We start from the raw sequence: 72,089 nt of genomic DNA, 5'->3' as shown, positions 1-72,089 counted from the left end.
GAAAAGGCATATGTTCTATATATATTTGGGTGGTTGGGGATTTATATGAATGTGTAAATGGCTTGATGAAATTCATGAATTTTCTAGTATAGAAATAAAGTATTTAAAAATTGATATATTGATAGGATTCAAAACATAAACTATTCAACTTTTTAGATATATTTTTTTCTAATAAAAAAATTATGAAATGGTGTTATTCATTTTTTTTAACCGTAAGTTTTGTATTCTTTTTCCTGATATGTAAAAGTTTGATATTTTAATTGTCTTGAAAAGTGATGAACTTTGTAGAGTCAAGTGGTCAACTAGTTCTTGAACTTCTGAACTGTGATAGGAGAAGGGTGTGTGAGTTCAATATATGTTCATAAAATGACTACAAACTTTTTTACATCATACACAAATTACATCAAAGGAAATTTCTCCAAAGGTTTTTGAGTGATCAAACTTGTTTCTTGACCTATTAGACCAATGAGCTTGGGTTTGGAAACTTGCTAACACATTGATTAGATTTAAATATTTAGGCATAAAGGAATTAAGGAAGATATTTTAACTAGAGAGCTTTGAAATGCAATAATCAAAACTATATTATAGTAAAATAGAATACAAAGATTGAGTAGAGACTCTCATAGGGAACTGTAGGATAATTAATCAGGATGAAGTAACTAATGATAGGGATTTAGATAGAGTGGAAGAGAATTTGGTTAATACTATCCAAAATTGGGAGGAATTTGGAGTCCAATCAACATCAAGAGGAATATAGGATAAAAGAAATGGGAAGGGGATAGAAGACCAAATTGAGTATTTGAATTCCTTTACCAATAAATGGGTTGATAAGTTTCTAGATTCTGGAATAAGTGATAGAGTAATGTAAGAGATAAGAGATGAAAAGGAAGATAAAGAAGATGTATCAATAGAAAATAGTGTGCAAAATACAAGTAGTAATCTAGATACATTAGGTATTGCTAAAAACTTGGAAGGTATATAACATCCAAAATGTGATAAACAAAGTAAAAAACATGGGAGGAAATCATTAGCCAAATTAAGAAGAGTTATTGGCATGGCAGGTAATCAAAAGAAGATTAATCACTTATTTCATGCAAGCAAGTGGAAGTTCCTTCCCAAAGACATGGAATATTAGGGGCCTTAACACCCCTAACAAAAAGTTCTTGTTCAAGCACAATTTATCTCTATTTGAAGAATATGATATAACTCTAATATTAAAAAAAAAAAACTATATAAAGAAGAGGGAGAGAAACTAAGCAAAAAATTGGGAATTTGAAAAATAGAAATGGTTGAATCAACATGGGCTTCTAGAGGTATTGGAATTATGTGGGATCCAAGAAAGGTTGATTTTATACCACATGTAACTAAGAGTAGTTGGATGGAGGGGGGAGGGGAGGGCGAAAATTAAAAGTTTTAAAAGTGAGGTTTAGTTCATGCTTATAAATGCTTATAATCCAATACCAACAACGGAAAAGAAAAGAGTATGGAATTAAATGAGTAATTCCATGGAAGCCACCCCAATATAGAACTTCTTTTAAGAGGAAATTTCAATGCTTTCATAGAATTAGAAGAAAAATATGGAGGCTCTCAAGTAGTCACGCATGTGATGACTGATTTTAGAGAATGGTTTTCAAAGAACAATCTTATAGGTATTCCTACCAATAACGAGATATTCACATGGAATAACAAAAGAATGAGGTTCTACCATATAGCAGAAAGACTAGACAAATTCATTTATAAAGGAGATCTCGACAAATTCAATTACTCTTTCACTTATATCATTCTTCCAAATGTAGGTTCAACCACTTTCCAGGTAGGTTAGAAATAGAAGAACAATACAAACCAATGATGAGCCCTTTTCAACATGAGAAAATGCAATTCTTAGATGATAACTCTCTTTGAAATATAAATAAATGGTGGTCTGAGGGTAAATTCAAAGGGTAAAAAATGTTTTGTTTTGTATCAAAATTAAAAATGATTAAGGAAAAAAGTAATAAAATGGAATAAAAATCATTTCAATAACATGTTTGAAGAAAAATTCTATAATGAAGAGGAGCTAAAAAAACTTAATGATGAAGCTATAAAGAAAAGATAAATGCTTAAGAGAAAAAGAACTCTTTGCAAAACAAGAAAATATTTTAGCTAAAGAAGAACTGGAAATATAAATCACATGAAACATGGTTAATAGAAGGGGACAAAAACACAATTTTTTTTTACAATAGCACTCTTAATAGAAGGAACATTAATAGAATTATGAAAAAATCAAAGACAATGTTGGAAATGAAATAGAAAACCCAAATGAAATAACAAAAGTCTTTATTAATTATTACACCAATCTCTTAAATAATTTTGCGTGTTCTAATCTAACAACTCAAAACAAGGTGAAAAACACAATTCCCAAATTATTACCAGTAGAAGATAATAAATATCTAAATAAGTAATTCACTTTAGAAGAAATTAAAGAAGCTATTTTCAACCTCAACCTAGTTATATGATAACTAATACATTCCACTCAAATTAACAAGGAACCATGTATGCTAATGAAGTTAGACATACATAAGGCTTACAATAAAGTAGATAGGAGATTTTTATGTAAAAAAATGGAAGCCTGTGGTTTTTCACACCAACGAATCAACTTAATATATAATTAAATCTTAAGACCCAAAATCGACCTCCTTATTAATGGCACACCTGAAAGTTTTTTCAGTATATCAAGTGGAATTAGGCAAGGAGATCCAATTTCATCTTTCCTCTTTATCATTATAGCCGAAGCATTTGGTAGAGCCATAAAAGGGCCCAATTAGATGGAGAAATAAAGGGAGTCATAGTAACAAAAGAAGTCCCTAAAAAAACTTTATTAACAATTCACAGAGGACACTATCCTTCTAGGAGAAAGTACAATGGAAGAGGCCCAGAACTTTAAGCAAATAATAAAAGCCTATATGGAAGCATTAGGTCAAAAAGTAAATGTGGATAAATAAAAAAATAAAATTCTCAATAATCCTTTTGAATTGATATAATGGGATACAGAAAAGGAACCTTCCCCTATAAATATATTGGCATTCAACTGGAAAAAGGCATCAAAGAAGAAAAAACATGGAATATAATTAGATAAAAAATAGAAAGTTGAAAAGGGAAATGATTAACTAAAGATGGAAGAACAACCATGATTAAATCATTTTTATTTTCTATTCCTACATACGAGATGCCATGTCTTCCACTTCCAAAAGGAGTAAAAAGAAACCTAGATAACAAGCTATGGAAGTTATTCTGACAAGGAATTGGAGAAATGAAGAAACAAGCATTAATCAAATGGGATAGGATATGAAAACCTAATAAATATGGAGGTCTGGACATTAAAAAAAAAAGGAACCAGCAAAGTGAAGCTTTAGGAGCAAAACTACTTTGGAGAATGAACCAAGAACAAAAAAGAAAATGGGCAAAGATCTTATTTCATAAGCATTTGAATAGTTCAGATCCTTTATCTTTATCCTGAACTAGAAACCCACCTAAAGGATCAAGAACCTAAAATCTTATGATGCATTTTTGTCCCCTTATATCCAATAATCTTAATTGGGACATTGATCAAGGTCAGGAGGCCCTTTTTTGAGAAGATTCTTGGGATGTGTTGCCTTCACTCGATAGTTTTAATCTACCAGCTAATATTAAAATTACTCTAATAAATTTATGGGGACATGCAAGTGATTACAAGATGATAATTAACGATGACCAACATGGTGATTGGAAGTGTTAATCCATTAAAGAGGCAAATTTATCAACTTAGAAAAAAAAAAAAATTGAACATTTAAAAAAAAATAGACAATTTAATCACAAAGATAGGAGGGATAAATCAATTTGGAGTGCCTCAAAGAGTGGAAAATATAGTGTTAAAAGAGGACATGAAATGATAACTAATTCTCGGCAATAAGAAAAGATAGACAAACCCCTAAATCTATGTTCGGATGTAATGTGTCTTCCCAAAGCAGATGTCTTTCTTTGGGCAACTCTGCAAAAAATGAATCTATGTGAAAATGAATCTAAGATGACTAAACACCTATTGTTCCAATGCCCCTTTGCTAATAAATTTTTGTGATGGTTATGTAAGAAACTTAATTGGTCATCAACGTTTCTTGAAATATTTAAGGATTTTTCTAAAAAATTGGCCCAAATATGGGAACTCTAGAGTCTACAATCATTTATGGGAAATAGCCCCATCCATACTCCTATGGGAAATATGGAAAGAGAGATATAAAAGAATATTTGCTAACAAAAGCAGGGACTTAAATTCATTCAAAAATAAAAAGGAAGCTTGCATAATAGATGTGGAAAATATTAATATTAGAAACTCTCAAAAGGAAGAAGGTTCTTTCTTTGAGTGGGATGCAAAAATGCACAAAAAATGGTTCAAACTAATTAACCCACCTATGATCTACTCAAAAGAAAATAAACAAGCAAGGTGGATTGAAAATGGGAATCCCCTCCAGAAGGATGGGTAAAACTTAATTTTGATGGGGTTTCAAGAGGCAATCTAGGACCTGTTGGATTAGGCTATACTATCCATTTTGATAGACTCTTGGATAATTAAGTAAGCCAAGCCCTTAGGGGTAGTTTCTAATAATCTAGCAGAATTAGAGGCCTTGATCGAAGGTCTAAATCTTAGCTTGGAAATACGCATTAGAAAATTAGTCATAGAAGGGAACTCACAAATTATTCTCAATGCACCAAGGAAAATAAGCACTCCTAATTGGATATTAAATTCCAAACTTGAAAATGTATTAAAGATAATTCATAAATTCAAAGATATTAGTATTGAACATATCTATCGAGAAGGAAACAAAGAAGTGGATACATTAGCAAACAAAGGAGTAGATGGAGAGGACTTTCTTCTAAGGAATAACTAGGTCACCTAATCAAAACTCATAACTCCAAAAAAATAATCTTATACTCTAAGGATAATTTTGAATTCTCCAACTCATGGTATGATAATATAAGATAACTAACCTAAGAATTGAAATAATCCTAACACTTTAGTTGGATGTCCTTACTATACTGTTTTCAAATCTCTATTTCTTGTAAATAGGCTCACTATTATAGTGCTAATTAAATCACAACATCAAAATCTAGAATAGAAATCAATAAGTATATTAAAATTTCCATGAATTTTCCTTGCTAGAGTAAATTAAATGTTGCATATAGACTATCATTTCTTTTATCCATGTTAATCTAGATGACATGTTAAGATAGATAATTAATGTCGATAGGCATTTTACAATGGCATAAAGGATGGAGTGGGATGGTGTGAGTGTGTTAATGTTAACATTTATTTTTAAGATTAAATTTGACAACCATCTACACGTCAAAATTATAATATTTGTCATAAACAAAATATACTCTCAATTTATAAATTTTTAGTTATAAATTAATTTGAAATCATTTTATAATGGACATTTATTGGCATTTTTTTAGATAGATTTATTTAAGATATCTATACTAATTTATATTCAATTTTATCAATTAATACTAACAACAACGATCTTGACTTTAAGATTAAAATTACACCAATTTTGATAATCTGCTTTGTGAAGATGACGAAAATGGGAAAAAAAATTAGTTTTTTTGAGAAAAGCAAAATTTAAGAAAAACTTTTATCACCACTTCCAAGCTAACAACACCAGACATTGTATCTACCCTAAGCTGGCCTTGAAACCTCAAACAAAGAAATCGGAGTTATCCTATACTTCCATTACTAAAAACAACTTTGAAGTACTATCATCTGAACAAGAAGGAAGATGACTCACCAAACTAATAACAAAATTAAATGGTTTTGAAACCCTAGTTCGGCTCCATGAAATTTGAAATCCAGCCATTGCCATTAACCAGTTGAACACCGAAGATAAAATTCGTTTAAAAGTTAGTCTTAGAGTCACAAAAAAAAATTAAAAAATTCATTCATCCCCTCTCCTGCTATAAAACCCTCCCTCCCCCTTATTTTATTTTCATTTTTATAGGAGAGCAAAGGAGGGAGTAGGTGAGGAGACCCCCCCCCTCCCTTGAGCCATGGCACTTGGTCGAGCACCGCGCACTTGCGCCCTTGGCATTGCGCTCTACGAGCGCATGTAGAGCCCTTAGCACAAGTGTCATGGGCCACGTTGAGCATTGCGCACTCTTCGTGCAAGTGTTGTGCACTACGGGCCGAGCGTAGCGTCGCCCGTTTGCGCTTTGGCACCATAGGCCGAGCGCATCGCCGTATGTGCGCACTTTGGCACCAAGGGCCGAGCGCAGCGCCATGTGTGGCGCATTTTGGTGCCGCTCTTGCTCGCGCATTCAATCCCGAGTGAAGGGTCGCGTGTCGTGTGTTTTGGCACCACGGACTGAGCGCAGTGCACTCTCACGCGTGCGTTCAGTGCCAAGCACCTCAGCACGCGCCTTGTGTCACACGCCTTTATGTGCCGTGTGCCCATGGGGATGACATTTTTTTAATAATAAATTTTAAATAGGAAAAAATATATTTTTTAAAATAATAATAGAAATAAAATAAGTTTTCAAATAAAAAATGAATAAGTCCCCAAGGGGGATTTTTTTTTTCTCACTTGCATTTTTCTCACCATCCAATTATTGATCATATTTTCTTTCTTGTGATGTGCAGGTAACACAATTAGATGGTGTCAACATCCGGATCAGCAGTAAAACCAATTGTTTACAAATTTCAAGGTGTGACCCCAAAATCAAGATTACATGATGATTACGTTGAGATCAAAGATACTGACCTCGGACACTCGAACTTGGGAGAATTCTTGAGAGTTTACAACAGTCCAACAGAAAGGTCATCCTTGAGGTCTGCATTAATCCGATCTGGATTAGTGAATGCAACATCACATCCTATGTTGGTATAGTTAGCTAAGTTGATCATGACCCTATCTCGGCATTTTGTTCCTGATGAAGGGTTAGTTAAGAGCGTCACCAGAGAAGTGGTCTTGGATCTGCTACCTAAAGACATCAAGAGAGTTTTTCATCTGCCTAGAGCGGATCAATTAATACGACTCTCTTATGAAGTAGCTGAAAGATGGTATAAGGATCATCACCAAGAGGCCATCAACATCATGCATTCCTTTTACTTCATTGAGAAGCCACCTCGAGGAAAGACAATTAGCAAAGTGGATATGACTTGAGGATACATGAAGGATGACATCGGCTACTCCATCATTCTTTTGAGTAGAGTCATGGGCTTGCCTGCAGCAGGTCATCTCACTCCATTCATGGTCAATTTCATTGAGACTATTAGGCATGCAAAGATACCATTGGATTGGGCCACCATGCTAAGCAAAAACTTGTGTGATCAGTTGAGGACAGTAAAGAATAATAAGAAGTTCTATATGACTTCTTATGTGGTGTACCTACTTGCAGCAAGGGTGACGAGCTATCCCGAGTTATACAAGAAAGGTAGTATGTAGGACCCTAATGCATAGCCATATATAGTCTATCCTCAGTTGGTGAAGAAGAAGCTCTCGTCGCAGAGCAAAGAGTACAGGATTGTAAACAATGCCTTCATCTTTGCCATCATTTGATTCATAGAGGGGGATTGTGGGAAGAGCTTGTCCGAAGAAGCCAAGGCATAGATCACAGCTCTCGAAGCATATTTCATCCAATTCATGACATTTACATACATTCGGATAGGTGGTGCATCTATCAATCTGAAGAAACTCCCAAGGTACCCTAGTGACAAGTTTATCCTAATGGAAATATCCCGACAGATTGAGTTAGCTTATGAGAGGATCAAAATACAATGGAGACCTTGTTGGGATTTTCCTTTTGTAGTAGGAGCATATCAGGTGAAGAGAAAGTAGGATATCCTAACTTTCGAGTGGGAATGGGAGAACTACCCTCTTGAAGAGTATAATTCTCCTTGGCCATTCTTCAACAATGTTGGTAAAGTGGAAAACTTGGCAGGAAAGGAGTTCTATCATGAGGATGTCAGTGAAGATCATTGGATGAACGCCACAAACGACTATGATGTTTGCATCAGAGACTATTGTAGGATGACTTTGTATCTAGCAGAAAAGGCTCTCCATTTGACCATCCCTGATGAGATTAGGCTACAGGGCTCTAAGGAACTACTGGATCCTCTATTCAATACAGATAAAGTTGGTGAGAGACCCATTCTGAATGTAGAAGTTGATAGAGAGGAAGGAGATGATATTAATCATCGAGCGAGACATGTCATTCGAATGACAAAGAGTTGGATTAAGAAACCCTTTCCATTTGGTCCAATTTCGGATATAGTGATCTTCCATGCACATGCTCACCTAGAAAAGGGTAAGGGAAGGAAAATCACAGTTTCTATCTTTGCGCTCTAGTCTCCTATCAGGCCTGAAATAGTCTACCAATTTGATCCTCCAGTGGGATACTACCACCCTTTAAAGAGGAAGGGAAAGAGGAAGAGAGCCTCTCCTCAGAGGATTTCGATGGAGCATGTTGAAGAATAGGTCTCTTCCCAGCAACAGGAATCGAGTCTGCAAGAGCTCCAAGATGGTGGAGCTTCTCATATCTAGGTTGAATTTCCATTGCCTTATGTTTTGTCAAATCAATGAGAAGAGGGAGAAATTCTAGAAACCTCCATTCCTCCAGTGCATGAAGAGCCCGCTTCTCCTATGGTTTTGCAGAAACAAAAGAGGATCAAGGTTAGAATGAACAAGAGGCAAAGAGTCCGTAAAAGATTAGTGCCTAATCCATCTATTCCTGAGACCATTCCAGAGGAAGAATCAGATGAGGAGGAAATAGAATCAAATGAGGAGGAAGAACAAGTACCCTTACAAATGAGAACTCGATTGGCAAAAGCCATAGAATTGGAGAGAAGGAAGAGTGCCACAAGTACCTTGCCACCCACCTAAGCTGAACTTGTAGAACTCTCTTCTTCGGAAGATGAAGTGTAGCGATGGGTGAATGAGCAAAGGGAGCAAGGTGAAGATGTTCTCTCCATCCCAAATTTTGATTTCATGCCTGTGGGTACAGAGTTAGTTGGAGATAAGATCAGAGACACCCCTATAAGTGAGCTTCGACAACAAGATTGGATGTAGATGCCACCAGAAACATAAGGTCCTCATCTCACTCCTCTATCTCCACCACAGGTCACAATGGTAGATAAGGGTTCAGTCACTCCTCCACCTCCAAGTTCAGAAGAGGAACATGTTCAAAAGGAATCGTCATTACAAGAGCAACTAGAACTAAGGGTTATTGATGAGCCATCAAAAGAGGCATATATAGTAGAATGTATACAACAACCTTCTTAGGAAGTTGAGGATCAAACTACAGGATCTACAGAGACCGAGACTACAGAAGAAGAGTCTTCATAGCAGGAGACTCTGAGCAAGAGCGATAAAGGGAAGGAGGTAGTTGAACACATCCCTTCATCATCTAGAGCTAAGGTTGTAGAGAGACATATCCCAAGATGGTTTCGAAAAGAAATAATGAGAAGTACTAAGCATCAGTTCCATACTTCAGAGGATGACATTTGTGATATTGCAGAGATTTTGAACAAGCCTAAGTCTCCATTACATGATGCAACACCATTTGTGTTTGTCACTTCCATTTTGAACCAGGACTTATTTGCACAAGTGGCTCACCCTCCCAAAGGTATTGATATAGAAGCTATTAGTCTTGAGGACTATGAAGTGAAAGATATTATGTTAGGAAAGCCTACACGGGATACATCCCACAGATGATGACTATGGGAGTCAAAGAGGTTCTCAGACACATGGAATAGGATGAGATTGAAATTAGAACACTTCGTAGGCAAGTTGAGATCCTAAAAGGATATCTAGCCAAAGTTATTAGTCCTCTTGATCTTGAATACCCCAAGGAGACTTTGAATACCATTCTTAGAGAAGGGGAAGATGTACGGCTCAATCCATTTTTGAAAGCTTGTCAAGAATGGTGGGATAGCCTTGAGGATAAAGGTGTCACTATAATCATAGAAAGTTTGAAGTTGTTGCATGCTATGAAAGAGAATGTTGATAAGATCGTGGAAATTTTGAGGCAGGACTTTAGTATCATAGATGAGGTACGGGCATGGAGCAAAGATTTGCAAACTCTACAAGCCATAAAAGGGCAAAGGTACTACATTCTGATTGATGTATATACTGGAGAAGAATTAGACATGATAGATGATTGGATAGAGAAGATTTCTTATGGAAATAAAGTGATGGAAACATTGTAGGATGAGATACATAGGCTCAAGGACCAGGCTCGAGAGTGAATTTTAGAAGCAAAAAAGTTGTACAATGATGCATGCTTGGAAATTTTTGAAGATGAAGAACGAGAGAAGTTGCTGCTAGTTGAGGTAGTTGTGGAAAATTTTAGTAAGACTTTAGAGGAAGCATCCAGTGATGAAGACATTAGACAAGCCTTCAAGACAGAGGAAGCACTGTTAGAGTTGGACACCAAACTCAGAGATTTTGCAGAGACTCGAATTGAGGTGGACAACTATAGGTAGAAGGTTAAGGATAAGTATGAGGCTTTGGATCTTCCAAATGCTACTACGATTATTGAGATGATAGAGAAATTCAAGGGAAAACATCCAAACATAGCTTTAGGATGAAGATGAAGAAAACCCAAATGCCAGAATTTCAATTTTAACACTTGGTAAAATTTTGAGATTTTGACCCAATCGAGGTCTGCAACTCTGCATGTCTGCAGCTCCCCGATTTAGAGGTGCACCGATAGTTAACTGCCAATTCCAAAAATAACACTTTCCATGCATTGGGAATATGTTTTTATGGCAAGTTAACTCTAACACATGCCTAGTGAAGGGCTAGTTTCTATTTTTGGCACCTCCATGCACTTCCACTTTGACTAATGGCTTCCTCCTACTTTCTCTCTCATGCTTTCATTGTTTTTTACATGTAAAGGGCTCATGCATCCAATTAATGAATAAAATATGGATGGAGTCCCTCTAAGCACCAGTTAGATTGTTAGTTTGTATATATTTAGTTTGTTTTAATGTTTTAAAAGCATTTTATTGCATCAAGATATCTCTCACTCTCAACACAAATTAAGGAGACGATTTATTATAAGTACCTCATTGTAAAATCTAACAAGGACCGCCGTTATTATGCAATAAAATTATGCTTTTGGTGCTCGCATTTGGAGTGTAGTCATTCTTTCTTGAATGTGTCATTATTTTGTGGATTTTATTCATGAGATTGTGATTGAGCCAAAAGTTTATTGTGTTGTTTTTGGTCATGCAATCTTTTAGTTCTAGTATTTGCTATAGATATACGAATTTCGTTGATGTAACGAGCTTAAGAAGAGATCACCCGATTGTGTCTACATAGCTTTTCGTCTCGCATGAGCGCACTTTTTGTGGCCTTGTGATTTGATGAAGAGTGAAACATCATTCGATTTGTTAAAGATTCTCACCAACGATTGCATCAATGGATTCTAGGAAGCGCTGCTCCTATTTTCATTGGTTTCGTACCGATTTCTTCAAAGGTTTAACTTGCAGCGTGTGGTGTTTTGTAGCTTATGTCTATTTAGGAATTTCAATTTTAAGTCACTTGATTTCATTTTATTTGCTTTCAATTTCGTTATTTGCTTTACTAACCCCTTGTTAGAATAGGACCTCATAGTAGCTGCATTGTTAGAATTGCATTCATTGAAAAAATAGAAAAATAGAAAAATATTGTTCTTTTGGTGTAATATTTTGAGACAGCGAACAAATTTACTTCGATTCTGAGATAAAAGAGTTTTTAGAACCAACAAAGGCTTCCTTGTGAACACTCACATTTATCTTCTACTGAGCGGATTTTGGTACGTCGCAAGACAAATACTAAACCTTGGAGCGGATCCTTAAAAGATTTGCTTTTCAAGAGAGGAATTATGCAATGGATTCCTGTCATTGACCTCGTGCAAAATGAATGCCCAACAACTTCAAACCCAAGCATTAACAAGAAGGAATAAAAGTGCGTTTAAGAACCAAAAATCTTTTTTTAGCCAGACCAAGCATACAAAAGTAGGAGAAAATTAGTAAAAAAATGTTCCAACAAGAAACATCCACAAATATTTTTTGATCCCTTGTATTATTCCATGACCAACAAAGCTCTCAAATACAAATAATGTTCCATTAGGCATTTTCATGCTTAACCCCCGCCCCGCCCCCCTGATTGAAGATCTAACTAACAGGTTAAATAAATTACGTTCTAGCTCCGCCAAACCCCCATAGTCTACATTCCTCCACATAAGAAAAAAATAACTAAACTTATGCAAGCAAGCTAACACTCAAAATTCTCATCTAAAAGGAAAAAAAACATTATGATAGCAAAGGTACTATCATTATTAGCAATGAAATTAGTGACACAAATGACAGGAATGCTTTGATCTAGGAGCATACGCGATTTGGAACAGAGTGAAAAAATAATAAAACTAAATTGGTAAGTAATCTAGCAAAGATCTATGACGCCCAGGTAAGTATCATCACCTCTTTTGATAAACATTCCTTGTATATTCAATGTCAAAATCATAGAACTAGGAATGAATTGGTAGGAATGTCTAATTGTTTTTATAAAGGATACCTAGTCAAATTCATAACACGGGTACCAAATTTTAATGATAGCAGCAATCAGAAACCATTAGTAGAAAAATGGATAGAATGCATAAACTTTCCTCTAGAATTAAATGACATTGACATCCTAAAAAGGATAGGGAAATCTCTAGGAAATCTTATAGGAATTGAAGCAAAATTTAAAAGCTCAAGTAAGATCATATTCTTAGTTAACACAGAGTCAGATCAAATTGAATTTAAATTTTAAAAAATATAACGAATAGATCAATTTATAAGTTAACCTTCACTTATTATGAAGGAGAAATTAACTGAGTAATTGGAGCAAACTTCAGAATGGATAACACCAAGAACAATCTGAAAGAATCCTTAAGGAACATCAGTAAATAGGAGAAAAAGATAGATGACAATAAGAAGGAAGGAAGTCAAATTAACAAAGAAAGTCTATAAATCCAATCAAAGGGGGCCAAAGAAATAGAGCAAGAAGCACAAAGGATAAACACAAGGAAAACAAAGGATCCATAAAGTGAACTAAAGAAAATTATAGAAAACCAACTTACGTTATCAAAATTCAAAAAATATGAAGACTGCAGAAATGAAAAGGGAAGTCTAGAAGAAATGGAACTCAATATGAAAAATTGAATATGCTAACTCATGAGGTCTTGCTCCTTCAAAATGACTTAGAAGATCAAATTACACTAGCAAACCGTAATCATACGGAGCACAAAGGAAAGACGCCCAAGGACCTAGAAACATGAAAGATTATAGAAGAAGTAAGAGAAATAGTAACTAAAAAAATAGAAGAAAATATTTATAATGAAAAAGGTACACCAGAGAGTAACCAGGATCTAGAAGCAGACAAGAGCAACAATGGGAAATTAGAAAGTCACAAGACAGAGGGAAAGAGTCAAACAGACACGGAAGAAGCAAACATAGAGAGCCAAATACAACTCTTAACCATTCTGATAGTAGATTTAAATCAATGGAGCAATGTGACCATTAGGAAAAAATCAAAGAAAAAGAGCTACAAATTCTAGCAGACACTGACTAATGGAAAGGATATATTTGATCTTAATAAGGAGGAGGATATCAAGATGGAAAAAGAACTCACAAAAGAACCTCTGATACCATTGGAGATAGAAAATTTAATTAGAGAATCAAAATCGAAAGACATCCAATTATGTATTAAAAAAGAAGATCAGGGTAATCAACAAGGAAACAACCAAATTTGAGAAGAATTTAGAATTTTGGAGGAGAAAATTCATATGCATGAAGAAGAAGAGAACTTAGGCAATGATGATGAAGGTAAGGACCTAGAGGAAGAAGAAACTTCAATAGAAAACTAGATGATTAGAGAGTTACTAATAGAGGAAGAACAAAAAGAAGAGGAATCATATGCACCAATTAAAATCGAAGGGTAGATAAATTTTGAAAATCTGGGAATATCCATCAATCAAGAAGGTCTAAAAACACCAAACTGTGGAAAACAAAAACCTAAAAGAGGAAGGAAATCACTAAAAGAATTAAGGGAGGAAATAGGACAAGTAAAAGAACAAACAAAGATAAGTGAAATCCTACAAGCAGGGAAGAGGAAGATCCTTCCCAAGGACCAATGAGAATAACAACCTAGAATGCTAGGGACCTAAACGCCCCTAGCAAAAAATGTCTGCTAAAGGGTAATCTCACATTTTTTGAATAATAAGTCATATTAATTCAAGAAACAAAACCAAAACAAAAGAAGGGAACAAGTTAGGACTGAAGTTAGGTCCATGGAATACATAACTTAGAGAGTCAAATGGAGCCTCAAGAGAATTGAGTATTCTCTGGAATCCTCGAAACATAGATTTAAATATAATATCTACAAATACTAATTGGATGGGATGTAGAACTTCAAGTTTGAGGAATAACCTCCAGATCATATTGATAAATATCTATGGGCCTACCCAAACAACAAATAAAATGGTAGTATGGAATGAGATCAACTCCTTTATAGAAAGTCATCAAAATGAAAACTTTATCATTGGAGGAGATTTCAATGCAACAATAAACAAAGGAGAAAAATATGGGGTCTTCAGGCAACCCCACGAGCGACAGTGGACTTCAGAGAATGGGTAGAAAAAAACTCATGAATAGATATTCCAACCAAAAATGAAATCTTCACTTTGAATAATAGGAGGAAAGACTTCAACTACATAGCAAAGAGGTTGGACAGATTTTTCTTTAAAGGAGATCTAAGTAATATAGACATGGAAATCAAACTAGAGATTCTACCAGTATTAGGTTCAGATCACTTTCCAGTAAAACTAGACATTATTGAACCATCCGAACCTATGAGAAACCTGTTTAAATGTGAAAAAATGTGGTTCCTAGATAAAGATTTCATGAAAAATGTTAAAAACTGGTGGCAAGAAGGACAAGTCCAAGGATAAAAAAAATGTTTTGCTTTGTGTCTAAATAAAAATTGGTTAAAGAAAAGTTCTTAAAATGGAACAAATTGCAATTTAACAATATATTTAAAGAAAAACTGGATAAGTTGAATCAAGAAGTCATTAAACACAGAATGAACAATGAGAAATATACACAAGAAAAAGAACTATTATCTAAATAAGAAGACATTTTAGCAAAAGAGGAAGTGTTTTGGAAACAAAAATCTAAGGAGAAATTGTTGGTAGAAGGTGACTGAAATACAAAATATTTCCATACTAGCACCATACAACATTGAGCAATAAATAAAATTTTGAATATTAAAAATAAAGAGGGCAATATGGAAGACAATTCGGCCAAAATCGTAGAGGTTTTTGTAGACTATTTTAAAGATGTCCTAAATAACTTTGAATTCTCAAATCGAGTAGCTCAAGAGGAGATGTTGAAAGCAATCCCCAAAATAATCACAAAAGAAGATAATAAATCTCTCAACAAACCTTTCTCACTTAATGAAATTAAGACAACTCTTCTTAATATTAATCCTAATAAATCACCAGGACCAGACGAATTCCAAGCATTCTTTTATTTAAAAATATTGGAAAATTATAGGGGAAGACCTATGGAAAGCAATTGTCATGTCCCCTTTTCAAATAATTAAAAATAATAATCTTTTCTAAGGCAGGTAGGGCCAAAAAGGTGAAGTTTTAGAAAAAGGGGATAATCTTTGGAAGCTAATGGACTAATAAATGAAGATTATTATTAAAATATGTTTTATTAACCCCTCTTGGACATGAGTTAGGGTTATGCCCTCTTTTAAGGGGTTTGGAGGCATTTTGGGCGGATTCCAGAACTTGATTTTTGCTCATTTCTTTGTTATTCTTCAGAGGCTGCCAAACCTATGGAGAAGGAAACCCAAGAACGGGAGTTTGCAGGTTTCCAGGGAGACCCAAGAATGGGAGTTTGCAGGTTTTCAGGAAGGCTAAGGACGGGAGTTTGAAGCCATTCCATGTGCATGCTCATGCAGAGTTTGCCTTTGTGCTGAACAGTGTAGATTTGTGAGTTTTCGGGTGTATTTTTTGTAAGAGTTTGGTGTTTCCGGTTGAGTATTTCATATCAGTTTGGGTTGCTGTTGTATATCAAAATTTTAAATGTTAAAATATAGCTGAAAATATGTATTTGGATATGATTATACTTATGTGATAAATTATTAAGTTTTTGTGGTGATTCCGGGCTATTTTGTGCTATTTTCGGGAGCCCGATGAGCATTGTTTTTGTCCTCCATTTGGGAGCTATTGTGTGCATGTTATACAGATTTGGAAATGTCATTTTATAGGCTGTTATGCTGCTCAAATTTTTGTAAAATGTCCACTTTCAGATTTATTAATAATAGGTGAAGCTGTGAAGCTTTTGGCACTATTTCTAGCATACCTGATTTGGGGTTTCTTGAGAAATTTGGTGGATCTTTGTGATATTAGTTGTTTGATTTTGAAAATCTGATTAGAGGCGTGAAATATCATTTAAAATCAGTAAAGGGACATTTCAGCAATCAAAGCCACTACAAATGGAGGATCACTACTAACAGAAATTAATCACACATTCCTAACCTTAATTCCAAAAAATAGTAAGGCTAAGGAACCAAGAGACTTTAGACCAATAGCTCTTTGCAATACAATATACAAAATCTTAACTAAACATTTAGCAAACCACTTAAAAGGTTTTCTTCCTAAACTTATATTGGAAGAGCAAATAGGGTTTGTCTCCGAGAGATCCATTCTAGATGGCATATCAATTATCCAAAAAACTATTCATTCAACATCAAACAATAAGGAGGCGTGCATGTTGATGAAACTAGACATACAAAAAGCATACGATAAGGTGGACTAGAGATTCCTATGCAAAACCCTTTAAGCATTTGGATTCTCGCATCAATAGATCAACATCATATATCAATATATCTCAACCCTAAAAATATCATTGCTAATCAATGGAACACCAGAAGGTTTCTTTAGCATATGAAGCGGGATTCGACAAGGAGACCCTATTTCAGCTTTCCTCTTCATCATCATGGCAGAAACCTTCAAAAGAACTATTAAAATAGCTCAAATTGATGAAAATATTAAAGGAATTGAGGTCATAGAGAATATCGCAAATACTACTCATCAACAGTTTGTAGATGACACAATCCTAGCAAGTATAAGCTCTAAAAAAGAAGCAGAAAACTTTTAAATTATTAATAACTATACAAAAGCCTCGAGTCAAAAAATTAATACAGAAAAATTAGAAATCTTCTTCCTCAATACACCACAAGAAAGGGAAGAATATATCTGCAATGAATTAGGGTATAAGAAAGGAACCTTCCCATGCAAGTACTTAGGAATATATCTAGAAAAAGGGGCTAAGAAGAATCAAGGTTGGGAGAAAAGTCTAGAGAGAATACATAATCATGCGGAAAGGAAAATGGCTAACCAAAGCCGGTAGAACTACTAAAATCAAAGTTGTTCTTTTAGCATTACCCACTTACCAATTATCATGTCTCCAACTATCTAAGAACGTCAATAAAAAAAATAGAAGCAAAACTAAGAGACATCTTCTAGAAAGGTACAGAGGATTAAAAGAAGGCAACTCTAATTCGATGGGACAAGATCTGTAGGCCTAAAGAAGCAAGGGGATTAGGAGTTGAAAACCTAGACTGGAAAAATGAAGCATTAGGAGCCAAACAAATCTAGTGGATATATCAAGAAAGAGACAATAAATGGGCCAGAATAATGTCTAGTAAATATCTGAATGCAACAAACAACACCTCTTTTGAGAACTAGGAACCCCCCAAAGAATCAGTAGCCTGAAATTTTATGCAAAAGGTTCACCCATTAATTTCTAATTATGTAACTTGGGATATAGGTAGAGGTGATACAACTCTATTCTAGGAAGACTCATGGAATGGTCGCCCCCCCCCCCACCCCAACACCAAACCAATCAGATCTCTCTATCAATTCTAAAGATCTACTAGCTTATGTATGGAGAGCCAAGGTACCTGATTATAAGAGATTGCCCAATTGTAACGCCCCGCCAAGGGATCCAAAAGAATTAACCTAAAGTTTCACTAAGTTTGCTAAACATTTTTTTTTTTTTTAAAGTAAGAAAGTATGACATACACATCAAACAAGTAGTAGCGGAAGCAATAACATGTAATCATCGACAAACATACATTGCAAGTTACATTTCTTAAAGATCCCAAGACGTTGAGTCACGTTTAAATTTAATTAATTCTAAGTCGAACAACTAACACATACATATAAAAGAATAATCAGAAACTCCAATGTCCATAATATACATTTGTTCCGAATGCTCCTTGGCAAATTAATTCGGAATGCTCATTCATCCACTGTACATGTCACAGGGTATGAAAGGCTTAAAAGAATATACATATGTAAAGATCAAGATACAACATCCTCAAATCCATGATACAAAGTACAGTAAAAATATATGAAACTATTCACCATACATGATACATCCATACATCCATAATGATAAAACATCTATCATAAAATCTAACCATCCCTCATACTAATCCAAGAACATAGTGAAGGTAAATGCCAATCACGAAATCTCCAGCCACGGTGACCACGGAACGGATCTCATTGGTAAGAGTAAAAGCACTACCACCCGACCGCGTGGAACCTAAATGGTCCACTCCCACCGTGCTGAGGAGATAGTCTCAAGTCCCAAATAGGATAACAAAACCTATAATCATAAATACTTTCTAAGTCCAGGAAATCCTATAAGTATGCTAACTCAAGGGTTCCTAAAATGATCGACATCTAAATCCCAGAGGTACCACAAGACACGTAGGAAACCTAATATGCAAGCGGGAAAGTGTCATCGCAAAAGTCATGTAGAAGTTACCCGAGCAATCCCTTAGGAATCCCGGGTCCCTACTGATCCTACGGCCACTAGTATCCTCTCGTACTGACGAGGCATACTATGGTATGCAAGGTCATAACCAAGCGTCCTCTCTACCCCATCCTAGTCTGTACTAGCACTCATGGCATGGGAGAGAACATACAATTATCTTATTAGGTTCATTTTCTCTCATTTAGTGTAAATGTTTTCACTTATTAAAAATGACTTACAATGGGTTTCTCAAGGCAGCCACTTAGGGCTCCGACCCCCATTGCAAGCCACTTCCCGACTCTACACATAGATAACCTACCCTAGCTCATGAACTCATAAATCAAAGAATCATAATAAAACCATCTCAGTCCTATGCGAGCAACTGAAAATATCATAAAAAGATAATCCACAAAATATATCAGTTCTTCATGAGCAACAGATAACATCAAATAGTAATCAAGTAATCACGACAGTTCTCTATTAGCAACTGAAGGCATCAATGATAAGTCACAAAATCCAATGGTTCTCTAATGAGCAACCAGAAAGTAATACAAGTATAACTGATCGAGACTCAGAAATGGTTATCAAATATAACTGATCGAGACTCAAAAATGGTTAAGTTAGGTATTCTCAAATACATACATCTCAGCTTCACACAAGGAAACTGGAAAGCAATCACAAACAGTAAACACAATCATGTCATAGAGCACTTCATCACATTACCATGGTCAGGTTAAGAAAGATCGAGATCAAATCATCAAGACATCACATTCACAAACCCCGAGCCTCTGGTAACAACCTGAACTGGTCAACGCTAAACCAACCCCAAAACATTCAAAGTACAAAGTCAACATCAAAGTCTCAGAGATTGGATCTGAAAGTATATTATTTAAGTTAAGGTAAGGTTTGTGATTTAGTTTAATGTCGAATTCAAGTAACAAAATTTTCACAACTACCCTTTTTCGAACAACCCAGTTCTATAATAATTTACATTAAATCAATATCCAAATTTATAATTTAGTCAAATAACATTCATTATTAATTAACTTAATTAAACTAATATTAATTAAATTAATCAATATTTATTAGATCTAATTATTTATTTTAATCCCACTACTAAAAGTTAATTTATTAATATTTAAACAAAATTAAAATCTACAACTATTTTTATACAATTAATATTTATTTATTAAATATTTAAAAAGTTTAATATATTAAAAAAAAGTTAAATATATTATAATTTTTATTATTTAAAATTTTTAATTAAATAAAATTCATTTTTTTAATAATTAAAAAAAAATTATATAAAAAAAATTTTAAAAAAATGAAATCTTCAAACATTTATAGCCCGTCGGCTTTGGCCGCAGGCCTGCGGTCGCAGGGCCTGCGACGGCAGGTACTCTGTACCTGCCGTCGCAGTACCTGCGACGCAGGTACTATCGGCCTACGCCGACAGTGGGGGCGGGTACGGGGTACTTCCCTCCCCCCCACTAATATTAATATATATATTTTTTTTTTTCTTTTTTTTTTATATATATATATATATATATATTTTTATATGATTTTATTTTATTCGAAATAAAATAAGTTTTTATTAAAAATTAATTTTGTTTAATTTTTAATACAAAACAATTTCTTCCCAAGGATAATTATGTAAAATATAAATATATATATTTATTTATTTTTTTTAAATTTTTTTTTAATTTTTTATCTAGAACTTTTCAATATCATTAAAACAAAACCCTTATCAAATTAGATCTTAATTTCTAAATCAAGAAAACAAGGGTTCTAATTAATTCATCCAGTCTCCATGGATACAGAAATTATTGACGAATAATTAATAGCTTCACAAGATTGAAAGCTTAAAACTTTTATCACAGAGAATACAGATCTTCAAACCGCAGACACGAAGAAGGCAGGAAGGGATAATTGCATATTTAATGGATAAAAAACACAAGACCCTACCTGATCCTGATGCTATTATGCAACCTCCATAAAACTGTATGCGAATTCGCTCCTCTCAATAACCTTCCCCTTCAAGACTTTCTTCGTATCAGCCTTCTGAAATTTGCTTCCAAAAATTGTCTTCCTCCCAAAAATTCTCGTCCAAATTCGTATCCTCCGAAAATGAACCCCCAAAGTTGTGATAAGCAAATTCTCCTCAATTCGGGGCACTAATTGTGCGTTTACCCGAGAAGACTCTTTGCACAACTCAGTTAACTCGAATTAACTTTTATTATCTTTTCTAATTCTTTTGCATTCAACTTTCATGCACAATAAGTTGAATTATTAAATAACTCTATTTAAAATTTCACTTGACTTCAATTCTTAATTAATTTATTATTTTAAATCTTATGTGCACTTTTAAGAAATTAAAATAACATTATTAATTTTTATAATTTAATCTTTTAATTTAATTCTTATATTTAACTCATGATTAGATCATGCGATCTAGAATTCTTAATAAATTTATATCTTTCAACTTTTTAATTTATTTTAGAACTTAATTGATAACATATTTAATTAATTTAAATAACAATAATATTTAGCATTTATTTAAAAATGAACTTCAAATATATTATTATTAAATTAAATAAATATTATCCTGTTCTAAATATATCTTAAACTTTAATTTCCAACTTTAATTCTTTTATTTAATTAATTAATTAATTAATTAAATATAAAGATATCATAATTAATTCCTTATTAAATTAAATCATTAATTAGTCTTTTTAATTAGACTTAGTTAATAGAAAATACACCAAGGACTCATAAAGCAACATACGAAAACCCATCATAGAAAAATACATACCACATCAAACAAAAAGGTTATAATCACAAAATTACATCATTTGATGCATTCGGAGGGTACTAACTCAGATACTTGTCCTAATTATCAATTAGGACAATTGGCTAGAGGGTTTAGGATTTGGACTTAAGAGTTTATCTCCCCTCTCTTACCATTGAGACAGTGCGATAGGGTACGCTCATCCTGACAATTCAGGGAAGTCGATACCCGGTACCTGCAACCTGCATAAAATCCACGCATGTACAAACACAATATTCTAAGCTAAACAGGCAATGGCAGGAAGTGGTGCATCGTGTAGATCCCGACTAGCAGGTGACTACGACTCCCTTCCTTAACCATATCAGAAACACCATACATAAATAAAACAGCACGCACACCATACACATGCAGTATGGGGTAAGTATCCATAAGAGGCACATGAAATAATAAGCCATCTAACTAATCATCATCGATAACTAAAACCATTGAATAATCATCATACATGCATGAAATATAGAGTACCAAGTAATCTCATCATATAATAAACTGAGTGTAAACATCATCTGATAATCTCTAAAATAATAATACTACTCATCAAACATAAATTGGCCTAAAAGAGTTTGGCAATCATAACATAAATGTAGCTCGAAAAATGTAAACTAGGGGCAGGCACTACACCAATCAACTACCATGATAGGGAAGATATGCTCATTTGGGCAGCCTCCAAAGAGAGAACACATAAGATAAAGGAAGGATACAACCTAATAATCGATTCACAAAGATGTGAAGCAATAAATATGCCCTTAAGTCTCTGCTAAGACCCAGGAGGATTACCTAAAAAAGGTATTTTCCTATGGGCGGCCTCAAAAAATTGAATCCTAACTGTAGATAGATTCAGGAAAATGGGATTTGAAGGCCCATCTAGATGCATTCTATGTAAAGGAAACTCTAAAACAACAGATATCTCTTCTATCAATGTAAATATGCCAAGGAGTGCTGGGAGTGGCTTAAATTGAAACGTAACTGGACTGCCCCACTCTCGAGGGCCTGGCGAGACCACCTGACAGGGTGGCCTAAAGACTCTAATTACAAAGTGAATGAAAAATTATAGAATATCGCCCCTACTATTCTAGTATGGGAGATATGGAAAGAAAGAAATAGATGAATTTCCAATAACATAGAACTTAATGCTTTATCTCTCCTCAACAAAATTGAAGCAAGCGTTACAGAAGTTATGAACTGTAACCTTAGAAAGACTACAAAAGAAGAAGGCTCATTCTCAAAATGGGATGCAAAAATAAAAAAGAATTGACAACATTTAATCAATCCACCTCTCACTTATAAAAAAAGAACAGTACATCCAGAAGCAAATGCAAGTGGGAACCTCCACTTTGTTAGAGTAAATAATTATTATTTACCCTTTTACTTAAGTTTACTTAGTTAAATGCATTTATTTATTAGTTTTAGTCTAGGAGTTGTTGACAACACGGGAGTTTATTCCTATCTAAGTCATACTTATCCTCTCACCTTGATTGAGGATATCCCACCTTTTGTGGACGTATGCTTAGTTGTCAACCTTATCTCCTAGAGCTTTCTAGCTTGTTCTACAAACTTCCTAGAGGCCTTTATATTTGGGCTCTCCTATTGTAATTTCATATATCTTTTGCATATCAATATTGTACAGCAATTCATTTTCATTGTTGCAATATTTTTTTCTCTCATTTCGTTTAGTTTCTCCAAGCTCCACCCTTCCTTCTTTGGTTTCCCTTCAACAAGTTATTTGCATGCAGGCGATCTTGGCGAGCTGTGAAGTTGGCTTTCATCAACTTCTACATGGTATCAAAGCCTCCCTACTTCTTTCTGGCAAAAGGATTTTTGAAGCCGCAATTCAAAGACACAAACCCTAGTTTGTTTGTAATTTTTCTTCAATCAGGAAGAAGAGCGATTTTTTGGGGCATGTTGGGCCTAAACGGATGTTGCCATTGAGTTCAAAAGGCCCGTTACAGTTAGGATCCATATAAAAAAAAATTATTTGGGAAAAAGTTGCTTTGGGAAGCAATTTTTTTCCCCAGGGGGCCGTACGAACCTGTACAGACAATTTTGCAAAAAAAATATTTAAAATATATATATATATATAATGTAGGCCCCTGCCAAAGCACCACCACGGCACCACCCCAGTGGCACTGCAGCTGGCCACGCCACCACAGCAATGCAAAACCCTGCCCATCATCGGCGAGCCTCCCACCAGCCATTGCGGCTTGCAGCGCCACTCGGTTCTGCAACCACTGCAGCCACCACTACCAGCGACAGCCACTCCTATGGTCATCATCTCTGCTATAGTGAACTGCTGACACATGTACTTCCTACCACACCAGCTACACAAGTGGCACTTCTTGCACATACCACGTGGCACAGGTGCCATGTCGACACATGCCAAGTGGTTGTGCCACGTCACCCAACTGCCATGTGGCAGTCTTTTTTTGCCACAAAGACTATCAAGTCATCAAATTTAATGGCGTAAACTGTTGTCATTTCCTTTAGATTATGCCCCATGCTCTTTCTATTATGTTTTTGGCATTTTTTCTCTATGGTGGATATCTTGGGTGTTCTAGGTCTGAGGATCGTTTTCATGGCATGGGATCTTTTGTTTTGGGTTGTACTATCTTTTGTATTAGCTTTTTTCTCTTTATGATCATTGTTGATATCATTTGTAAGCATCTTTATGCAAACGCACTGAGATTAAGTGCCACTCTTGCATTTCGGGTTCATAAACGTTGTTTTGAGACAGTTGTACTCGCACTATTTTATAAAGCACCATGGGGGGTTAGTTGTATGCCATTTCATGCCCTCTTCCTTTGTCAAGTGAGTGTCCCTTCCACGACACTAGCCCCATGATGTGTCGATGGCACATGCCTTTATAGGTGTTTGTACCTCTTCCTCTCTCTCGCTATTCTTGGTTCTTTCTGCAAAGGATGTTGGCCCACTTTCTTAGTTGCTTGTCCCCTCACCCTGTCTGCATTAAGAGGGGGTTATTTTCTTGTTTCTAATGCTTTCTTGTTTCAATGGTTCAACAGTGTGAGTTATGTATTCAGTATTTGATCTTATACATTAAGTGATTGTAGTGGCTGGCTACCTATGCATTTCGGTGAGATGGATCATCTACCATATAGACGCTCTCGGTTCATGCCTTCTAATTTCCATGGAAGTTCTTCAGATCAACAGTTTCTTTCTGACAGAGTTTGTAGCTTCTTCATACTTTAGTGATGCTCTTCATGATCTTCTCTTGTTCCTATTTTTTGGGACATTTCTCTAGTTGGAGACTTCTTCAGTCCTTCACTAGATTTTAAGCTATCTCTTTTTGGTGGGGTTTTTCCCACTAGATTTTCTCCTCTGTCTCTAGTTTACAGATATTTCTTTGCATTTGTACATGGGTACCTAATATGGCCTAGTTGTCAGGACCCATTCTGCATTTCATCTTAGCTTTCATGAGCTTAAGTGCATTTCCTTAAGTTGCAATTAAGGGGGGGTGTTAGAGTAAATAATTATTATTTACCCTTTTACTTAAGTTTACTTAGTTAAATGCATTTATTTATTAGTTTTAGTCTAGGAGTTGTTGACAACACAGGAGTTTGTTCTTATCTAAGTCATACTTATCCTCTCACCTTGATCAAGGATATCCCACCTTTTGTGGATGTATACTTAGTTGTCAACCTTATCTCCTAGAGCTTTCTAGCTTGTTCTACAAGCTTCCTAGAGGCCTTTATATTCGGGCTCTCCCATTGTAATTTGATATATCTTTTGCATATCAATATGTACAGCAATTCATTTTCATTGTTGCAATTATTTTCTCTCTCAATCTGTTTAGTTTCTCCAAGCTCCATCCTTCCTTCTTTGGTTTCCCTTCAACAGGTTATTTGCATGCAGGTGATCTTGGCGAGCTGTGAAGTTGGCTTTTATCAACTTCTACACACCTAAAGGATGGCAGAAACTCAATTTTGATGGAGCCTCAAGAGGAAACCTAGGGATAGCAAGAATCAGATGTATAATTAGGTAAGATTCCAAAAATTGGATCATGAAGAGAGCTAAAACCCTGGGCATAGCTACTAACAATATCGTAGAACTAGAAGCCCTACATGAAGGATTAAATCTTAGTATTAAATTAAAAATTAATAGAATCATTATAGAAGGAGAATCTCAAATTATATTAAACAAACTAAGGAAAAGGAAAACTCCTAATTGGGTCTTGAATTCTAAACTTGAGAATATCCTCAACCTAATGGATATGTTTGAAGTAGTAAGATTTAACCACATTTATAGAGAAGGTAACTCAGAAGCAGACAAATTGGCTAATAAAGGAATGGATGGAGAGAATATTCTTCTATTAGCCAACGAAAATAATAATTCAATAACACCTTAATCAAATAGCCCATTTATAATTCTCCCCCTATAGTATTTGGACGTATGATTCCATCATTTCGTATAATTTTAATAGCATTTTTTACTCATCACTTAAAGTACCTATAATAGATAGGCAACACATTGTAATCATAAAACTTATGTATATATTTGCTCACGAACTGCAATGATTTTCAGATGATGACATCGCTCACTCCTCTCTAGATCTTTCAACAGCGCTGAGATTAGTATTTATCACTTGGCTCTATGTTGTTTTATCACCACTTTTGCTTTTGGTAGTTTAGACATTGGCTAGGTTAGGTGTGAGAATAGATACAAACATCAGCCTGTGCCATGCTCTAGAGGTCCGTACTATGGCATTTAGAGGTAATGTGAAGCCTAAGAGACGAAATCGGCTACTTAATCTTGTTGATGATATGTCCAGGGTAGCCATCAATCGAGCGCTAGGTGGAGTCTTTAATTACAACTTCTCCCAAAGAACTAATAGTGATATTGTAGGAGCGTTTGTTTGGTGTTTAGCTAGGGCCAAAATTGGTAAATGGGAGATCATCCAGCTCTACTACAATTTGTTTGACCCAGTATGGTTGGAAGGCTTAGAATAGGTGGTTTTCAGCATAGATGACAAGCTCAAGATTCCTCTGCCGTAATTTTATGTCTCATCCACCCATGAGCTTTAAATTAGTGATTGTGCCTAGACGTCCATCTTTGGTCATTTGGTAAAATATCATTTTTTTCCAAGAATGGCTGAAAATGGAGGCCAACATTCACTTCCTTCTTCGGTGAAGAGGCATCATGGAGGACCCCTCCAAGGAATGGCTCTTGCATTACCTCCAAATCTTCAATGCATACATTCAACCCGGTGTTGAATTTGAAAACCTCAAAGCCCTGGAGTTTTGCCTTCCAAACTTGGACAAATCTAGTAGGACAAGGAACACTTTTGAGTTCCCTCCAGGCTCCATGGCCAAAGACCTGAAGGAAGCAACAGAAATCATAATGGTGTACTGGAAGAGGGAAGGAGAAACCTAGTTATGGAGTGCTCTGGCACTAACGGTTTTTTGGATACCTGGTTTGGCCTTCATTTCTGCGCTCGTAAGTCATATTTGAGTAGTTCCTCGTTCTCTACGGGTTTTGCTCAATGGTTACTAGTTATATCTATTACTGGTTAAATTTTAGTATGGTATTATGCTAGGGCAACCTCCTTCGCATAAAATTTTAGCCCACCAAGAATCTTTGAAACTAGGGCAGTTATAATTATGTTCTTTGTATATATTATATGGACTTTGTGGTGTCTTGGTTTTAGTCTTGGCAACATTCCCAGCAGTCAGGTTTTAGCTGGTTATGATTTTGGTTACCTGGGCTTGATCTTTATGTTTTGGCGTCGATGTAATACTGATCTATATTAATATAAATGTCATTTTTCTGATCCTTTCTGCTATCTTTCCCTCCTTATCTTCGGTTTGTTTCCTGGTTTGTTTATGTTTATTTATGTGGTGTATTGGTTATAATTTTTTAGATTCAGACCCTTATAGCCTTGTGAATTTTATCCTGTTAGACTCGGTCACTAAATGTTGGGTATTCTGGCCTTAAGTATCAATGTTAGTATACACCGTCAAGTTTTGAATCCATCAATCTAATTTTAAGCAAGGACACAAATTCAAAGTAAATTGTTAGTAAGTCTCAATAAGCAAATGTGTCAGACACTTCCAGATCAGAGGCAATGGTAGCGGTTTTCTTCTCCATTCGAGCCTGTTCTTGTTCTAATGTCGTTTGGCGTTTTCCCCTTGTTTTTAGCATATCTTGGTTTAAGGCTAGTCTTTTAATATCAAATGTTTACTGAGGAATGACAATAATCAGACAGAGTATCAATCAATAAACCAAACAGTCGGAATAACTAATATTAAATGTTTAATGAAGAATAACAATAATCCAGAGCATAAGATAAGAATAAAAAACATCTACTACATATAACACAATGTTTATGATTCCCACAAATATATCTAGATAACTTTTATTAATACCAATCAGAAGTAAAAGCATGAACACTCTTGTTCATCACCATTCGTCTAAATAGTTCAGAACTAACGAAGCATATATTAATGCTTCCACAAAGGTACTTTCGAAAGAGTGCATATAAAGCTAGAAAAAAGCAAATTAATTATCAGTTTTAAGATTGTAATCTCTTCCAGATGAGACATTTGTCATCTCGCAAGCAATTAAATGCAACCGATTTATGACTTTGCTCTTCCGCCCATTTACCTATCTATTACCTCACCATACTTCAACATTGAGTCCACACAAGCCACCACATCCATCACTTCAAAGCTAGTTGATCATAGCTGACCAAAAAAAATTGAAATGTTGTTATGATTTATATGTTCACCACAGATTAGCATGAAAAGAACGATAAACTATTTTTTGAATGTGCAGGTGTGAGTTGCTTGTTTAGGTAGACTTATACTGTATTTTGGTTCTGAATCTAAATGGACTATTGGTGATTTATGTTCCCTGGTTTTTGACAAATTCTTTGCGTAGGTCATTGATGTGGATTGTGTCTTGACTGCCAATACAATTTGATCAATGAATGGTGGACATAATTTTCAATGTCTGTCCTTCAAATTTTATCATTCAAGAATTTTCCCGTGACTGAAAGGTAGACTAGTTGGTAACAAGTGTTGTTGTCTGATGGCAACTATATTAGACTAGCCACATTGCTGGAAAAAGTCACTGATATATTCTTTTCGGAATCCTTTTGAACTAGCCACATTGCTAGAAAAAATCACTGATATATTCTTTTGGAATCGTTAAAAGCAGGATCGGTAATCTCTTTGACAAATTATATTTGTTCAAACATTAGTGATTCTAGCTGGGTTTTTGAGATTTTTTATTTAATGTCTACATTGCTCTTGCAATTATATAACCCATAATAACTATTAGTTACCATCACAACAATTACGTTTGAAGCTTATATGTTGTCTATTCAACCTACTATTTCATGGAAAATACAAATACCTATTATAGTCGCAACAACAAAGCATACAGTCAAGAAACAGTTAGCTGTCTAGTATTCAGTAGCAAAACAATCTCGACAATGAAAAAGAATATGAATTTGTCAGGAAACATAATTAAAATATGAAATATTAAATTCATACTAAAATTTGATAAGACGACAAAAAAATGTTTAATAGTAACCTATAACCTTAATGGATGTATGCTACAAATCTATTTTGAAGTTGTACGCCAATTTGGTACTCACATGGCTGCTAAGAAAAAAATCTATTGCTAAAACTATCAGTCATGTAAAGGATTTGAATCCCTATCAAAGTAGACAAACAATCAGGCAATATGTTACCAGGAAAAGGTAGATGCATCAGTTTAATACAAATTGAAATAGCAGACAACTATTCAGCTTTGATTTAATAGATGTTGAAGGAATGTACTTTGAATTCTTTGTTTCAATTAAGTCGTAGGATTAAATTTTGATATAGCGGAACTAGGCCGTATGTATACAATTTATGAAGGTTTTGTAAGAACGCAAATAGTATAAGTTAAATAGTCGCATGGAAATTAATTTGGATCAACATTAGTGTTCACACATTGCGATGATGAAAAGTATTTTAGAAGAAACCTATCATGGTTCACACAATTTGATGAAATTGCAGAGATCAACAATAATTGAGTGAACATAACTGGTCTTGTTGTAGGTGTTTTCTCATTAGTCCACACGATGGATATGGCAGTTTCTAAGGAAGTAGGAACATTATGTCTTACAAAAATTACTGATAATTTGTGAAAAAACACTTGATTTCGTTAGTACCTCTTTTGGTTGACAATAAATTTACAATCGGAATAGTCAAAATCTAGTCTTCACATTCAGACCAATACACATCAATCAAAAGTTGTATTAATTTAACATGACTGAACAACTCAGGTAATGTCCAACTGCAGATCAACCAACAGATGTTCTTAGTAGAGCATTTAAAAAAGATCAGTTTGAAAAGTTTATTGAATGCCCGGCTTTAGCATAACCCCTTGGAATTGAAGGGGGAATGTAACTATTAACCTTGACAAACTAACACATCAAATATCAGTGGTCTCTCTCTTTAACTCATTCGAGCAATTAAAATATTCTTCACTGCCTACAAATAAGAACATTAAGCTTTCATTTATTAAATAACAAAGATCACACCACTTTGTCCTGACAGTCCGTACAGCACCTTGGCATCGTAGCCAACTTGAAACCAACTCATTCGGCTCTCAACATGTGGATGTGATTTTGATAACAAGTTTAAATCAACGAAGTTGCCGACAAATATCATCTACCTGGATCTCAATTATTATTGTCATACAGCCACAGACATGCAGTGGAGTCGGACCATGCTGGAGTCACATCTATAAGAGGATTGAATAGCTAATTTGAAGATTTCCCTTAAGTTCTGGAGCCATCTAATATGCAAAATATGTGTACTCTAGTTTTATATTGGTAGCTGCCAAAATAATAGTTTACGTGAATCTTACCAAAGTCTGATGCAAGGAAACCATTTGATTTTATTAGAGTTGTCATCTGGCAATGTATAACAAAGACCATTTCATAACTTAACTGAAAATTCAGCAGGACAAAGAGAACAGGATAATATGGAAAAACTCTGGAAAGTTACATCTACAGAGACCCCAAACTTGAATTTCAGTTACATTTTGGAGCTGTCACATGTTCAAAATATACACATTTGTACATAATTATAACCAAAAAAGTGGTACTAACAATAAACAAAAACTGGTAACCGTAATTAATGTTATGAATCCACAGACAATGCCAGGGCAAATAAACTAAAGATATAATGGCCCGAATATAATATTGGAATGTAATAGATAAAAACCAGTAATGGTAGGATGTCACAAGACTCGTTGACAGGAAGTCCCACTCACTGAAAACTCTATTTATAAATAAAATATATTTACAAAAAATGATGTAAAGGAATCAACAATTGTCAAGATTGGCTTATTATAAGGTAATGAATGAAAGACCAACTTGGCACAATGAGAGCCAAAATAAAGGTTTCTTTATTTGCTCCTTCCAAAGACGAGATTTAATCAGCCCATACCAAATATAGTACTGGAATTTAACAGAAAACACCAGTGAAGGTAGGATAGGATGTCAAAAGCCACATATAGAGAAAAGCCCTATGCACGCAGTTTCTGAATTACCCATATTCCACATCCAAAATACATATTTACAAGAGTGCTCTCAGAGATCTATTCACAATTGTGTTCATAGACCACCTGCTGTACATCATAACACAGTTCTATTCAAAGTTCAGATATCTTCTACCACAAGAACAGCATGTAGAAGCACTATAAGTTAGGCTCATCTTCATAAGGTCTAACAAACTTTGTGAATTCTTGTTGGATCATCTCCCCACCACGCACAGGATCAAAACCGCATTTGTAAAAACTGCATTAATAATACATTGAAGTCGGTCATGAGTACTCCCTTGCACTATATGTGGGACAAAAAAAATCTAAGCGAACAAAAATAGTTTCCTGTCACAGATAATCATATTGGCATACCTTCCATCTGTACCTACAATTAGGACAGTATTTCTCTGGGCCCCAAACGCAACAATTGCCTGCATTTCCTCTGGCAAGTGGAATTGAGCAAATGACCATTCCGAACTGAAGTAACTAGGAAGAACACCTGGTGTGGTACAGCCAATGAAACAAGAATTAGCACATTTCAGAGCTTTTGAGAAAATCTGATAGTAATTGTGTAAGTAGAAGATGCAATCAACAACAAAGTTTGACATCCTTTCAACAAATCATAATTATACTATGTAAAGACAACTTAATTTTTACCTTTCATAAAAGAAAGACTTGAACTGGGGTTAGATGCAAGAATAGCAGCAGAATCTGCATCCGATACAATACTGTTATTGCCATCACAGACATCTTCCTTTGGGCTTTGGTTAGATGCCAAACTAGCAACATCTCCATTGTTGTCTTGAGACATAAATGCTCGGAGCCCAAATACATGTACTGTCCCTTTGTCGCTTGAAAGTGCAAGCCACTGAGCATTGGAAGAAAACGCCAGACTATATATTTGTGCTCTGTCTGATCCCCGTCTCAACTGCAGAAACTTACAGTCTAAGAGCTACAACTGGGATGAACTAAAATCTGAAAAAAGAAATGCTGTAGATCTTTCTTAAGAGAATTATCACATTTGTTATTGATTATACATTAGAACATCAGTCCAATAATTCATTTCACGATCCATTGAAGCTTAAAGTGTGCTTAGAGCAAAACCATGATAGAAGAAGCCATATAAAAAATATATAATTATGCCCCCAGTGCAATACGAAAGACTTTGTACATTTAGACCAAATTCAAGGCTGAATAAGCCAAGAAATTTAAACTAGGTTGGCAGAGAACTTTGCAGTTTTAAGAAAGTGACTTAAAGCAATAGAAGCAAGCAGTCCATTCATCAAAAGTTCTAGTGAATATATGAAGGTCAAAGCCACATGTAAAACTCTTTCCTTCAACTGATTTACCTATGTTTTCCATGATGCTGCAGCAAGTCCCATTTGGAAAGAGCAGCCCTGTTAAAAAATGCTTTCTGCTCCAAATGCTCCATATTAACTCTACATGGAATTTTCTTCATTTAGAAGATTTTTCCATTGATCAAAAACTCCACATAGCAAAAATCCCATTAGCAGTACTGTGCTAGCTTCAATGCCAGATGATATTGTTTTCCATCCATTATGAGTTATCTGATATCATTTTGTCACAATCTCAATATATTTCCTTAGAGCTCACATATTTTTATGCACCATGCTGCGGTTCTATATTTACTTATTTCATGTCAAAGCCATTTGATGGACCTAAAATTGTCCAAAAGGTTGTTCTTGCCATTGTTCAGTACATCCATCTTAGGCTCTCTGCTGGAGTCGCTGAGAATCAACGTGAAAGGATCAATCAACTCCCTGAGATCAATCTTGCTCGTCTACTAACCACAAACCATCAAGTCAATGTTCTCCCTGGCAATACCCAACCGCACCATGTTCATATCTAGATTTTTCCACATGATCTTTCTCACCCTAGGCGGAGTGCCTTTCACAAGGGACTGAACAAGGATATCGCTTGAGGGCATCTGAAAGTTCTTCACAGAAGAGTCGTTGATATCCAGATTATCCTCTCCCATCGAGGAATCATCCCTGTATTGGAACTAAATGAGCTTTGGGGGAGAGTCAGAACCTCTTTTGGCCTTCACTACCAGGAATCTTCTTCTGTTTTTTCTTGGTAAATTTACTTGTTTCATCTTGCTAGTTCCCTCCTCATTATTAGTCTGCATATCCTTGTTTTCCTCGTTATACTCTTCATCAGAGGAAATAACCACCTTAGCTTGTCTTTTGGTCGAGGAACCTTGGAATCTTTCCTAACATAGCTCATAGGGGCTTTGGAAGAAGAACTCATTCCCTTACCCTTAGTATTGGTGATCTCCAGGTCTTCCGAGTGCATTCCCTCACTATCTTTAGTTTCCGAAAAATCCTGTGCCAATTCAGACTCCTCGTCATCTTCCTCAGAAGCACCCTTCTCCGCAATAAATTTCCCAATAGAATGAGCCTTAATATACTCATAAATAAGTAACATGAGGCCATCATGCAAGGGCGGGTTAGTAAGCACTTTTTCTCTCATACCATTAATATTGAAATTTAGAGAAGTACACAAGTAGTAGGAAATAGAAATTTTAGTTCCATGACTGAAGTGGTTTAGAAGAACAAAGTGATGGGAACAAACGCAAGCGAACCTACCATCCAGGGTAACATAATACACAATAGCACGTAGGACGAATCTCCATAGCTTTTTAATACATTGAGAATGGTAATAAGTTTTACCTCCCTTAATTAGGGCTTTGCTTTCTCCCAGCTCCTTCTGGGATTCCTCAATAGTGGCATCCGAAAATTTCCTATACCTGTAGAATTTCTTCCCCACAATGGAATGCTCGTCACCTTGGAAATGAGGTCCTTCGTGACAGTGAGGCTCCAACCACCCACATTTATGGTGCCCTCAAACCAGCTCCTCGGAAATAGATTTGTAACTTCAGGCTTACCTCATGTAATCTCTCCATGAATGGAGCCAAACCACCCTTTTGCAAAATCTCCCACACCTTGGTCCGCCTTCTCTATTTATCAAAGTTTGGAGGCTCCCTTCTCCCGCACTACCCACCCATATTTCTTCTCTGCAACTCACTCACCAAGGGTCTCACACAGAAAAGGAAAGTTTTAATGCATACAACCACGTGATGGTGAGAAATAATAAAAGCCAGGGCACTCAAAAATACCCACAAAACATGCAGCCAAAGGTAAAACCATAACTACACCCATCCCTACAATCCTGTGAGCACCTTGTAATCACAAACCATCCCATCTAAGTACCATCATCATAATTATATATAAAGCCCTCCTTAGCATTTATTAAAATCATAATTAGTGCTTGCCATGACCTCGGCGAGGAGAGCCACATCACGTTGCCAAATCATCTTTTGGTTGATCTTCACTGCCACTGAGTCAGGAGCCATATTAGACTCTCAATACACATGTGAAATGTGATATCTGTGCATGATTCTTAGGATAACTAAGGTCTCTTCAATAATATTTTCAATTGTCGATGGGGGTTTAGAAATCCCCTTCAAACAATTAATAATGTTATTTGAGTCTCCCTCCAACCAAAGTTTAGCGATGCCCATGTCTCTAGCTAACTTGGTAACTTGAAGGGCAGCAATCACCTCCAAATAGTGGTTGGACTACTTTCCCAAGGGAAATGCCACCGCAGCCAGTCATTGGCCAAAATGATTTATTATCGGTCACCCACACCCAACCAGCCCAGGATTACCTTTGGCTGCCCCATCAAAATTAGCTTTACACCAATCCCCTGGGTGAAATAACCATCTGCTTTCCTTCCTCTTGCAATCAGTACGATTAGCTTCAAGCATAGAATCAATGACCTTATTGAGATTAGGATAGCCAACACCCCTAGAATTAAAATTCTCCATGATAGCATTTTCAATCTTAGCAAAGACCACCCTTGTGGGGGAAGGTTTGTCTCTGAAGATTCCGTTATTCCGCTTTTTCCAAATGCCCCAAAGAATATGAGGAAGCACCGGAACCCACAACCTTTTAAACTCTTTTGAGGTATTGAAATGAAAGACCATTGGATAAAACAATCAGTCATGCTTGTAAGAAAGATCCAGGATAGATTGTCTTTTCCAGAAAAAAAGAAAAAATAGCTCTGGAATAAGGAGAATGAATGAAAAGGTGGTTAACAGATTCAGCATCAGAGCAGCAGAGGATACACATATTGGGGATACAGAAGCATCTTTTACACAAATTATCAATAGTGAGTATTCTATTTTGAAGGAGAATCCAGAAAAAAATATTAATTTGTCAAAATGATTGTTGTGTATATCCAATTAAGGAATTTATAAGTGATTTTTTTAAGCCTTCAATGATGCATGTTTTGTTGACAAACTCATTAACAAACAGGAGCGATGAAAGAAAAAAATAAATAGTTACGTTCTATTTTGACCGTAGCTAGGATACTACTAGAGGATATTCTTCTATCAACTGTCTATGCAAGGCAAAATTAATAAATTTTGCATTATGAAAACGATATTTGTTGCCAACAGTAACTTAACTTGTATTCAGTACAACGAGGTAACAGCAGGCCAACTATGCCTATGGCAGTCCTTGTGTGCTAATCAAGTTGTACAACATATGAAACAAGATAACCCTTTATTGTGGCTTTGCTTGTGTATATAAAAGATTTGCAACAGGGTATATGTATTAAATATTTTTTTATAATCAGGATTCGCCATTGGCCTATTGTTTGCTTAGATCTGCAGTTTGATGGAGGTTTTGAGGTAACACCAAAACAAGGTTGAGGGCAGCACCCCTCGGGGGAATGGCGGGGGGAGAGAGGGAGAGAAGGTGGGGGGAATAGATGAAGAAGGATAAAAAGAGAGATAGGTCTAGAGTTTGGGTGAGATGGAGTGAGAGAATGCTGATTGGGGATTGTTAATTACTGAAATTTGACTATGTTTGAAAATTTATAGGATCTTGTAAAACATGAAGCTGCATTATAACTCGTAGAGATATTAAACCACTTTCAGACTTCCTGCCAGTATAAACATAAAATATAACATGATGTAAGAAAGGAAAAGCACATATTGAAATGTGACATGCACTGAAATGTAATATTTTGACGAAGAAAATTAGAGTGGCTTGAAATCAAGAATGGGAAGTTAAATGTTATCTTCCATGCATATAGTGAAACGTGTCTTACACTTATAAGTGTAATAATTTACGTATATATGTTGATAAAGAAAATTAGAGCAGCACGAAAACAAGTATGGGGAGTTAAATGTTATCTTCCATGCACATTAAAATGTGACATTTCAGTCACACTCAAATGTATATATTTTGACAAAGAAAATTAGAGTGGCTAGAAGACAAAGACAGGAGTTAAATGTTATCTTCCATATATGTAGACTGGGCACACCTCATAAAGAAAAATGCATAAAGATTTTATGAGTTTTATAAAAAAAAAGTAAAATAGCCAATTCTATTTCCCATGCTTTGCTAAGACTTGGTGAGTCTGCCCGAGTCTCCAGACTTGACAAGGCACCTCGCCTTGGGACTTGCCAAGTACTCACAAGTCTGGGTTAGTCTCATTACGATGAAGGTAGCATTACACCACAAGGAAATAAAAACGCTCAAATACCTACTTTTAATCCACTTCCCCTACCCTTAACCATTAATCCTAAAACTAAAACCAACTAGCTTCAAGCAATCCTGACCTTCAGCACCTGCCAACAAATCATGTACTGCCACGTCTCTTTTGTTGATATTGTGGCGACTAATCATCTTGTGGGTATTGATGTTGTGGCGACTGCTCATGTAGTTGCTGGAGGTGAGGGACGGTAGCCCTGAACCTTGAAATGTTTTTTTTTTGGGGAAAAGAAAACTGCCATTGTAAAAACCCTAAAATGGTAGATTTTAGAGGTTGCCCTAAAACACTGTTATAAGCAGCTGAGATGCATAACGCATTGTAATGTTGGTGTATGTTTTTGCTGGATAATAAAAAAGTTGAAGGTTGTGTAGGTGGGCGTAGCCCAGGTTTTGGGTGAACCACGTTAATCTATGTGTTATCTATGTTCTTTGTGTATTCTTCTTTTGTTTCTGCATATAACTGTTTATTCTCATAATGTTCCGGATCTGTCAAACCCTAACATCTTTCCCAAATATAAAATCTCTCCCTTTCTAAGCTCACTGCAAACTAGTCATCAAACTAAAATATTGTGAGAATTGTATGCCCTATACACAAAACAAATAGATTGCTTAGAAAAACACGGAACAAGATGATGCACTATGTTGCCTGTTATATAGCAATAAAATAATTGTTCTTCATAACTTCAAAGTTCAGGCATCAATAAAGCAAATCAACAAGAATAATTAATATCTTCTCCAGGCCAAAATGAATTGGATTTTAAGTTAATGCACATGCTTCAGCTTCAAGGTGAAAAAATGCACTTGAAGAAGCTCAGTCAAGCTACACAACATTACTTTATCTAGGATGTGCTATATTCATGAAAGGATCATTCGTGTAGTAGTGAACATCTTTATAACTTACAAAGCCAAAAGCAATGGCTGTGCTCTTCGCTCCAGTTTCCATCGTGTAACGTCTACCAAAGCTTCTTTAGATTATAATTCTTCCCACCTTATGCAACTAGTCTCATAGAACAAATTCCAATATCTCACTCCAGAAACTCGTCCCAATAATTTTTTGTGGCAGTTGTGTGCTAGAACCGTTTATAACCATGCGCAATATACAGATTGCTTTAAAAAATGTACAACAGGATTATAAGCTAGGTTCCATTATAAGGATGCTTACATATGCAACCAAAAATGATTGTACACCATAATTTCAGATATCAGTAAATCAAATAGATAATGATGACACTTTATATGCTAAAGGTGATAATGATTTTGGACTTCAGGTGCATAAAATTTGCCCTTAATGAAGCTCAGTCAAGATCCACACATTCTTTCATCTAGAATATGCTCTAGTTAAAAGAGGATCATTCCTATATTAGTGCATATATTTTATCTTCTGTCAATCAATGACAGTGCTCTTGGCTTCAGGTTCCATAATCTGGCCACCATGGAAGACTCTTTCATTGTGATTCTACACCAGATATAATTAGTCTCAAAAATAAATTCTATCACTTCCAATTTTTCACCCCAAACTTGTCATCCTGCCAGATTGTTGGGATAATTGTATTCTAGCACCCACTCTAGCCTATATGCAAATGAAAATCAAACAGGTTGATTGCAGAAAAACAGAACATGATGACAAGCTAGGTTTCGTGATAACAATGCCTATTTTTCTAACTTACCCAGTTCTCTCCCTGGGCCCTCTGGAACATGTAAATTTTGAGCCTGTCCATGGTCCTAGTCCTGGTTTTCCTGTGGTTCCATTTGGGTTTGAACCTAGGCAGGCTGGTTCCCCTGGGCCAAACCTAGGTTGGACCAGGGCAGACCCAGGCAGACCAAGTGCAAACCAGGTACAGTTCCACTGAGAAACATTCTATAATTTAGTGCAGAAAACAATTATTACAGAATTTGAGTAGGATCTTTAAAATTGCAAAACAAAAATTGCTGAAGTTCAGATATTTATTACATCAAATCAAACTAGCCCTCAAGATTTCTTCCTGTAAAAATTTTCTATCCACTTGCTGGTAATGACCCCTGACTAATTAATTGCAAGCTCTCTATAGCGATAATAATGATAAATCATATTTTAAGCATTAAAAAATAATCTCAATAGGTGAAGGGAGTTGCAAACTTCTTTTATAACATTTTTCAAGTAGGATGTTAATTACAAACAAACAAGCTCTCTGTAAAGGGAGAAAGTACTAAGCATTTGAGTCATTATAAGTTACTGGCAGCTATAAAACGAGCAGAAGAAAACTAGGTTATAACTCCTAGAACCTTAATTACCTGTTCCGGCCTTCTATAATCATTTATGTCTATTCATCCGCAACTCCTAAATGAGCATGAGATCATCCACCCATTACAGCTCAATTATTTGAAGTTTCAAATCCATAAAGCGGTTAATAAAACAGCAGAGCAAGGAGAAGCAGATCAGATCAAGCAGTTAAGAAAACAGCAGAGCAAGGAGAAGCAGATAAGATCGAGCAGTTAATGAGGCAGGAGACGGAAGAGACGCTCTCAATCTCTGTCTCGCCAACATAAAGGCTTGTATTCATAAATTGGAAGGTAAAGGTGATGATGTCTCCTCCACCAATCAACCCAATTGATGAATTTGCATATCATGTCAAAGCCTGTGAAAGAGAATTCCATTCATTACAGCAGACTAAGGCTGATCCCATTGGCATTGGCAATGCTTGTGAATCAAGTGGTGCCTTTGTTGAAGAGGAAGATGAAGATTTAAAAAATCCATTAGATGATTGAAACTTAGTATAGTGTTTTTGTTTTTTTTATGATACTATGTGGCATTCTAATCTTAATTAATGCTTCTAGGCAGCATATACGTGTGTGTGTGTGTGTGTGTGTGTCTATGTGTGTGTGTGTGTATATATTACCTAATTTTGTACTAATGAGCCCAAACCCCATTTCAAAATTTTGTCATACCGACAAACTGAATCTTTAAACCCAAATTTGAACTATTTTTTGACAACAAAAATTATTGTCATGCATAACAAAAGACATCAAGGATCAAATACATAAAGATGTATATTAATATTGCACACAATAGGGTAAAATGATTTTGAACTGCAACTTCTCATATAAAAAAAAAAAATCACTTCGTGCTCAATCAAACTGCACAACATCCCTTCATCTAGGATGCTCTACATTTACAGAAGGATCATTCTTCTATTAGTTCACGTTTGTTTTGCTCAAGTTGATATATTCCTCTTCAAAGACAATGGAATGGCTGTGCTCTTGGCTCTAGGTAATGTTGTGTGTTCAAATCAGACATGAAATTCTACACAGGTTCAGTGTGAACATTTGAAAAGCACAAGTGGTTCAAGTTATTCTACTTTGCACTTCACTTTTAACTTTTAGGGTTCAAATGAAAATCTTTTACTTGATAAGTTAAAAGTTAGAAATACATTAGTGATTTACTCTTATCTTCCCCTTTGTCAGTAAAGCCAAGTTTTGGAGTATTAGATCTTTAGCTCAATTGGCATAAAGAAAGGAACAACATAGAAAGATCATAACTTACTGAAAATAGACAATTTCTGTGAAATTGTGAATAACATTAGCTGTGAAGGTTACTTTGCAAGTTTTTTGAAGTAAATAATAAATTATTTGAAGGCATAATTAATTTATTTCAGACTTCAGATGAAATGATTGCTTGTATATTGAGACATGAGAGATTATGCCCAGGGTTGTATATTGCACTTTGAGAAATTGTACATGGATTATGGTGCACGTATGAGGTTCAAGATATCATTGTGATTGAAACTGGATAGGAGGACATTATGCTCACAATACCATTCCTTTGATACCAAAGGTGATTAATGATACAAGGATGGAGTCACTATGCTGAGCACTTCACTTTGAGGTCATAAAAGTTCAAAGATAATTGCTGGTATCCAAGACTGTGGCGTTGATCAGGTCTAAGTAATTATAGGTCATGGAACCCCAAGGGGAGCAGCTAGTATTTGTAAGACAACTCCAAAGTGTGGTTTGAATGTTGTAATTGCAGAGATACCCAAAACTATTGACATTAATATTGCTTCCACTGACAGATCCATTGGCTTTGATATAACTGATGAGGAAGTCCAACGTCTATAAATGCAGCTTGTCTAGAAGCAACGTGTTGAGAATGGTATAGGCCTTGTGAAGCTTGTGGGTTGCTATAGTGGGTACACTGGCATGTATGCCAGAAGGGATGAGAATTGTTGTCTAATTCACGAATCGGCATATTACCTTAAAAGACAAGCACACTGTATCAATGAGCATGAATCCATGTTATGCTGCCTCACTGTAATGTGGATGGTATTTCAAGAGTAGTCATTGCTTGAGGATAAGCAATGTTCAGTCCAGAAGGATTGTTTCATCTAGAAGGAAAAATATTAATATTTTAAAATTAAATATAAGTGTTTTTGTAAACCTTTAGTTAATATTAGAAATATATATTACTAAAGAAAAATATTAACTTTAATAGTCTTGTTGTGATACTGCTATTAGGATTTAACTGTGTAGTTTTTGGGTCAAACTCATTGATCCATATTTCATGAGTAGTGATTCAACATGAATCCATCTCTCATGAGAATAAATGGAGTGCTCAGCACTCATTGGATCTAGGTGATGCTCACATTGGTGAAGCACCGGGACTTCCCAGGAGGTCACCCATCCCAGTACTACTCCAGCTTGAGCGTGCTTAACTACAGAGTTTCCTCCATGGTTAAATCCACTCTGCTTACAACCCCATTTGCAAAACCTTCACCAAGTGTTGTGTCTTATGAACCATTCATTAGAAAGCCCCTTAAGCTCATCAACTGATAAGTAGGAGATAATTTCCCCAAAAAGTCAAATTGTGATATTGCTATCAGGATTTAACTGTACAGTTTAACTCATTGACACATATTTCATGACTAGTGATTCAACAAGAATCCATCTCTCATGAGAATAAATGGAACACTCAGCACTCATTGGATCTAGGCAATGCTCACAGAAGTGAAGCACCGGGACTTCTCAGGAGGTCACCCATCCCAGTACTACTCCAGCTTGAGCACACTTAACTAGAGAGTTTCCTCCATGGTTAAACCCACTCTGCTTACAAACCCATTTGTAAAACCTCCACCAAGTATTGTGCCTTATGAACCATTCATCAGAAAGCCCCTTAAGCTCATCAGTTGATAAGTAGGAGATAATTTCCACAGCAACTCAAATTGTGATATTGCTATCAGGATTTAACTGTGTAGTTTTTTTGTCAAACTTGTTGACCAATATTTCATGAGTAGTGATTCGACATGAATCCATCTCTCATGAAAATAAATGGAACACTCAGCACTCATTGGATCTAGGTGATGCTCAATCCAATAGTCTTATCATAATGAATATAATTTACAACTTTTGGTGCCGATTTGATTTCCAACTCTTGAGGCCAATGAGGATCTGAAGGGCTTTTACTCCAGGTACAAAAGGAGATAAAATTTCTTTTAAAGGTAACTTTGGCTTACGTCTTGCTGATTCATATCTGTCGCACTTGGAAAAAAGCCCTCTAGAGGTAATCGTCACCAGGTTGAAAAAAAACACAACTCTAGTGTTTGCTAAGAGCTATTTCCATGCAGGAAATTGCATTGAATCTGTATATTCCAGATCAGCATAGTGGCATGAAGGAAGATCAGAAAATTGATTTTGCAGATTTTATTTCTACCTGCATTTTGGGATGAAAATTCTAGAGCACAGCCTTGAGGGAAGATGTCCAGCAGTGAGTATACCAAATAAACTGCTCCAGCTGCTGGGCATCATAAGCATTGGAGAAATCATTACGGTCAAGACCAACAAGGGTAGATCACTTGTTCTGCAGTTTCCTGGAACCTCATTTAGAGATCCTTCATACATCAACACCAGGCATGTCATTTTCTACCCAAATTCAAGGGCAAATGCAGGTTACCTATTCTGATCTATGTTTGTATTTGGCATCTTTGAAGGGCATCATTGTGTTTGTCCTAATCATGAGGTGGTAGCCAATAAGGGATAGATCTGACCTTGTCTGTTCCAATCAGCAAAGATGCAGAGACTGGATTCCAAAAAGGTTACATCAGGCAGAGGGTGTCAAAGCAGATTCATCCCCTCAAGTCTGAGGAAGAGTTGATCGATCTGAAGCAGGGGCAAGCAGACTGATCAGAACTTCCCCATTATCACATCATTATATATTAATAGGCTAAGAATAATCGTTCAATCATCTGGGAGTCTTACAGGGCCTGAAACAGGCATTGATCCCACTAGTGAACTGTTTGAAATATATTTATTCAAGACTGATTCCCCAATCTCAGTGTGCATAACTGTCCTAGATTATACCAGAGCCAATTGATCTAATATATCAGTGCCTATTTCTTGTAATGCTAGTTGCTTGTTGAATTAATTTGATCTGAGTTTGGGGTTAATCTCTTCAAGAGAGAAGTTAGCATTGTGTACAAACTATATGAACTGCATAGATGTTTTGCATCTGTTAAGGTGAAGTTATTATTTAACCCTAGAACATTACATCTGGCATCAGCAGCATTCTGCTGGTTCTGTTGCTGTAGAGATATAACTCTGCCCACCTTCAAATTGTGATCAGTGCTGAACTTGGGTGATTGGCCTTTTGTGATGTTCTTGTATTTTATCAGACTTTATTGGGAAATTTATGCCTCACCAACTGTGTTAACAGATATTGGTGATGCATAAATTTGATGTATGATTCTGTTAAAAAGATATGTTCCTAAATATTGCTAATGAATTTTTAAACTCCATTTCACCTCTAAACTATAATCCATTTCCAGCAAACAAGAATGAAGTATTTTTTTCTAAATCAGTTATAAATTATAATATGTTTTACTTTTCTGTTTTGTTCAATGACTACTAATGCTAATTGAATTTCTTTAGATATCAATCATGATATTATATTTATTTTTACGCAAAGGCATTTGACAATTTGTTGTATTAGACTTTTGTGGGCATGAGGTCTAACCAATCAAAATAAATTCAAACTTAAGTTCACCCTTGAGGGCAAAAACGTCTATAAATCCATTTCTATAGTAAAAACGGATTCCAAACTTTCCAGGATCCGCTACATTCTGGGCCATTATTTAAAACTTCTAAACACTTCTTTTTTTCCCTTTAAGGACCCCCAAGTTTGTTCAACATTGTGTCTCCTTCATTTACTGTTTTGGCTTTTTCAAATAAGTCCTGAAAAAATATTCATAATATTGTTCCTCTAGTGAAGTGACCCATTGATTCATTTTACACTTCCCAAAAGAGAACACTTTTCATGTTGAATTTCCAACCAATTGGATAGTATTCTAATGTATGCAGAAATCCAACCAACATCTTTGCCTAATCCTGATCGGAATAGAGACTGTTCCAGAATGGGTAGAAACATAACATGTAATTTTAAACTTTTAAGCCATCCATGACTCCATAGTATAAATCCAGATTTCACTCACTGATGATGAAATTTCCATCAGTAAATTCGATCTTAGCCATTCATGGGCAATTGATATATACCCTAACAGTGTCTCTTCTTGTGATGTTCTCTTTCCTCGATGGTTTACATGTTAGCCTCAAAAGTAACCTGTCAGTTGTGTGCTAAATCTTGGTTTTAAGTTTCATAATTCATACCCATAATGGAGGACATATTGCACATGTTTAGATACTATTTCCCCAGATGCTTTGTTATTTTTATTTATTAAATTAATAATTGCCAAGAAGAAATTAGTCATCTAATGATTTCAGAGATCAAACAAACATCTTTGCACAATTCCTACTGGAATATAATCTGTTCAGGAATGAGTAGCAACATAATTTCTACTTGAGAGCTTTTACAGTCCATGGCATAAATCCAGGTTTCACTCGCAAATGATGAACTTTCCATCAGTAAATTTCATCTTACTCATTCATGGACATTGGGTAAATCTCCTAAGAGTGTCACTCCCTTTGCTGTTCTCTTTCCTTAATAGCTTATGTGTTAGCCCTATAAGTAGCCTATGTGCTAAATATTGCCTTGATTTCAAGTTTCAAACCTATGGATAAGAACAGATTGTAGATCGTTTTATATACAAGTTCCCCAGATGCTTTATGGATTTTGTTTAATAAATCAATAATGCTCAAGAAGAAATGAAAGCCTCTAACCTAGAGACATAAAAAAATATTAGGACTCTGATCTAAGAAGATGCCATACACAATGCAGGATTTTCAGCTTCCACTGGGTATGCAATCACAAACATGATATCCATATAAGGGGAATGGCATATCTAATCTTTTGAAGTAAGACGTCCAAGTTCAAGTCATATTATTTACCAGTTCAAAAATTCTACAAATTAACAATTAGTGACACTTTAATAGAGCCACACAAAAGTTTCTTCTGCTAACCATGAGGTCACAAGGTCCACTCTCCCCCCAGCCCACATGGTACTGTAGGGCATGTTGTGGCAGTGTCATCAGTCACGTTAAAGTTTTACAAGCACACTGCAATTTAGGGGGGCTACCAGATTCCGGCAATCTGTAAAAATAGACCTACAAAATAATTGTCAGACGGTAATGTTTAACTAAAGCTAATAGAAAAGTGTAAAATTTCTAAACATTTCCAAGCTGGGTGATGTTTTAAGAAGACCAATGCAAAAGTTTTGTAATGTAATGAGCAGGAAATGAACCTATGGTGACTACAGTAAAATTTTCTAAAAAGTCAAATAATTGTCATAATGAAACAAGTACGAAATGCACCACTTATAAAATTCTAACTGTTAGCAAACTGGGTGATGTCGGTGTGAAATATGTAAGAAACACACCTCTTGCAACTTCAAAAAATCTAATTTTGAAAAATAATGTGAAAATTAAGTGACATCTAAGAAGAGCTATGCGGAAGTGCTGGAATGAAATAAGGCACAAATACATCTCTTTCAAATTTCAGAAATTCTACAAATTGTCATGAGATGTGACAAGGGAATGGACATTTCTGATATTCTATAAAAGTTTAAATGCAATTGTGAGTAATATCCTCTTCAAGAAATGGATAATGGCAATCAGAACTCCACTCCTCTGTTCCTGTTGCTTAAAAGGGTGTTCATAAGACATGACAAGGGGAATAGCAGAGCTATTCTCTTGAAGCAAGAAGCCCAAGTTCAAATCATGTTTACTTTACCAATTCTAAAATTCTAAAAAATATTAACAATTAGGCTGATGTTTATATAGAGCTACAAAAATCGTCAGCAGATGATCTTCAAGTAAACCTGTACCAACTACCAAGTACGAAATTTCTAAAAATTACCAAATTGGGTGATGCTTGAGTAAAGTTATGCTAAAGTGTTGGAATAGAATATGTAGGAAACAAACCTATTGCACAAAAATTAAAAAATTGGCATAATGAAACAAGTAGGGAATTCACTTTTCGCACTGACTCAAACATTCTAAACATTATCGAACAGTGTGATGTTTATGTAAAATTGTTCTCATGTGTTGTTATATGTGACAGTCACAAACACACCTCTTGCAACTTTGGAAAACTCTTGAAAAAAAATTTGCCAGACTGGGCAATGTACCAAGTAGAGCTAAGCATAAGTGCTGGAATGAAATAAGCTGAAAAAAAAACATTTCTTGCAAAATTCCAAAATTCTAAAAATTGTCAAACAGGGAGTTATAGAGATGTTCTCTTGCAGCAAAATGTCAATTTCAAGTCACATTCATTTTACCACTTCAAAAATTCTAAAAATTGTCAATTGAGTGACTTTTAATTAAAACTGTATAAGCAAATTCAAATCAAGTGGTGTTTAAGAAGAGCTATAAAAAAGTGCTGGAATGGAATAAGTAGGAATGCACCTGTAGCATGTAATGTCCCTGACTTTTAGAGAGGTTGGCTACCAGTATATTTTAATAATTATTTAAAGAGGTAATATTATATGAAACAAATAATTGATTTGATGAACATTATCGAACAACCCGACCTGAATTGTAATATGTTAGAGGGACAGTTTTCTAATCGTGGCTGACCTAAAGGGCAATCTATACATATTTGGATGGTGGATGTGAAGAGAGCATTAAATGGTTTCATTGGGAATTGCATTAAACAAATGTAGAAGTCATCTCAGCCACAAACCTGAGAGGTTTCAAAATTGGTAGGAGGAAATCCCCACCACTTATAATATTTTTCTAAGCATTGTATAAGAATAAGCCATGGTTACTCAGAGACCCATTTCCCAACCCCTGAGACATGTATCGGGGATAGAGACTTGTATCCAGTAGTAGAGACATCTCAGGAAACTTCCCAATGCACAAGGTTTTTTGGCTGCCATTGCCTACCATCTCTGTAGTCTCCCGACAAGAAAATGATGTATCCAACCAGAAAACTCAGGGAGAAACACATTAAAAGGCAAAAAAGTAAGGCAAATTTAATTAATAAAATAAGTCTGCATAAAGTTTCATGCAGATAGTTTAGATAATACAAAAATCCATGCAAAGTAGTTTAGATAATACAAAAATCCATGCAAAGTTATAGTGATCGGTTCTAGCAGCAGATAGACATTTTGAGAGGGGAATAAAAAGTTGTATGACTGGTTTCTTATCTTTGTAATAGTCTAAAGAGAATTTATCTTTAACATTTCCTGTTCTTGTATAACTAATTTAATATTTTTGTTTTCAAATTTCTATGTCATGATATTTTCTAGAAATTATCATATTATATTTTAAAATGGCATCTCCCAACCCCGTCTCCTATTTTTTAAAATTAGCCATAGCAGTACTGGTATCAGTCTACACCATCTCCAAGTACCATGCCTCCTGGTGACTGGAATAAATTACCTGCGATAACGAAGACCCAAGGAAACAAGGGTGAATATCAATAAGGAGTTTCCACAGGCAGAATAATTCCCACAGGAGACTGAATCAGTATTACTAGAGCCATTGAGAGTCACATAGAAGATCATATAAGACAGCATTCAGCCTTTGCATTGAGATCCGCTTTATCAAAAGAAGACATCCATATTTGCAGGCGCCCAATTGGCCATAAGGTTTGCCTAGATCAGGCTGTAGCTGCTCCCAAAATGGATTTGTGTCTAGCTGTAAGAGCTCTGCATGTTGGGTTGAGAACTCCATATTTCCTCTGATTTAAATGCTTATGAATGACAGAATTGGTGTCTGAAAACAAACTACTATTTCCTCTAGTTGATGTTTTTATTTGCTATATAACTGGAGGAAACCATATAACTATGAACTTATTGCATTCTGAAGTGTTGATCTGTTAGCAGTTTAACTTCTGCAATAAGTTTCAATTTTCCGTTGCTTTCTGAAATTCCATTTTCACAAACAAAGTAGTTTTTGATAGGTATCAAGGATCAGGAGTATACAGGAATTAAAAAAAAATTCATAGAAAGCTTCAACAGTTTTAGAAATTGTCAAACTGGACGATGTTTGAGTAGAGCTATACAGAGATGTCCGAATGGAACATGTAGAAAATGTGGTTCTTGCAAACTTAAAAATGCTCAAAATATTAATAATTGTTAAAATGCACAATGCTAAATTAGAGCTATGAAAAATGTTGAATGGATAAGTCAGAAAACTATCTCTTGAAAGTGTCAAAAAATTCTAAAAATTGCTAAAATCGGTGATGGGTTAAGTAGGTCTCCACAAAATTAGTGGAACAAAATAAATATGAAACACAACTTTTATATATATATATATATAGTCAAAACAGGTAATGCTTAAGTAGAATCATAAAAGGATTCAACCCATAGTATGTTAGTTGAGTGGTGGTGATATTGTGACCATCAAAGTTCAAACCCCACCATTTCAATTAGAGGTTTGTGCTTTTGTTGATCCAATATGTTCATGGATCTGAACGTCAGCATTGATAGTTGGAGATGAGGCCCCCAATTTGTGACCTCACTCATTCATAGCTCCCGATTAAAAATGTTGTTGAAAAATTTACTCTGCCATTTAATGGGCAAGAAACAAGTCTATTGAAAGTTTAATAATTCTAAAAAATTGCTAATCAGGTTATGTTTTAAGTAGAACAATGCTTAGAAAAATGAAAAATGGAATAAGTGGGAAGCACGGCTCGTACAAGCCTCACCAAAATCTAAAAACAAGTAGGAAGTACACCTCTTACAAGCCTCAACAAAATTTTAATTGTCAAACTATGTGAGGATTAAGTAAAGATATGCAGCAGTGCTAGAATTAAATATGTAGCAAGAATCAAGGAGTCTTAAAATTGCCAAACCAGGTAATGTTTGAAGTGGAACTATGAAAAAAATGCAGGAACAAAGCAATTCCCAGAAACGTACCTCTTGCAAACGGGTGCCATCCACCGTGTTAAAAATCCTGACGAGAGTACCCTTGTTACTAGAAGTCGCCAAGCGGAGGCCATCAGGGGAAAGAGCGAGACAAGCAAGGTGCGAATCATGAGCAGGAATGAACAGAGTCTTCCGAACCTGCCCAGAACCAAAGTGTTCAATCCGCACCTGCCCGCGGTGGAGGCCAGGGCAAGCGAGCACAGCATTGGGGGCGGAAGCCGAGAGAGCAAGAAGGCCCTTTGCATTGGGCAAGGTCTCGATTTGAAGAACGAGCTTCAAATCGGCTAAATTGTAGACATAAATCTTGTGCTCCAGGCACACAACGATCTTATCCCTTCGGAGACGCACGGCCCTTACCTGTGCCCTGAAGGAGAGCTCGCCGATGCAGCGCCCCTGGTGGTCGTCCCATATCATGACCTTGTTCGATGGGTATCGCGGGTTCGAACCCCCGCCGACGATGGCCAAGATGTTGCAGCGGAAGAGCATCTCCACGATTCCTATGCCTCCCCCGCCGCTGAACTCCCGCCGGAAGGTCTCCTTGAAGGGCTCACAGCTGTAGACTCTGAACCCTCCATCTGTGCCACAGGCTACACACCCGTAGTCCTGATTGAATCCCACAAAAAGTACTTTTCGACTGGGGGATTTTGTGTCCGTCGTCATTAGCTTTGAAGGTTGAGAAGATGCGTGAAGTCTGATGGTGTTCTTACTTACCACTGCCATGGTGGATTAAACCACATGAATCGACGCCCAAATATTTAAACACGCAGGCCCTGAATCCACATGAGAACCAATAGTTGCACAGTGAATTTGGTATGCATGCAGGTCGATTTTTGTGTCGTCTTTCTAATGCAAGTTCTGTCTAAAAATGGGATTTGTGTTTGTATACTACAATTATGAAGGAGTATTTCTATGAATAGAAAGGTATTTGTGATGTGAATATCAGGATTTAACTGTGTGATTTTGAGTCAAACTCGATGACCCATGTTTCATGAGTAGTGATTCAACATGAATCCATCTCTCATGAGAATAAATGGAACACTTAGCACTCATTGGATCTAGGTGATGCTCACAGGGGGTGAAGCACCGAGACTTTCCGGGAGGTCACCCATCCCAGTACTACTCCAACCCGAGCGCGCTTAACTACAGAGTTTCCTCCACAGTTAAACCCAAAGCTTGCAACCCCATTTGCAAAACCTTCACCAAGTGTTTCTTCATCAGGTGTTTTGCTTGACCGATATTTATAACTAGACATAATAAATCATTTTTAATGAGAATGTGTATTTCTTTATCAGATTTTTTTGATCTATATTTCTTTATCAGATCTTTTGATCTATATTTATAAGTAGGATTAACAAAAGTTCATCTCTTGTGAGAATGTCTTTTTTTAAGAAATAAGAATTTACAACTTGTTTAAGACTTTTGACAATCTTTATACTAATATAGAGATTCTATAAATTACATTGGCCTCATAGACATTATTAAAATCTTCCATCCATTCGTTCATTCAATGTACCTAGATGAACTACTTCAACTTAAACATTTAATTATAGAATTACTTTTTTATTTAGAAAAGAGTATATTTTTACTATTTTTAAAGATAAAAAATCTTTTAATTTTTTTTTAATTTTTAATTAACATTTAGTAAATGTTATTAAAATTCTTTCATTTATAGACAAGAGCCTACAACATAATGGTAACTTGTTAGCCTCTCATGTGGGAGGTCTTGAGTTTAAATTGACTTAACACATTAAAAAATTATATAATGGGGTCTAATAATTGTTGGTGTATTAAGACACTATTCTTAAAGACGTATTTCAATCCTATACACTACCAATTTTTTTGATGTTGATTGCATTCGTAAGCTTTCTATAATTAATTTAGTATATGCTAACTCGTTATTAGTTATGGTACATTCCAACTAATTAAAAATAATTTGTTTCTCTATAATATCAAAAAATATTTTTCTTAATTAAAGCATTTAAGTTTGTTTATTATTTTTTATATAAATATTTTAATTGTTGTTAGTTTTTGTAAAGAGTGTCTAATTTAGCATAGAAAATAAGGTAAAAAACATTGCTTTTATAAAACAATATGTTTTGAAAATTTTGTATATAAATGAAAAATTATTATAGCCACAGTCTTTTGCCTTAAAAATATTTTTTTTTGTCTAAAGATGAAATTTTTTAATGTATCTTTTAGTTATATTAGTGAGATGTTATTAAAATTATTTAATTTATTCATTAAATACCATCTTTTGAATGAAATTTGTTATTATTCTTTATCTTTACATGATCCTATTCTTTTTAGTTATGTTGACTTGTTTTAATCTAGATAGCCTGCTTCCTTCCTACTTTGAGAAAGTATCACTAGTTGTGTGGGTCTAATAATATTTGTATTGAGACACTCTTTTAATGGAAGTGTATTTTAATTATGGACTACAATCAAAATTCTTAATGTTGTTTAAATTTATCGTTGCCCATAATTAATTGGTATGACCTTTCTAACCAATCAAAAATGATTTTTTCTTTATAAGATCAAAATATTTTTTCTGAGAAGGAATGCCTTATGGGCAAATGCTCTGCAACTTGAGCTAGGGCATTCATGCCCTAGCTCTGTCTGATTTTCTTTGTGTTGCGTAGGTGGGAGTTTGGTGTCTGCAAGGTAAGGATTGGGATTGGCTCTTCCTATCGTGTCTTGGTCTTGGCTGAGTCTTTGGAGGGTGAGTTTCTGGGTCACACACGGGTTTTCGCTTGTTCTCTTTGTATTTTCCTTTGTTGTGTCTTGAGTGGAAAATTTATCCGCTACTGGTGGTTCTACATGCCCATGGCCTTAGTCTCTTCTCTACTGCGTGGGGCGAGAGGATTGAAGATATGGGATTTGGTGTTGGGAGGGGTTTAGAATAAGGGTGGAGGGAGGATTCCCTCTCCCATTTTTTAGAGTTTGTATTTTCCTTGGCATAATGGCCAACTCTAAGGGTGAGACATCAGCGAGGAGCCCTTACTTGGATTTTTGGGCAGCGATAAGCCCAAAATTTTCAAATCAAGGGATGAAGACCTTCAATAACAATCTGTTTGCTCCAAACTCCAAGATTATTGATTTGGGGTTATCTAATGGCTCAAGAATTACGAAGACTAATGATTGTCTTGAGAGGTGCAAGGAGAGGCCAAAACTGGTTATTTCGATTGAGATGATTGTTGAAGATGTTGAGTATTATTCACATCACTTCTTATATTGTAAGTTTTTGGGGATGAGAGTTTCCTTGCAATTTTTGGAGGTTTGGGCCTAAAGGACTTGGGAGCTGGAGGGGGAAATGGAGATTATTGTGTTGGCAAACAATTATTTCATGGTTAGTTTTAACTGCACTACTAATCGCAATCGGGTATTTGAGGAAGGTCCTTATTTTCATAATAAAGTAGGGTTGTTTATCAAGCCATGGCATGTTGGCTTCAACCCTGCAAAGGAGCTTCCAAATCGTGTCCTGGTGTGGGTTTGCTTATCGAGGTTCCCAATGGAATGCTATCGAGAGGATGTGTTGTACCTTTTGGCCTATGTACTTGGAAATCTTGTAGGGATATCATCGTAGACTTTAGGTAAAAAGGTAATGACTTTTGCATGCATTTGTGTTGCAATTGATCTAAGTAGGCCTTTTCCTGATGCAATAGAGATGTGTGCGGGTTCTTATTCTTGGGTGCAGCATCTGGACTATGAAACTCTTCCTTTTTGTTGTCAGCTTTGTCGAGAATATGGCCATTTGCAGTGGAGATGCCCAAGGTACAAATCTAGGGAGTCTCAGCCTTCACAACCTGTGAGCAATCTTGCTAAAACAGATAAAGGGAAGAGTATTTCTCCTAATGAGGTAGGTGCTTATGATGGTTTTGCCCTAGTCAAGGCTCAAAATCAGAATAGGGGTCAAAAAAGGCCTTTTAAAGAAAGGCATGATGATGGTACCTTCAACAGATTTGAGGTTTTCGATGAGCTCAGCCAACATGAGGTGAACCCGGGTTTGATCAACTTGGATCAAGGGCTTGTGGGCTTAGTTCAGGAGGATCCTATTCTTGATTCTTTTATGTACCCACAAGGGGATGATTGTCGACACTTGGAAGTAGATCAGCAAAGGGGGGTTTCTGAGATGCAGAAACTCTTGGTCATTGTTACAATAGCAAGAGTAGATTCTTTGTCTATTGGGTGGAATATTGGTTTAGACTCGGCAGTAAAGATTAAGCCTCCTCCCAAATTGGGCATTTTGTAGAAAGATATTAAGAAGGGCAGGGTAGAGACATTTGTTAAACCTGGCAGAAAAAAGGATACTGGAAAAGAAAGGATACTGCTTTTTTCTTCAATTCTGTGAAAGCCAAGCGCCATGGCATTTCTATCTATGGTTTGGTGAATGACAGGGGAGACCATCTTTCTTCCTTCCTAGAAATTTCTAGGGAGGTAGCCCACTACTTTGAATCTCTCTTTCGAGAGGACTCGCAAGGGGGATCTCCTGAGGAAGCACAAATTCTTTCTTGTATCCCCTCTCTTGTGTCTACAGATATGAATCAACAACTCATGAGAGATATCTCACTTGAAGAGCTTGAAGGGATTGTTTTTAATATGAAGAAAGGGAAGGCACCGGGTCTTGATGGTTTTCCAATTGAGTTTTTTCAAGAATTATAGGATATCATCAAATTTGATCTTCTAGTCGTGGTTCATGAGTCTCAGCATAATAAGCAACTGTTAAGGGCTCTAAATGCTACTTTTCTTGCTCTTATCCCCAAGAACTAGGGGGCTGACAGGTTAAGCCAATTTTAGCCCATCTCTTTATGCAATGTGATCTATAAAATTATTTCTAAACTTATTGCTGACAAGTTGAAGAAGGGGCTTGTAGATTTGATCTGTGAAGAACAAAGTGGTTTTGTAGTTGGTAGGCAAATTCTGGATGGGATTGTCATTGCAACTAAGGTCATCCATTCTATGGCCAGCTCAAAAGAAAAAGTGATGTTTATCAAACCGAACATGGCTAAGGCTTATGACAGAGTTAGGTGGTCCTTCTTTCAGCAGGTTCTTAGTGTTTTTGGCTTTGCAGAAGAATGGATTCAATGGGTTTGGAGTTGTGTTACTTCAATTTTTTTCTCGATGCTTATCAATGGGAGTCATTCTGAGCTATTTGGGGCTTCTAAGGGGCTTTGTCAAGGAGATCCTCTCTCCCCTTATTTGTTTATTCTTTTGATTGAAGGTTTGGGGAGATGGATTAAACAAAATGTGGAACGTTATTCAAGGTTGGAGGTGGGGTTGCACCTTACCTCCACAAACTCACTTGCAATTTGTGGATGATATTGCTTTGATGGGGATGGCTACAATGAGGGAGGCCTCTAATGTACGAAGGGTCTTGGATGCTTACCTAGTTGCCTCAGGTCAACAGATTAATGAGGGAAAATCTTCCATCTTCTTCTTCAATACTCTAAGCCCTATTTAGCAAAGGATTGCTCACACTTTGAGATTTCAGATCCGAAATCTCCCATTGACGTATCTTGGCATTCCCATCTCAGTGAGTAGACTACCCAGGGAATCTTGGCAGATTATTTTGGATAAATTTTAGGTGAAAGTTAATCACTAGACTCATCATTGGTTATCCTTTGTGGGTTGTGTCCAGTTGATTAAGTAAGTAGCGTAGGCTCTGCCCATTTATAGATGCATGTTCCAAGTTGTCCCTATGGGCTTTCTAAAGGATCTTGATTTTGTGGTGCACCAATTTTTATGGTTTGGTTGCTTGGAGTCCTCCAAATGGAGTTTGGTTAGATGGGAAGTGGTTTGTAGTCTGAAATAATATGGTGGATTAGGCTTGAGGCAGTCGGCTTTGACTGGGGAGGCTTTGGCTGCTAAACTTTACTAGTGGTGGTGTAATGAGCAGGATAAAAGTTAGGGCAAGGTTCTTTCTTAGAAGTATCTCCTGGGGATTCCTCATCTTGATATTTCTAGTTACACCCTTATGGGGAAGGGATCTATGATATGGGACACCCTTAAGAAAGGGGTTATGCTTATTAAGGATGGATTTATTTGGATCTGCAAGAGGGGGACAGAGGCCCAATTTTGGTCTGATTCTTGGGATGGTTTTCCTTTCATCACTTCTCAGTTTCCCAACTTGTTGATTCTTTGTCAAAGATTTCTAGAGGCTATTTGGTCACGGGTGAGTGACTTTAAGTCCTTTTTCCCATGTGGTCAGATGGAGATGGCTAAATGGAAGTCCCCATATGAGTGGTCGGTTGCTACACTAATACATTAGGGGTCAATTTGCGACGATAAGAAAAGGTAATGTGTTTTTGGCTTTTTTTTTCAATTTTAGCCCGATTCCATTGCAATTGCGACGGAAGGCGTCACAATTGCGACCCCACCGGGATATAAGAGAAAAAAAACCAAAAAACCTCATTTGAAAGAAATCGACACAGGGTTCTTCGGAAAGGAAAGGTGCACGGGAGACTTCAGCAACATTGAGAGGGGCATTAAGGTGAACTCGAGGCATTGAGAGGGTCGGGCAGAGACCCACATCGGCTAACTCGACGCATTGAGAGGGGCAGAGACCCGCAACGGCTAACTCGGCGCATTGAGCTTGTTTGACCTACTATATTGTATGGGGATCTCTGAGCGAAAGGTCCAAGGGCAACATTTAGAGGAGGATGATGGCAAGGTGCAAAACAAACAAACCCATTACTCCTTTGTTCTCCAATCATTATTATTATTATATATATGAAGTAGAAAATGGGAGGAGACACAACCATTCCAGATGGAAATTATCTCCTGGCCGCCAAAAATGCGGTGGGCTCAAGCTATTTGCAATTTATCTTCCCATGTCCCGCAGATGGTCATGCATTCTCATTATAACTGTTAATGTTTCTCATGAATGCCCTTTCATTTCTTGAATAAGACACTTGTTTTTAAGTGTTTCCATTGCATGTCGAGAGCTCCATGTTGATGCCTCCCATACTTTCATGGCAATGTGCTTGGATTTGTCAACAAAAAAACATGCAAAATCCATGAAAATTTGTTGTTCCTCATAGTCCAATGCATCAAAGCTTATTTTATTTTGCATAGCCTTGGGTGGTAATATCTCACTCCCGAAGCCCATTATGGTAGGATGGTAGCAACAGATTTACGACTATATATTACAAATTTGGGATACAAGTTGGAAAATTGTTACAAGTATCCCATTACATGAGATCAAGATTCAAGTTTAAACGTTCATATAATGAATAAAATTCAAAAATCCTTGCTCAATATTCATTAATTCAAGTATAAAAGTAATAATAGAACATTATTTTCATTGGAAATAAAAGGCCCTAAGTCCACAAAATGGCCAGTAATAAAAAGTACATTTGGTTGCATGTATCTTACACAGAAATGCAGTGGTATTATATATCTGGCATAGTTATGAAAGTATGGCCCTCATTGCCAAGGTCTATAGTATCTACCATAGTAGTAAAAATCTTCTTAGTAAAAAAAAGGCAAACCAAAAGATTCAGAAATTATCAAACTATCACGAATCAATCAAGAAAAAATCATATTTTCAACACATGTAAAATAAAGATGAAAAAATTAACAAAACATGGTTTTATAGAATAGAGATACAAAAATAAAATAAAATGAAAGCTTATTCCATAAATTATGAGATACATTTTTTCTTATTTATGTTCATATTGTATTTGATTAAATTGTATTGCACAATACATACTACACACTGCATAAATGATAACTAATTGTTGATAGTTTTCAATTACAATTTCCTTTGTATGAAGTCAACCTAAAAACTAAGTACAAAGTTGCAAAAAATTCTACGTTCCTTTAGAGTCTTGGGAAGGGTGGGACCTAGGATCTTGATTTGGGGATGGTGGTTAGCAAGGGTTGATTTGGGGACAATCGTTGGCATAGGTTTAGGGATGGAGCACCTAAAAGGGTCAAGAGGCAATGTCCCTTATAGGGTTTGGGGTTAGTACCCTCAGCAAGATTGACAAGTAACATCCCCTTTGTAATACAAGCAACATCACACTACCATTTTTCACAGTGATAGGATGAAAATTGATTGTAAATCAGAGTAGATACAATTCAGACATGTCCTTCACAATTACATAATCATGAACGTTGGCAATTAGTGATTAATCAAAAAATCACATTTTTTGGCTTCATCAACACATTCCTCGCAGCATCATATGAAGTTCCTTACACAATTGGAAAATGTGGGCTTAGCAAAAACTTTGGTAAATTAAAAATTGCTTAAGTTTATTTAAAAACAACTTTCTGTTATACATAACAATTTTTCTGCTATCCAAGATTTTACTTGATGTTGTTTCTAGAAGAGATTGTATATGTTTTTGAATCACAATGTTTCAGATCTCACTCTATGATCTATCATCTAGATGTTAGAGAGCAGAAGGGATAGAAAAATATATTTTTTAGAAAATTAAGTGATAAAATATATCCAATGAGTCCAAAAATGAGTACAAAAGTGTTTTCTATCAAGGTTGACTCATTTGAACTTAATTGAGAAGACTAAATCCAAAAATGCATCAATGCATTCCTTGCAGCATCATACAAAGTTCCTTGCATGGTTGGCATACTTAGAACTCAACCAAAATTAGGATTGTCTTTACAATGATTATCTTTAAAAATCATCATCATGATTCATAAACTGCATTACAACATTTTAAATCTTCATCTTCCCTAGTCTACTAAAAAATTGGGGAGAGGTTCTAATCCTTGCACTCTATTGCAGCTCCTCACTTCACATTAAAGGTTGTATTTTTGGCACTGAGTTGGCCAAATAATATGTGACAACTAATCATGCTCTTTTCTCTTTCTCATTTAACTCAGTACCAAAAACATAATATAGAGCACTTGTGCTAATTTAGAAGCATTAGCAGTGATGGCAGTGAGTTGATTGGCATCCTTGTATTGAGTTGATATTGTCATTATTAAACTAAGTATGAAAATATGAACAATCACATTATATCTATCTCTTGGATCGGTTAGTATATCCCTAATCAAGATGGATTGAATGACAATCATATGGGATTGAGTTATGATCCTCTATATTCATATTAGAGGCTTTGATGTTGAAATTGGCTTAGCAAATAATCATGACGATGACCATAGGGTCTCTTGATAATTTGTTTGTTGACTAATCATAATCGATAACCTTTGGATTTGTTGGCTAATTAAGTTTATGCCTATGTGTCTCCTCAAGGAGACATGTAGTTGAACAGTTACAACCGCCCCTCATATGCCTCTTGATTGCACTAAATAAGATGACCAATCACAAGAGATGGATTATCGAGATTCATAAATGATTATATCTCTTTAGATTGGGAATTCTAATAAGTGATCTAGAATTATATATTCAGACCTGGCAAACATTTGTCAATATTGAATTAATTCATATCCATTCTATATTGATTATCACCTAGAGAGATCCATTACATTTACAAAGATCCTTCATTATTTAACATGGTATCAGAGCCAGGTTAATAAAGGTATCACTTTAAGAGAGGAAGGCTGCCAGTTATGAAATCAATACCATATGCCTTTGCAATTTTGTGCCCAAGATGGTGAGAGATTTCAAGTCACCTCATTTTCGTCCTCTCTAATGTCTGCAACAAAATAGTATTTGTAAATTTGTATGATGTTCTGCACAGATTTAGTTTCGATAACACTCGTTGAGTAGCATTTGGCCATGAAAGAGAAGAGGTGAAAATCAAAAAATCAGTGTTTAGGTTGTTGTGCTTGCTGGCACATTTTGGCATGAGGGAGCAAGTACCAAAGTGTTGGGCCTATCATTCTCGCAGAGGGTGCTCCTGAGCTTCCCATTTCTAGAAATGGTGTAACACTTGTTTAATTGCATGTTTAGTTTGGCATGCAGATGAGCATGTGTAATATTTTTCTTGTAGATCTATTTATTTTTCTTACAGGGAGACATAGCATAATAAAAGGAAATATGGTTAAAAGTATTTGTTCAGAGCTCATTTTCAAATTGTTTGAAAGATCACTCAAGTCATTCTTTAAATGTATGGATTTGTGGTTTTTTATGTCAATGCAAATCATGCTGTTGTTAGTAGGCTTAATTCCTTTTGATTACTATCTATGGCATTTTTTCATCTTCTTCACAGGGGCAGGAAAAGCCATACAAAAAGTTTCAAGCAGTCAGCGTAGCTTCTGTTATTGCTCAACTAGTTAACAATATACCAAACAAATGCATCATTTATCCATCTGTATATTTTTACTATTTTTCTTAAGTTGACAATGGTTCCTTTTGAATCTATTTATGTTAAAGCAGGATGTATCAGCATTGACTGTAGCAAAAAAACAAGTTACACAGATGAAAACTTGCATTGTTGCACTTACAGCTGACATTTGACTCTTGGAGTTGATATGCACATTTCTTTGAGGTGGGTGATAACAAAGAGCTCATCAATTTTCACTGTGTTATCTTCTGGCTACAAGTCTATACCATTCTTCATTGTTTTTTATTTATACCTAATACAATTTTATTTTTCAAAATGTTTATCATTGCCACAGTTTTTGACAATTGGCTTCTTTGTATTAACGCCTATAAGGAGCCATTGGATATTGGAAGATACAGGTTATAAATCTCAGGTAGTTTGTCTACGAGATTTATTTTGGATTTCGCTGTGTTGCATGAAATGCTGAAGTAGGATGCATATCAAATATATAGTTGTGGCTTTTGTGTTATGTCCAACTCAGACATGGGCATTTCTTCCTGCGGTTACGATTCTGTGCATGATGAGCTTGACTTCATTTTTCATGCCTGGCAATGGGAATTGTTGTATGTGCCTCATAGCCTAAATTTATATCTGGTTTAGGAGTTTGACAAGAGAATTGTGCAGAATATTACAACTTTTGAGTCTGTTGTACTTGGCCTCGCTAAGGCTGATAAGCTTATGAGATCTAGGCCCTGGTGCCCCAAACTTCGGGTCCAAGATTCTGAATCATTTTCCAAATAGTAATACTAATTAGGGTTTTGTTGATGGATTTTTTGTAAAATATTTCAACGGCAACATGTAGAAATTTTCAGGTGGCTAGAGACGAGCAATTAATCAATTCTTGTTTTATTGCATGTTTTCTCTCCTGCTAGTTGGGATTTGTTTCTCAATAGATAATATTGTGTTTTTCAATTCATATTTGATATTACTCTTCATCTTTCTTCATATATCAATTTCTCACATAGTCTTTTTTAAGTTGTTGCTTGAATTCCTATTTATTTGTTTGTAAGTTGCCTTTGCCTTTCAATTATGTAACACTTTTTCTACCTTCTCATCTAGTTATAATAAATTGGAATGTCTCCTATGGACTTTATATTCAAGCCTCAATCAAAGAACACATTAAAATAATTTTCATGCCACTAACATGACATATAAGTGACCTGAAACTAATTATAATCTAAAACAAGAATCTGTGGTTGCCATTCTCTTTTACATACTCTCTGAGTTTTCCATTATTAATAGTCATATTAAGTTCCTTGGGATCCTAGCAGGGTATCTTCAAAAATGACCCATATTTTCACAACAATATGCCAGTTAACTAATTCGATTATAAGTTCTAAGGAGAATGGGAGAAGAATACAGAATCCAATAAGGAAAGCTTAAAGGAAACTAAAAACTTTGGCAAAAATAAAATAAAAAAATCATCTGAGTTCATCCAATTTCTAGATTTCTTGGGAATTTGGTAGAAGCTCCTTTATTGTCTTGAGTATTTCATGCCAAATTATGGGCACTCTTGTTAAATGAGCATACACAGTTTAAATGGTATACTCTTACAAACTATTAGCTCTTTTGTTGCTCGCTTAGCTAATTTCCCTACAACTACGAGCATAAATTAACAATAAATATTTGACATATTATCAGTGTTGATCTTCTTAAGTTGGGCACTGATTTCAACCCATTCTGATTGATTTGTATAGATTCTTATAACCAGTTCCATATATTTAATTACATTTAGACACTATCTTTTAATTCTTTATTTCAGTATGCTACATATTCTATTTCATATTTGTGATATATGATGAAAGTATTATAACATATGGAGGAACAGTCCATGAGTGGCGTGGCCAATTGAAATGGTTTTAGTTTCAATTTTACACCATTTGATACAAATAATCAGTTTACCAATCGACCCCTAGGTTCATTCCATTTGCAGTAAAATCTTCATTACATAGAAAATGTTCACAAAATCTATGTCAATCCTCACACATTTTCTTGGACTTATGCAGGAACTATGCTACCCTGCAGCTCTTGTTAATTATGTTATCAACTTGACTTTTCTATTAAAGGCTCTTATGCTGAATTGAAAGCCAGGTAAAGAAAAAGATATTATACACTATTTTGTTGGTACCCTGTGTAGCACAACAAACTTGTTCTTACTATAAGAAAATTTTATTTTCTTTTGTTTCATTGCAGATCTTCTGCTTGCACAAAGGTCTCTCCCCATCATTGGACACACTTGATAACATTCGAGCTTTGGATCGCATACAGGAAGTGCATCTATACACATAAGTATAAACTTCTTCTTTTCCTGCAACACATATAACAACAATTTTAAGTGCTTGCAAGGTATATACTCATGAATAAATATTACATTCTGATTTAAATGTATGAAAAAAAATTTCATTCCTTTTAAGCTTCATTCATCTCGAGGTGCAATTCACAAACTCAAGAATAGTGGCTTTTGTTCTTCAGGATACCTTTAGGGGAAGAGTATGTGAATGCCCCCTCGTGTTTGGAGTCCAGTTTAGAGGAGATGGCTATTTACACTGCTAAGGTTTGTTGAATCTAATTCTGAATAACATTGCTTGCTATTGTTGAATCTAATCTAATGTATATTTTAACTAGACTTGTAGCTTATATGTTTTAATATTTTTGTTAGGTCTTGTAGCTTGTATAATTTGATTGTTGGAGAGTTTCTACAGCTAAGCAAGAAGGCCGTTGCACAAGTTATAGCTGCGCACTCGGGTATGAAAATTGTATATTTTTTATTCTAATGTATATTTTAACTAGACTTTTAGCTTATATGTTTTGAAATTGCTTTTAGTGGCTTAATGTTGTAAGGTCTCTTGAAATAAGACCTTCAGGCGGTTGGTCAAAGTTTTACAAATAATCTTAGGAATAAAGTCAAAGAAAAGTATTTTTAAAATATTAAAGTATTTAGCTAGGTCTAAGAAGATTTGTGTACTTTTGACAGTTTTGCTTAGTTTGTGAAAGTTGTAGACTGAAGTTTTCATAGCTCGATTTTTGCTTCCTGCAAAGAACGATCATGTCAGATAATATAAGTGAAGAACAAAACAGGGAGACAATCACTAGATTGTGGTCTAACTTGAAAAGAAAAGGTGATGGAAAATGTTATTGTCCTTGTAATATTTGTAAGGGCTTAAACCGTAAAAGACTACTAATCAAAACAGTTAAGAGACATTGTAGGGAGAATGGTCACATTGAAGGGGGCTATGACTATCATCCACTGGTAAGTCGTTCATTATATCATTTTAACAATTTATATACATATGAAATCACTTGATGATGAGTTGATGATCATGGTTTATTTATGTTAATCAATTTTATATAGGTTGATTTTCCCAGGGAAGTACATGATATGAACCACAACAATCCGAAGAATATGGTTTTCAAAGTGGAGGAACATGGAGGTGCAAATATCCAAGGTGAAAATAATGATCCCATGGAAGATGATGATCATGCGCCAGAAAACACAATTGAAGAAGATGGTATAAATACATTGACCCATGACACATCTAGTCCAAGCATATCTGATCATGATGACGATGATAGCCTTGATGTACCTCTATTTCAGAAGGCATACAAGCCCCTATACAAAGACTCCCAAACAACTCTTCTCTCTATTGTATTGTTGTTGTTGAACTTGAAGGTTATGAATGGTTTATCCAACATAACAATGTCACGTATGTTAAGGTATGTCATATATGTCTTTATAGTTAACAAAGGGTGAATAATGTACCACTAATATTGTTTATATTAACAACTTATATTTTTTGTTGTAGATTGATAGGTGAGTTTCTATTACCATCATCAAATATTCTACCTCGCTCATATTGAGAATTAACTGTTGTTATGAAAGATATTGGAATGGAGTATGAAGCAATACATGCTTGTCCCAATGATCATATTATATATTATAAAGAACATGAATTTGCAACAAAATGCCCTGTATGTCATACGAGTAGATATCAAACAGATTGACTAACAAAAAAGGTGCCTCAAAAGGTTCTTCGTTACATCCCCATTATTCCATGGATGCGACAATTATTCAGGTTTAGTAGCTTGGCTCAATTTATGGATTATCATGCACGCAATAGAAGTTGAGATGACATTATTCGAATCCCTGCGGATGGTTCGACATTTATGCACATAGAGGAAAAGTGGCAACACTTCAAAGAAGAACCTCGTAATCTCAGGCTTTCATTGGTAGCGGACGGTGTCAATCCATTTGGAGAGATGAGATCTGTTTACTCAGTGTGGCCTATTTTTGTTATCAACAATAACATTCCTCTGTGGATGTCAATAAAGAGGGAGCACATTATGTTGGCAATGATTGTTCTAGGTATCTTATCATTTGATAGTTATTAATTTACATGTACGTACAAATCTTGCAGTAAAATGGTCACAATAATTATGTAATGTTATTGTTCATTCAAGTAGGTAAATATCAAGTAAAAGATATGAATGTATATATTGAGCCTCTTATCGATGAGTTGGTGGAGTTATGGAACGGTGTCACTATGTATGACGTGTCTAGACCAATAGGACAAAGACAACTTCAATTCCATGCAATACTTGCATGGACAATACATGATGCCCTAGGGCTAACACATTTTTGTGGTATGTCATAGTGAATTCAAGTTGCGCACAATAATTCTAATTATAAAAATCAACATATTTAATAATCCAATTATATCATTATCTTGTAGGTCTTCAAACAAAGAGAAAATTTTCATGTCCAGTTTGTGGTCCAAAGATGAAATCTCGTCATTCAAAAAGTTTAGGAAAGCAGGTGTTTGATGAGTGTAGACACTTCCTCCACAGGAATCATAAGTATCGAAGTACGAAAAAACATCTTTTCAATGGGAAAGAAGAGACTACATCAAAGCCACAAAAAATGACACCTCGCCTATGGAAGTTGGAATATAATAGAATTAATTGTCGAGGTAATGTCGTTCCACCTAATGGTTTATGTTTGTAATTTATATATTTCTATTGTGATTTTTGTTGACTAATTGTGTAATTGATGATCGTGAAGGTCGTCAAGGCAATACTGACAACCTTCCAAAGGGACTAAAAAGCTATCCCAGACAATTTAGTAGGTTGCCCTACTACGAGCACTTACAAATTGTGCATTTGTTTGATACTATGCATATTGGAAAGAATATAACAGAGACATTGTGGAAAAATATTGGATGGAAGGCGTGACAAAGAAAAAATTGTCAAAATTTGTAATGACATACATGAATCCAATCATGCATTGAAGAATTTCATTTACTCAAATAGCAACAGAGATCAGATTAATATAAGTGCCCTTCCATGGTTATTAACGAAGCAGCAAAGTGATGCCATAAAATAAGTCATACGAAAAATTTGATTTCCCACAGGATTTGTTGCGAACATAAACAATCTCATATCAAAAAAAAGTGAATTTGGGCCAGGGCAAAATGCATGATTGGCATACTTTCGTCAAGGTAAGTTATGTTCTGCTGTATTTACAATATATTCATAAACTACGTGTACTGTTCATTATGTTATGTTAGAAAACAATGAAATGATTGGTTTATAATTACTGCAGTACGTGCTTCCTCTATCTCTCCCAGAGCACTTCAACAATAACATCAAACAAGTGATAGACGATCTTGGAAAATATATGAGGTAAGTAGTAATATCTGTTCAATTTGTTGTATATATTTATTATATTCGCAATTTGTTTTCTTGCTATGTAATCTATTGTATATTATTTTGTAAAGTCTCATATCTATATATTTTTTGTGACTTGAATCTCTTAATGTAGGTGGTTGTCATCTAAAGAAATCCATAAAGAAGATATAAACTATTGGAAGAGAAGAATTCCTCATTTACTGTGTGAAATGCAAAAGTGTCTACCTCCAACTTTTTTCAATGCATGGGAACACTACCTCATACACCTAGTTGAGGAGATTGAATTGTGTGGACTTGTACACACTAGGTCAATGTGGATGGTTGAGAGGCATTTGAAATCTTTGAAGGCTTTGGTTCGACAAAGAGCACATCTTGAGGGTTCTATGGCAGAGGGATATATCGTATACCAGACTATGGTGTACATTACTGAATATCTTCCTAAGTTTGCATCAAATATCCATGTAGATCGCATTTGGGATCTCGAGCCTTTTAAAAAATTAGAAGGGGAGTACTTGATGGGGAAAGGTACATTGAGAAAAGTGAGAGGTAATAAATTATAAGATGTTATTGTAATAAATTATTTCTTAATCTTCAAAATAAATCGGTTGTAAGTGTTGTATTTTTTTTTGTATAGGTGCTCGAGAGTGGGATGCACTACATTTGTATATTGCAAACAATCTTGATTGGATGACGGTATGGATTGAACGATGTCAACATTCTGGTCGCACATTAACATGGGAAGGTGTATCTTCATTGGTTAAAGAAGCTCATCGTAATGGAGATTCCAATGTTACGCAAAGGGAAATAGATTTAGCACGTGGTTCAAGAGATTTTCAGGTACGTACAAATTTATTAATCACCCGTATGTTTATCAACTCACGATACAATAATTTTGACATGTTTCACATATTATTGTAGGTTAAACACCACAAGGCTATGTTCTGTAATGGTCAGAAATTTCGCGTCAAAGTGTTGGATGACACGAAGAAAACTTGTGATTCAGGAATAACTGTAGTCTTTCAAGTGACTAATATTTCATCTAGAAACGACTTACATCCTCAAGAGTTTGAAAATCGATACTATGGCATTTTGAATGAGATACTTGAGTGTGACTTTAGTTCCTTCAAATTAGTACTCTTCGTTGTCAAATGGTACAGGCTACGACTTAATCCAAATGATCCTGATAGAACTGTTATTGAACATGATAATGGATTTACAATGGTTAATACAAGGTCGTTTGAGCCAGTTGGGGATGAGCCTTATGTTCTTCCAAGTCAATGTGAGCAGGTATTTTACTCAGAGGTTCCACATAAACCGGGTTGGTCATTTGTTGTTAGACATGAACCGAGAGGAAGGCCAATAAAGTATAATGCGATGGAAGAAGAAGATACCGAAGAAGTAGAAGATGATGTAGATGGTGATCATGATCAACAGTTATTGGATGATGTTCCTGACACAAATTTTCATGAAGAAGAAGAAGAAGATGATGACGATGATGCTGCTACTGATGATGATGATGAAGATGATGTTGATGTTGATGATGATGTTGATGAGGACGACAACAACGATGAAGACAACGATGATGGAGAGGATGATGATGATGACGACGACGAGGATGACGACGACGACAACGACGACGATGATGACGAGGATGATGATGATGGAATTTAGAGGTATGCCATCAATCCTTAATCTATTTAATATTCATTTCTTGATAGAAATATATTTGTCTTATATATATGGTTACATAGTTTATTCATTATCTATTTAAAAGCTACAAGTTTCAACTACAAATCGAATACTGCTAATCTAAATTAACTATTAATCTAAATTAATTAAATAAAACTATTTAAAACACATATTGATGCGTGAATGTATTGAGCCTTATTTTCTTTCAGGTCAAAAGCATTTGTAAGTGTTTAGTTTAGAAAAGGGAATTCATTAAATATCTATAAAAGGGAGTTGTACCTAGAATAAAATTCATAGGAAAAACATAATATAAGTGCTTACCCAATTTGTTGGTTAATAATTCTGCCTCTGTAGGTGATGCAAAGACCCTAGGTGGACTTGCAATCATTCATAACAAGAGGGACTTCCATACTGTTCTCACAACACCAACCAAGCATCTTCATAAGATCCCTCTCCTTGATCCAAGCCAACTCCATAACCCATCAGAGTGCACACCATATACTTATACCACCTTAGGTTCTACATCTTTGGAATAATCCCATGAATGTCCCTCAATCCATGCAATGGATTCATCCAAGCAATCTAATCAACAAACTATCAAATGCTCACAATGCCTCAATAGGCACCAAACTTGACTTCACCTTAACTAGGTATTTCCTCCACCTCCACACACATCAAACAACTTCAAATAGCATGTCCCCAAGGTGACTAAGCCCTCAACTCATAAGCTGATACAAAAACCCAGTTTTAGCCCTTCACTAGGCCTACTTCCCTAGTAGGCTTATAATGTGAGCTTGATTTAAGTGTTTTATTGTGTACCTTTTAATGTTTTTAATTTTTATGTGATGCTAATCATGGATGTGATTATGATTATGATGTGATTATGCTCATGATAATTGAATTACATTTGCAGGAAACTAAACCCCTTTCAGGAGCATCCCGCACAGTCTCATTGATCGACAGGTATCAGTCAATACTCCTTATAGATAGTCTATTTAATACACTTATCAATAGTAACATTGATGTCTTCTAAGATCTCTCCCATTTGCAGGTACCAGCGAATAGGTATTTTTTAGAAGTGTCTTCCTCGAGTGAGGGAAATATAGGAATAGAAGAGGAAAGTGAGACATCCAGTTTATCTAGAACAGGGAGATTAACTAGAGGTCAAAGGACTAGAAGGAAATTCAATAAATGCATGAATTTTTTCCTTGCTCAAGGGGGGTCATGTTCTTATGATGATGAGATGGAAGGCGACATCGAGGTTCCCTTGAGGTACCAACATCTACAGAAACATTGGGTACCCAAGGAACTTCCTCCAATAAACACTGATTTTTGTGTTAACGAGAGCATATATCGCATAACACCATCATCACTACATGGTTTGGGCCTATTTTCTATGGACAACATAAAGGTGTCTTACAACAAAGTTTCTGAATTGATGGAGTATGTTGGACCATGTTACGATTACAAAAGTTGGATGCATATTGTTCAATATAAAAAAAGTATGCGTAGGTATGCCCTCTCGACAAATTATATACAACAGCAAGACAATAATCAAAGTAAAAGTGTGGCTATATACATTGATGGAAGGCCAAAAGAAACAAGGAATATTGTGGGTTTTATAAATAGTACACGACCTGGGTCAACTATAAAGCAACCCAATTGCATATTTGAGGTGCGCGAAGGAAATTGTGTATTCATCTGTGCGATAAAATCAATACATGCAGGGGAAGAGCTTCTTATTGATTAGAATTTGAACCGCATAGATACAAACGAGGCTACTATCATGGGGGTGGTATATACTATTAAACCAACTTCTAATCAATGACTCCAACATACCATTTAATCAATAAATTTTTGGCTAACATTTTTATACTTGACCTTTGACACAGGGGCACAATATGGAGCAACCGCTCGGAGGGGATGCCGGCGATGTTCCTGACTCATCTACACACGAGCAGGTAAAACTCATTGTAATTGTGCAAACTAGATAGAAGAAAAATGTTATTTTTTTAATGTTGTTTTCTTCATTGTTTTGGAGTAATTTTGATAATACTAATACTATTGTTGTCACAGATGGCTAGTGGTCGAAGGGAGGGAAAGGAACCTGCAGTCCCTAATCAACAGCCCCCCCCTGAGGAGGACCCTTTTTATATTGATTTAGCAGACACTGATGACCTGATCGGTTTGACTAAAAAGTTGCTAAAGAAAATTGGCAGAGAAATTTTACGTTTGGCAACCATAAAGCCTACTACTCGGGAAATAAGAGAAAGGGGAGTTGAATTGATGCACACCTCTGAAACCTTAAAAGTAAGTATTAATGAAATTTTTAATTATAACAAGAGTTCAATAATGGTTTTTATGTTATGCTATTTTATGGAATTAATTAAAATATGGATGCGTTGTCTTTACAGAGTTTTTTGCATGATTTCGAGCCCCATTCCCATGATGAGGGTGCTGCAGGTGGTTCAAGTAGATCGCATGTTCCATTCCACACTTCTGTTTTCCACTGAATATATATAGGAATGATCATAATCATTGACAATACATGCTCGAACAATCCTTTTTTTTAATGCTCTAACAATCTTGTCCATGCTAGTCCATGCGTTCTATATTTATGCATGCTCTAATAATTTTATTCTTCAGCTTCACATCAATTGAATCCTATGATGATGCCACCTCCATCTAGGACAACCATAAATCTCTTTTTGACTGCTGAGTCAGCAACACGCAACTTACAGGCATCGACTGTTGCACCATCTGCTGGTACACAAATCCCTCTTTTTCTCTCTTATGACAGCAACAAATAGTTTTTTTTTTTACAACTTTTTAACATCAATTATCATTTGTTCTTTTATACTTCGTGAGAAAGACTTATGAAACTTATGAAACTTTTTGCAATAGGAGCTGCAACATCATTTCCTGGATGTTCTTATGTTCCTAGTACGAGAATGGTGAAAGATGTCATATTGATCGTCAGTGACAATGAAGGCATTCCATTAAAAGTAGCCAAAGTTCCAGGTACTTTAAAGTTATTATTATTCTATAGTGATATAATAGTAATTTAGTTTTTGATCACTCTTCATCGACTAATGATCCCATGATTATTTTGTAGGGAATGATCTTTTTTGGAGAAAACTTGGTGATGAGTGTTTGCGAATATTCGGGCCCACCCCGCGTACTTGGTGGAACATCATATCCTAACTAAAACCCCAAACCACTATTTTGATTTCATATCATTGCTATAATAGTTTTCCTTTTCATCCATTTCTTGAACTATATTAAAGGTAGCTTCACTTCATTTATGAGTCTAACATGTTTTTTTTTACTTAAAAGGTGGAATAACCAACGCAAACCGTTGAAGGATGATCTTATAGAGAGCATGACCCAACTCTTTGGACCTCGTGCATTCGAAAGAAACAAGCTCCTTGAAAAAGCTGGTTTATGTTTGAAGTATATTAGGGACCAGTACAGAAAAAAATTTACGGGATAACCTCAGGTACGAGCGTCCGCCCTATGTTCCTGAGGCTGGGTGGCAGGCTCTAATTTTGGATGTAAAGTATAAAGCTAACAAGAAAAATAATATTACACTAGTGGAGAGTACAACAAGGTATGTGATACTGTTGAGAATCTAATTATGTACTAATTAACCTCTATATTTATACTATCAAACATATTTCAAACTTTTCATAGATTGCCTGACACATCAAAGGCAACAAAGGCAAGACTAGAAAAGCACGGGACACACAAGCTCGGCTCTGGTGTTTTTTCAAAACTTCAAGCAAGAGCTGTGAGTATTAGTAAATGAAAAATTGTATCAAATTTTTTCTATAATGTGATGGGAAATGCTAGGATATACTAGCTTGTCTATGCTCCTGATCCTCAACTTGGATCTCAGTGTTCCTCCACACCAATATATGATGCAGAGTTACATGCTTTGGAAGCACTGGTGTAAGATAAAACTCCTAGGCTTAGTTTTCCACTTCCACCAAGATATTTCTCTTATCTCCTAGTATCCTATGCTTCTATAGGATCTCCTAATAAGATTGGATCATTAACTAAATCCTATTCACTCTTTACTACAAGAGTCACAACTTGAAAACTCCACCTTGGATGATCCACACCTTAATTTTGGTTCTCTTTCTCACTTTCACTTAGATAGATCTAAGTGCCAAATCCACTAAAACATCACAAATTTCAAACTTCATTGTGGGGACCTTCTTCACATTGAATTCATTCATATTCCATCCCATTTTACTGATTTGGCAAGGTTCTTGGCTCTTAGGTTTATCATATTCAAGATTTCATCCAAACCCTTAACACATAACATGAAAACGTCTTCAAAATGACTATAAAACAAGTCTCAACCACTGTATCAACATGTTTTAGGCTTCAAGTATGATTATTCCTTCAAAAACCGAAATATCACTTCAAAAATAGAGTTTTGCAGCCACTTCATTAACTCAAACTTTTTACAATATGCAACCAATGCTTGGAGATTCAAGACATCACTCCATTAGGTGTCTTCTCCACCATTCTAGGGCCTATTTGGTCGAAAATAACCTCCCACAATCAAAGGAATCCAAGGCTATTCATGTTGCATGGAATATTGGCAATAAGTGCAAAATGTTGTTATGACAACATTCTTACAACACTTGGCAACTTTGATAGATGCCTTAATCCTATATTATAGGCTTCTTATCCTCACATATTTTGAGGATCCAAGATCATTCATGATCATCATATTAATTTAATAACCATTAACCATTCTTAGGCCTAAGAACTAATCTGTTGTTACAACGTCTACTCCTTTAATTCATGGACCCAACTCATCACATAAGGCTGCATACTAGTTACTTCTCCCTTGTACCATTCAAGGCCTTATACACCCAACCTTGACACCAAGTGTTTTGGACAACTCCAACCCTCTAACATAAATGGAAACCAAAACAAACATCAACACAACCCAAAACAAATCAGGTCTAAGGCAAACTTGTTGTTACCAGTGACAGGGCAGATTGCAGCACTTGAGCTTTATTCTACACACCCAACCAAGAGTGAAATTGGATCCTCTAGGACTCCCAAAGACCAAAGACAATTTAGAACAACTCCAACATGACCAAAATAAGGTGTAACAAGGCTTGGAAACCCTGCTAACTATTTACCATTTCCTTTTGATATTTTAACTACCCTCCATTGGTTGATGAAACAATGCAAGTAAAATTCACCATACCATGCAAAAATGTAGGGCTCAGAGTTCAAGAGATGCCTCACAGAAGAGGATAAGAGAATTGGCTTCCAACAAGGCTATAAAGCCATGGC

The 72,089-nt window shown here is 35.7% G+C and overlaps 1 protein-coding gene across 1 annotated transcript; it reads right to left on the bottom strand.

Moving 5' to 3' along the window:
- Positions 1–30,974: 30,974 nt before the first annotated feature.
- Positions 30,975–49,993, bottom strand: LOC149540043 (autophagy-related protein 18a-like). The gene is made up of 4 exons (XM_089801233.1): positions 49,135–49,993; positions 31,923–32,193; positions 31,638–31,764; positions 30,975–31,521 (listed from the first exon to the last, which is right to left on the bottom strand). Exons 1-4 carry the CDS (start codon positions 49,861–49,863, stop codon positions 31,422–31,424), a joined length of 1,227 nt encoding a protein of 408 aa, XP_089657359.1. The 5' UTR covers positions 49,864–49,993; the 3' UTR covers positions 30,975–31,421.
- Positions 49,994–72,089: the final 22,096 nt, after the last annotated feature.

The sequence above is a fragment of the Cupressus sempervirens genome, chromosome 9, assembly GCF_028749045.1.
Source record: "Cupressus sempervirens isolate cs-2001-9-10 chromosome 9, ASM2874904v1, whole genome shotgun sequence".
Lineage (NCBI taxonomy): Eukaryota > Viridiplantae > Streptophyta > Pinopsida > Cupressales > Cupressaceae > Cupressus > Cupressus sempervirens.
The sequence above is the reverse complement of the archived record's forward strand: the minus strand, read 5'-3'. Positions and strand labels throughout refer to the sequence as shown.

Coding starts and splice junctions, on each gene's coding strand:
- LOC149540043 (XM_089801233.1), bottom strand. CDS start 49,863: ATGGCAGTGGTAAGTAAGAACACCATCAGACTTCACGCATCTTCTCAA. Junction 32,194..49,134: donor ATGGCACCCGTTTGCAAGAG/GTACGTTTCTGG, acceptor AAGTTTCTGCAG/TTGAGACGGGGATCAGACAG. Junction 31,522..31,637: donor ATTGTAGGTACAGATGGAAG/GTATGCCAATAT, acceptor TTATTAATGCAG/TTTTTACAAATGCGGTTTTG.